Source organism: Wyeomyia smithii, chromosome 3 (assembly GCF_029784165.1).
Source record: "Wyeomyia smithii strain HCP4-BCI-WySm-NY-G18 chromosome 3, ASM2978416v1, whole genome shotgun sequence".
NCBI lineage: Eukaryota > Metazoa > Arthropoda > Insecta > Diptera > Culicidae > Wyeomyia > Wyeomyia smithii.
Genome location: NC_073696.1, coordinates 88,075,185 through 88,132,830, shown reverse-complemented (window position 1 = coordinate 88,132,830; position 57,646 = coordinate 88,075,185). Strand labels below are relative to the sequence as shown.

The window sequence follows — 57,646 nt, the reverse complement described above, 5'->3', positions numbered from 1 at the left end:
GAAAAAAGTGACCAAGAAGGCTGTACAAAACTTGATGGAAAGAGTCAAGAGAAAAGTCCAGCCAATTCGCATTCGCTTAAAAGAAAGCCTTAGTCAATAATCTTCCTTAATTCTGTACAAATAGAACTTGACAAAGAAAGACAATTTATTATTTTAATAAATACTACAAGATATACAGCCCTAGGGTTGTATGAAATTATGACGTGGAACTAAACACTGTAATTACAGACACAAGAAATTTGTTTGTTCAGTGAATCGCGTATTCTAATTCTCAGCCTCCCTTTCATTTTTTCAGAAATATATTTAATTACACTCGAAAGAACTTCATTTTTACTTGGTAATGTTGTGCCTGTAGTGTTATTTTTTTTGTGCAAACAACATTTTACAATTACAACGAAGTTAAAGTTTGAAAAGATTCATTTTTGTTTTTTTTTTTGCTTCACAAATTTTGTCAACAATTCCAATTCAACAATTCTTGTTGAGTAATTTATGTTTTTTTTGGTATAATCATATTAAAGAGATTAACTTTCAGTCACCATCAGTAGCAGCATTGCAGTGTTGATTGCACGCGAATAGAAGTCGTGCCCGCTGCAATGATAAACGACGAGAAACTAGCAGCGCTCTGCTCCACATAAACTACTATACTACTGTTATAGTATAATACTGTTGTAGAGAATACACTCCCCCCACAATTATGGATCTCCCACAATTACGGATCACTTTGGTGTCTAATGTTATCCAACTCAATTTAAATAACGGTTTGAAGGCATGTAACATTTTTGCAGTAAAACATGCCATATTTGCTAGTTTTGAACATACAAAACATCGTTCTTATCTCTAGATTGATGTGATATATAAGCGCAAAATATTGTCATCGAGAACTTATCAAAATACTTGTCGTTTTTCTCGGGTCTCCTACGAAAGGCAGAAATTCAAAAAGGAGAATCACGAAAAGCGGAATTACGAAAGGCAGAATAACGAATGGCAGAATCACAAAGAGCACGAATGGCAGAATAAAAATGGTCTATTTTCTTTTTAACAACACGCACTCGCGGCCTTTGGCCGACTCTATTGTCCAAGTGTATGCTGTCCTTACTCGCTACCGCTCGTTCGGACTTAACTAAGGGAAAGAAAACCTGTTTGAATATTCCTAGAAAACCAGTAGATCAGTCGTTTGTATGCGAGAGGCCGCCGCTTCCGACGGCGGATCGGCTGCCGGCTCAGACCGCGGAAACCACGGCGGCTTTGTACCGCCTCGGTTCCTTGCCCTCGATTATGCGTCTTCGCCGCATTCATTGTTTTATGTTAGTTATAACCAACAAGCCGTTGAGACTAGTGTAAGTTATACCTAACATCGAAAAATTACTCTCCGCGAGGCCGTGAGAGTCTTGAGGACTTGAGCCAAACCAGTTTGCGCGTTTAGGAACTTATAATTAGGCTTGATTTGCATCTCCCATCAAAACTGGTCATTACTTGCGACCAGTTATTATGTCTGGTTACCAAATAATATTAAATAATAAATGTAGAGTAGCAGCTTTGATTCCGTCACCAGGATTCATATCAATTTGCCATCACGCACTTGGCTCTCTTGAGTCAGGTTTTGCTACCAGTGTTTCCGCCTTTTGTGATTCTGCCTTCTGTGGCAAACCCTTTTTCCCTATCAGCGTAAGAAGCACGCTCATCATTCATAAGCTTTCTATGTGATATAATCGCTAATTTTCGTGCAAAAACTAACTTATACACAAAGATCAAGGTAAGTTCTTCACGATTCATCACAATTTTAATGGTTGATAACGATTTTTCTGTAAAAATAAGTAATTTTATTAAGTGTTCCTTAATAAGGACCGAGACAAGATAGTTTTCTACAATCATGGATTACTCCGATTCAAATGTGATTTTCGCCAATCAAAACACCCTCTCAACTTCTATTGAGCTCTAAAAGGAAGCTAAACAGTGTTGAGTCTTTGGAAAACACTATTTCCAAAGTACGAGGGACAAGAAAGCTACGTAAAACGGCAAACTGTTACGGTGTACCATATACAATGGGGCATCGCTACCTTCGGGAGCGGCAAACCTAGACTCTCGATCTTACTGCAACCTTAAAAGCCACATAAAATGTGGCCAGGCCATGCGAGATTTTTAATATGATTTTAAACATGTTATTTCTTCATATTACATATTTTGAATAAGGTTTATTGAATAAATTCGTTGTCAAAAGCTGTTTTTATTATGCTGATCCATAATACGATGCAAATTGTTTCATAATTAGAACCGCTCTCAAAAGTGATCCATAATTGTGTATTTGGTGAGTTATAAAATAAATATATTTTCTGAGACACATTTACAAAATATGGAAAGAAATACTCAATCAAGTAAAAGATTACATATTTCTGTGACTGAAAACATGTATGGATTATTTATAAACAAAGAAATTGGCCAGAAATGATTTTTTGAATTCATACATCTTATTAAGTGATCCATAATCGTGGGGGGACTGTATCACAAGGAATGGTTGGTGTCTATTCATGTTCATTGTTCGCGTAAATTTGTCCTTGACATTTTTTATCGATTGTTACCACTTTTCAATGGAAAAATAATGATAACTAGCGTATTACAAAATTGTTCAACATTTTATCTATCCAACAACATATTGGTTATAGTTATCCATCGTGGTTATGCTGTTATTAACGTTTGAAATCTGACGCAACATTTGCCAGTTTCATTTCCAACTTTACAGAATGCATACCAGTATAGAAAACAAAGACGTAGTCTCACGTCAAAAGAATGACCGATTTACACTCATTTTTGTTTGACCGTAACAGCCTCTAAGGCACTCAGTCAACACAACTGTTTACACGCTGAAAATTAAACGGCTGGCAGAGATTTAGATGACCAGGAACCAGAAAGCTTATGTTTCCAAAACAAAGTGGAGCTTCACTAGAGAAGATGATCTGCTGTCGGAATGTCTACAGCGGTCGGAATCTGCGGCTTGACAAATGTCAATAGTACAATAATCAAATTATAAGTTTTTGCATTTGAGCAAATTATATTTTTTTTTCATTTGACCGAATGCGTGGACAGTTTCCGAATCAATTGCTGCAAGAATGACGAAAATTTTTCAAACTGTTATTTCCGAAAAAATGCTTTTGCGGATGATTGATCTTTACTCATAAGTTTTCAATTGACTGAAGGACTACCAAATAGGTAGTAAAATTTGGTGTACTAAAATACTAACCATATTTTCAATGTTTGAATAAAACTATTACATTTATTTGATTTGAGTTGCTGTGAATTAAACTTTTTACATCACTTCCGTAAGGGAACATCCATAAATGACGTAGCATTCATTACAGTTTTGTGAAGAAAAGTGACGACGTATCAAATATGAAACTAAGAAAAAACATTTGGATTTTTTCTAATTGTTTTTTTTTATTTACTGTTTTGTCTGTTTAGGGTCATTTTAATACTTTCTTTTCTTTCCTTGTTCAATAATATAATACAATGTATGATCTTGATAATAAAGTTCGCAGAAAAAATTGTCATTAAAGGGGGGGGGGGGGGGTTGTTATAACGCTACGTAATTTTCTACTGCAACTTTGTGACGAAACGCTACGATGGGAGAGGGGGTGAAAAATCCCCAAAAAAAACTGCCTCATTCATGCATGCTCCTTAAAGGTTTTCAACTAGTTTATAAAGTTTATTAATGGATATTTGCGCTCATATGCCTTACATGAACCGACATGCAACTGTATCGATGGAAGAAATGACAAGTTGTCTCAACTTGCTTGAATATTCAGTGTTTTCGGCTAAAGTACAATTCCGGGCAATATACCCCCACAGTTTTTGAGTTTACTTCCGAGACTTCAAGCGCTTTATCCTCCGCATGCTGAGCGTTTGTTGCCTATTGTTCCCCTTAGAAACAAGGTAAAAAATGTCACGATTATTTCAGGTATTTTTACATTTGACTCGGTTTATCTGATGTTGAAGTGATTTTTAAATTTATGTCCCATAAAGCTACACTGCTGGCTTCAACCATTGAACTCTAGCTGATTTGCACTTTACAAATGTCAAAAATAATAGATCAATCTGATCATTTGAGTCATTTTTAAGTCATTTTTTCCTTGTAGAAGTCTGAACCTAACCTACTGAAATCCTGAAGACAAACAATTCTTTTTTCATGTTCTTTTCTAGCTTTTCAATTCTCGGCTTTATGCCTGTCACCCATGAAAAGAAAACTTTATCGTTACTCTTTTTTTTATTGCCGGTTATTCAACTGCTATACGGCCGTTGTTGTTTTCCCGCGGGAAATAAGGTGTCTAGTATCACAACTTTATTCTGGTGAAGAAATATCGGCAAAATATACTGTATCAGATTGTACAATGGAAGGTTTCATCAAATGTCCGTTTGTCTGTGGGAATGGAATTATACCTGGTCCTGGGAAAAAGACTACTGCATGATTTTTCCAGAAGACGAAACTTAACACCAACACCTACCCCCACCCCCTCCCATAAAAATAAAGTTACGCTGTACAAGAATTTGCTTGATAAAAATGCTCGTTTTTTTGTCTCTCCAGAGGTTTTGTTACGTAACACTGATCTAAAGTCCCCACGCCCCTCTTATTATTATATTAACGCTCAAGGATACCCCTCCCCCTATGAGCGTTACGTAATTTATGGATGCCGCTTTTGACTGAACTATGCAACGGTTTATTTAAACAACATGTGCGTTGCACGATAAACAGTATCACTGATGACGGCAAGAAACACAGCGCGTTAAATTATCTAGAGAGAGGAAGAGATCTAACTATTTTTCTAATCCCGTTTTGCTGCATGATTATCATTGATTTAGATTACTTTCTCTTTCTCTCTCTATCCTCTTTCTGTCATCTCCATTTTCTCTCTCTTCTCTTTCTTCTCTTTTTTCTCTTCCTCTCAACCCCCCCCCTCTCTCTCTTTTTCGCTCTTTCTCTCTTCCTTGTTCTCTTTCTTTCTCTCTTTCTTTTTCTCTCTTTCTCTTTCTCTCTTTCTTTCTCTCTTTCTTTCTCTCTCTTTCTCTTTCTCTCTCCCTCTCTTTTTCTTACTCTCTTCCTTTCTATCTTTAGAGTATCTTCCTCTCTCTTCCTCTCTCTTCCTCTATCTTCCTCTATCTTCCTCTATCTCCCTCCTCTCCCTTTTCTTTTTCTTTTTCTCCCTATCTCACCCTCTCTCTTCCTCTCTTTTCCTCTCTATTTCTCTCTCTTCCTCTCTCTTCCTCTCTCTCCCCCTCTCTCCCTCTTCCTCTCTCTCTCCCTCTCTATCCCTTTCTCTCTCCCTCTCTATCCCTTTCTCTCTCCCTCTCTCTCCCTCTCTTTCCTTCTCTCTTACTCTCTTTCTCTCCCTCTCTTCTTCTCTCCCACTCTCTCCCCCACTCTCCCTCTCTCTCCCTCTCTCGCCTTATCTCTCTCTCTCCCTCTGTCTCCATCTCTCTACCTCTCTCCCTCTCTCTCTCCCTCGCTCTCCCTCTATGTCCCTTTCTCTTACTCTCTCTCCCTCTCTCCTTCTCTCCCACTCTCTCCCTCTTTCTTCTCCTCTCTCCTTCTCTCCCCCTTTCTCTCCCTTTCTCTCCCTCTCTTCTCCTCTCTCTCCTTTTTTCTCTCGACCTGCCGCTCTCTTCAATATTCTCAAAACTTACATTTTTTTCAATAAAACGCCACTTCTTTCGTTTACAACTCGTGGATTTCAATTATTTAACATCCACTTCAGTTCCTATTTCATGAAAGTAATAAAATAACTAGGTAATAGCATTTATGTTAACCAAAATAGGTAAAATAAATACAATGTTTGTTCAAACACGTGTGTTTTAGAGTGATAACTATCCAGCATTGGCTGCTGGTTTTACGCTTACTCAGCAGCATCCTTAAGTAATTCGCAAAGATAATTAGGAAATTCAGAAAAGTTTTAGAGAGTATTTTCAATGGTTCCATTGAAATATTTCTGGTATGCTGTAAATGGATTTATTTTGCTTATATTCGTCAGGATATTTCACAAATGTGTTTCACAATGATTCGCTTATAAGTACTTGCAGCGATTCCGTTTGTGCCTATAAAAGAAAATCCAATTTACATTTCTTTATTTCTTTATTTGTAAAAAATTCATCTGACAAAAAAAGTCTTAATGAATGTGCACTTGTCAATCCAACTTAAAAACTACGACGAACTCTCATTGCGAAACTGTGTGATGGTGTGCCAAAATCAAAAAGGTCTTCCACTTTGGAGAATGATCGAATACAGCAAGCTAACGGGTCGTTAAATCCGAAATTAGTACGGTAAAAGCTAGGTTGTAGCAGTCCAGTAGAGCGAAGAAGACGCTGTGAAGCCTGGAAATTCAATTTGGAAAGGATATTTGGTGAATCGATTTCAGAGTTCAGAAGTTCAGAATGAAGAAATACGAAAATAAAATTTCTTAAGAAACACTAAGACATACCGTCATTCACCCTGACATATAGCAAATTTAAACCAAAAATAGTTAGTACCTATATTGTTAATCAATCAATAATTAACAAATTAACGGTCAATTTGAAAAAAATACCTGAAAAATGAAACGTGTACTTTATATACATAGTACGGAAGGGGTATTCATTTCTATAGCAACCGTTTCTAAGCAACCAAACCGTAAACATAGAAAAATTGTGTATAATAGTAATAGAAAGTGTTTATGTTCCAAAGTAAACATGAAATAAAGTTTTCTTAAGCATTAATCTATTATTATCAGTTGAATATCATAATATGAGTGATCCCAAGCTTAAATCTCCGCGGAAACGACGTTCACGCGGTCGCCAGGGAAGGCGGCAATCAGTACAGCCAAAAACCGACAAACGTGTACTTGCGCAATCAAATAGTGTATTAACGGCGGAGCCCGAGCCTACCATCCCACGGAAACCCAAACCACAGCTGAATCCCGATTACATTCGTGAAGAGCAGGAGATTAAAACATCATTGCAACGACTTACGACGTCCGAAACAACAACCGTAAACGACTACGATCGAGAAGTTTCATTTTTCGTCGCTGCTGTGCCAGAAAAATTTTACGATGCTCTGGATCATTGCGATAGTGAAAACATGCAAGAGCCAGAGGTTCCGCATGAAAAGTCACCCTCGATTCAGTCCGCGGGCAACGCGCACGATTCGCCGACGCATTTGGCCTCCTCCTACATTCAGACCGAAGAGGACGATGTTATAGAACGATACCAGATGCTGAAACTAACGTCAGACGATTCAAAACTACTGTATATTCCGGCGAAAACTTTACCCCTTGCAAGAGCCAATCTCGAAAAAATTACCATCGATTCAAATGATGATATCCTTCAAGGAAAAACGGCGAGCAAACCAAACCTTGACGAAGCTAACAAGTCCCGATTGATTAATCGTTTAATAGAGGAAGAGCAAGAGGAATGGTTTGACGCCTGTGGCGATTTGATTGATCTACAAAATTTCGTCGTTGGTAAACGGGTGAAGAGTGTATGTAGCAAAAAATTTGTTCCCTACTACGTTGACCTGCTACCGATCGGAAAAAGCACAGAGCAGCTTCCAGCGGAACGGACCATAAAGGTGCTGATTGATAAATTGAGATTCGAGAGCCACCCCTCTTTTGATGAAGTCGTGAAAATGCGATTGCGTTTAGAGCAGCTTTACAAACAGTACTACACTAACAAGCTTCTGAGGGTAGTACCTAAGTTGAGGAAGAAATTAGATGCAATGAGACTTGCAATGGCTGACGATGGTGGTGAGTCCAGTTTGTCTTTGATGTTGCAGCGACGTGAACTGAGGAAGCAAATTTACCAAGAAGCAAAGGTGAAGCTCCAGCTTGAGAAGGAAATCGTAGAAATTTGGACAAAATTGAAAGTAAGACGAAGTATTTTTTTTATAACGAAAGGAATGAAAAGAATTAAAACAAACAAACAAACATCATAATCAATTGTTAGCTTCCAATGAATATTCTCGTAATTGATGATAACCAAAACAGTTTCAAAAGGAGTGTCCATCAATGGCGTCAAAAATGTGTTTTTTTTTGGTAAAAAAGAGACACAAACTTTTGCATTTATTAAAATATATTACTCTCACTAATAAATAGTTAGGGACTTGTATTTCTGTTATTATAACAACTTTTTTTGACAGGACAACAAAACTGACCGTGGCTATAAACTGATCATCACTAATGAAGAGGTAGAGCAGAATGAGGCTGACACTCGATTGAAGCAGCAGCTCGCACTCGATATGGAAGAAAGGCTCCAGGAAGAACAAGAAATTTACAATAAAGAGAAGCAGGACTACAAAACATACCTACGAGACCTAGAACAAAACCAGGATGAGGGCCAAGTGATAGCTGTCCACAAACCTAAGAAACCTGATCAAGCACGACTGAAGCAAGATTTAGAAAAATCATTTGCTGAATCTTTTCGAAACGCAGAAGAACCTGCAATCGATTTGCTGCTGCTCAAAAATCCTGATGACATAGAAGGATCCAAAATAAACAAAGATATGCTATTCAAGGTGAAATTCTACATTGATAACTGTCACGTTGCATCGACAAAAGCTCTTCCCTTCCAAAATAACTTCTTAGTAGATTTTAACACTTCATTTTCAATCAAACTGACTACGAAAATCCCATCAGCAATGAAAATCGAGTTATACGAAAAGAACCGTCTCCGGGTCAAACTGAAACTATTCGAACTTCAAATTCCAATTCCTAGCTCATCCGATCTGTTCGAAACGGTAAACACTGTATCGTATGACTTTTCATCGGGAAACCTGTTTAAAAATAACGAAAGCCGAACTGGCAAAATTGATATAAAAGTCGGCTGGCTAGAACAGCTCAATTCAGGAGCTCCAAGTCCTTCGAAAAGACAAAACATTCCAAAACATGCTCAACTTTCGAAAGACCTCATTGAAAAATGGCTTGACGAACAGACATTTGATCCCAACAATTCCGAAGCGGAGCAAATAATAGAGACGTTGGAAAAACATCACGCTGAAGATGACGCGGAAGGTCATAAAGATGATCGCCAGGAAAAAGACGAGCCGTTTGTTTTCAACGAAGATCTTCTAGCGTTCTGCTCGGAAGAGGAGATCAACAACAATGAACGCTTGAACATGCTGAGTCAACGATTCAACAACAACCTCAAATACAAGAATATCAAATTCATCCCGCAAATCGAACGGGAAATCGAGATCCCCGAGGAAACGAAAATAATCGACGAAACCCTCGGTACCGATCCGATCGATTTGCAGAGACATCGGGGTAAAAAGTATCTCAAAAAGGTTTACGATACAATCACCAACCACTGTGCGGTGATCAATCATGACAAGGTTAACGATAATCTACTAGTCGGGGAACAGATCCCGACTTTTGGATCTCTTAGTTTGGCATTTTTCGAAATCTTTGGTCCACGAAGACCACTCAAACCCGCCCGACGGTCTCCGCTTAGCAGAGCTTCAATTCGGGTGTCCGACGTTAATCAGTTTAAAGTTATTGTTACCGTAGTGAGAGCTTTTGGAATACCTACCCGCTTGGACGATCAACCAAGTGCTTCAGCTGGACGCAGGAATAGTAATCTATCCGCAACCAAATTTTGTAACCTTTGAAAAAATGTTATAGGATTAGTACTAACTAAATTTTATTTCTAGCGACCCGCTCATCGAACGTCCGTCCCTATATAACAATATCCATCAAGGACAAACTGCTGCGAACCTCCACGGGAGATGGAACAAATCCCACGTGGAACGAGCGATTAGCGATTCCGTTGGACGCCACGGGCGATCAGATCCGCCGATATCTGAACGTGGATCTGTACGATGAGTTCATGGAAGATCTACTGGAGGACGATAGAGCTCGGCCAACCGAAGTCTATCAGAGAATTTCGAGTAAATGGCTGGGGCAGCTCAGGATACCGATAAGTACAATTTACCTTAACCAAAGAGTAAGTTTGGTACCATTCCTGAACCACGTGGTCATTTTCCAATCGATAATTAGAGACCTCCCTTTTCACTATATGGCTTTTCGTGGTTTTTAGTGATCCTGTTCCAATAATCGGAATTGCTTATCGTTCAAGGAAATTTTCCTGATTAATTAAATTTGAAACTAAACATGAAGTATGTGGAAAGTGGATGCATTGCATTCACTGATGGACAAAATGAAAAAGAGCATTCCGAAAGCTCAAATTATTGCGATTCAACCATTCCTATGAATTTAGGTGCTGGTTTTGTAGAAATTGCTCGCGGGTTCGTCGCTTCAACGTTATGTTTACGAGAAAACTCATTAAAGTCTCTGAAAAAAACGTTATAGTTAAGGACACCAAAATTCACAGGAATGATTGAATAGCTATAGTCTTCCATTTTTTCCGGTTTGAGCTTTTGGAGTGCACCTGTGTTGACCAGTAAATAATCAAATGTACCAGTGTTATTACTCTCTGAAATTGCTTTAGGAGGCCACGGAGGATTTTGTACTTCGCAAATACAAATCGTGAAGCTAAAAAGGTTGGGAACCACTGATCTAAATGCTCTTATTGCAGTGGTCCTCCAACATTCTGATTCCTGTTTTGTAATGGTGCTCTTCAAGTTTTTCGAAATTATCGTTTATATTCCACTCTGCCTCTTAATTCAAAAGGAATCGCTTGCTCGAGAGCCACATTTTCAACTGGACAAACAAGAAATACTCGTTCGGGGTTAAAGCTTTTAAATACGGAGGGTGATGAACCACTTCATAGCGCAATTTTTTATTTATCGGCTGTATCGCTAGCAGAATGAGCGGAAGCGTTGTCCTGGTGAAAGAGCACTTTTTCCTAGCAAAATGCGATCCTTATAATTGTGACTAGAACGTTGTGTTTCTGGTACCAGCACACTAAACAATTGTGAATTGAGCAGCATTTCATTTATGCACACGATTTCTCCATCTGAAAATGTGTCATCGAAGCAATTGATTATATTGAAATTGCTCACATTATTGTGTTATGTAACAATAGCCATAACCTACTATGGCAAAAAAAATTGTAACTTTTTTGTTTCTGCATGAAACTTGTAGTTGTTATTAGCAAAATTGTAGATAAGTTTATTACAAACAACTTTGTAAACAAAACTCTTTCTTTATGTACTGGGGATTTGTTAAAAATTTGGGTTTCATATTACAATGCTCGTAAATTCAGTTTTTTGCTTGATTTTTTTTATCTAGAGAATTTTAGGCCCTATCATGTTCGAAAAATTTTATGACGATACTATACTGAGATTCTTTTTGGTTTAAAAGATTTTAGCAATATCAACAACAACATTATGAGGCCCAAAATTCTCTAGAACATTGTACCTAGAAAAAAAATTAATCCACCTAGCGGTCAGACCCAGCCTTTCTCATTCAAACTTTTATTTGTAAAAATAGATTTACATGAACGCTTCAATCCAATAAATGTATATTCACTCTTTAGGTTCTAAAATATTGATGTTGCAATCTATACATATAAAAATGCAGTCCGGTTTGTCTGTCTGTTTGATCCATATAGGCTCGAAAACTACCGAACCGATCGACGTGAAAATTTCTATGTAGGGGTTTTTGGTACCGATAAAGGTTCCTATGATAGTTTGAGACCCCTCCCTCTTCTGGAAAGGAGTGGGCCAATACAAATGAAACATACATTTCGGCACAACTCAAGAACATGTGGATGGCATGTGGATGTTTTAAAGGTTAATAAATATGTCCATAATGGTTCGACGCCCCTCCCTCTTATGGAAGCACATGTTTCTGCACAAATTTCTGCACATCTCGCGAACTAATCAACTAAATGGAACCATATTTGGCAGGTAAATGTTTTTAGTGGTAACATATATGTTCCATAATCGACCTCAGGCAACATTTTGGATTGTGAGATAGCAACTTCCGGTTTCTGGAAAACAGCCAAAAATGGACGATTTCCACCCAATATAATAATATCCGGATAAATAAAGATACACAGGAGCTAAATTCGACCACAGATACCATTTTGAATTCTAAAATGGCGACTTCCGGTTTCGGAAAACCAGCGGCAAACGACCAAATACCACCTAAACAGGGGGGTATTTTCGGAATCGTAATAATGCACTAGAGCCACAAATCGACTTCAGACACCATTATGAATTGTAGGATGGCAACTTGTGGTTTCTGGAAAACAGCCAGAAATGGCCGAATTCCGTCTAACATGAGTATCTCCGGATCTAGAATGATACACAGCTGCTGAAATCGTTCAAAGACCCTATTTTGGATTCTAGGTTGGCGACTTCCGGTTCCTGGGAAACAGCGAAAAATGATCGAATTATACCCAAAGTGAGTGTTTCTTCAACCAGAATGGCGCTCAGAGGCCAGAAATTATCTTAAATACCATTTCGAAATCCAAGATGGCGACTTCCGGTTAGTGAAAAACAGCCTAAAATAACCAAATACCATCCAATATGAGTATCTCTGGAACCAGAATGATGCAATGAGCTAACAATTGACTTCATGCACCATTTTGAATCGCTAAATGGCAACTTATAGGAAACAGCCGAAAATGACCAAATAATACTCAACATGGATATTTCCGTAATCGAGATGATGCATAGAAACCAAACATTGACCCTTGACACCATTTTGAATTTAAAGACGACCACTGTTAGTTTCTGGAAAACAACCAAAATAACTAAATACCTCCTAATACGGGTATTTCCGGTGTCAGATTGATGCCAGAAAATTTGCTGAAAATGACCGAATACCACCCAATATGAATATATTCAGAATTAGGGCGATGTACAGAAGCCAAAAGTCGAGGATGTTTTTTTTTTTTATTCTCGCTTATTTTCCGTCGGTCTAGTTCTGCCACTGTTGTGGCCAATCACCGACGCCCAGGGAGGCGACTCCACACCCAGGACCCTAACTCACGACCCGTTTATTAACGGACCGGCGCCAACGGCTTTACTTCCTCATGCGATGGAGGGCGTGATCCCAGAGATTTTTCGCCTCAGAAAATCTCCCGGTGTCGGCTAGGATTGAATCTAGACCAGTTAGGTTGGTTGTGAGTGGATCACGCCACCTCACAACCATCAACATCTATGTCGGCGGTGGGATTCGAACCCAGGCGTCGAGCGTGGTTGGCGGAGACGTTACCAACCACACTAGGCCCCCGCCATTAGTCGAGGATGTTGTCATTTCGATAGAACCAATCATTTCAAACGATTTGTCTTTTGACTTTGATCATATCCTATGGCCGATTCGTCGTGCGTTTGCAGACTTCAAACAAACCGCAAGGAATCAATGAGCTTGGAACGTTCAAATAGTATGACACCACATTGAAGCCACATATATCGATCAAGGCAGGTTTCAAATAGTCTTTGGATTTCTCTTCTTTCCATAACTTTTGAGCCACATATCAAATTGTTATGAAGTTTGTTATTTGTAAGTTTGACTCGTTCGTATGACACTAGTTATGTTCAAATAAGTCATGTAATCTTTGAGATAATAGACTTTCGTAATTTTATCACCAATTTAATACATAACGGTTGCTTAAGTTCGATTATAATCAAAAGAAATGGGAACGTGTAGAGCAGTCAATCTTTGAAACCACGTGTTCAATCATAATTCATCAGTTAACCCTTAACTAGCCCGCTCATCTGATAATAATAATCAAATCGGTTGTGTAGTTTCTGAAATAATGAAGTTTCGTGATTTTCACAAGTCGGCACATTACAAATGAAGTTACAGTTCGATTACAGTAAAATTCAATAGGGTCTTATGGGGAAATTAGGCCTTCCATTTGACACTGATTTTATAAAAACCGGTATAGCCATCTCTGAGAAACATGAGTGAGATTAAACAGTCTTCAGAACACGTTTCTTTTCATAACTTTTGAATCAATTTTGTTCAAATCGGTTGTGTAGTTTCTGAGATATTGATGTTTCATGATTTTCACATTTTTAAACATAACCTCTAAACTGGAAATCCGATTACAATGAAATTCAATAGGGTCTTATGGGGCAACAAGACCTTTCATTTGCAATTAATTTCATGAAAATCGGTCCAGCCATCTCTGAGAAAAGTGAGTGAGAATAAAAATCTGCACACACACACACACACACACACACACACACACAGAAAATGCTCAGCTCGTCGAGCTGAGTCGAGTGATATATGCTATTCGGCCCTTTGGAGCACTTTTATACTTTCGGTTTTGCAAGTGATTGCTTTCGGTTTTGCATGTGATTGCTAGGAGAAAGGCAAAAAATAAAACAAAACAGTTAGAAGTAAAAAAAAACTGCATTGACGGACATTGTCATACAAAACTTAATTTTTCTCAAAATCTACAGTACATAGAGAGGAAGTTTTGTACACAAAGTTGTTTGTAATGAAAGTAAGTAAGAAAGTAAGAAGCAGTGCTCTGATCAATCCTTTTTTCTACCGAACACAAAAATATCAGTCATTCAATTTCATCTTATCCGTTTTGTGCGAGACTTCGTACACCGTTCGTCTCTCCGAGCTGTCGCGTTCAATTTCGTTTTCCGATTGCAAAATAAAACGAACGGGCATTACGATCATCTCTTTTCCTCTCTAGTGTAGAATCCTCGCAATCCTGTTCGCACTACTTTATGACGATTTTTTTCGCATTTTCCTTTTGTTCAATATCCATTGATTTTTAGTGGCAATGAACGACCGGAAAAAAATTCATTTGACCAGCAGTCGCTGTATGCTTCTGATGCGTATGTTCTGTTACAGCGTTTTGGTGGCTGGAGGCGCTTGTTTTTGTTGTTGTTGTTGTTAATGTTTAGCGATTATGGAAAAGTAAGGTGTTGAAGCTGTTTGATTAATTCTTCATACATCTCTCAAAGCATCCATGGAAATCAAAGCATCGCGTTTGGACATGAGTAGTGTAGTTACATCTGCCAATGCGGCTAGCACTTTATGTTGCGCAGCTCGCGTCGCGGCGGTGCACAGTGGGGCGGCTCCATACAAATGCTGGCCAAGCGAAAAATTATCTTCAAATCATGGAAAATACATGGTTTTTATATAATTTTGGGACGCTGAGTACGAATTTGATATTATTTTTGCATGAAAATGCGTATTTTTGACGCCAGGGAAAATTTCATGTTTTTTATATATATTATATGAGGAAAATTTTACGTCGGCTTCAATCTTTTGGAAAATAAAATGCATGATGCTTGAAAGACTTTCATATGCCATGAAAAACATTAAATATTAATCAGTTATCAAGAAAAAGAAAAAAAATGAAAAATATGCTTCGTGTTTTAAATTACTCAAGACTTGTTTTTTTTTTTTCAAAGTGACTATTGATTCTTTTTATCGCATTCGAATTTTTTTCCATTTGCAATTTTTTCCATTCACTTTCACCTTCATCTTTATTTTTGTGTTCATTTTCAATACAGTTTTAATATCTTCAAGAAGGGTTTTCGAAATGCAGTTTCTAACGTCAAAATAACTATTCACTATTTGCTCTGTAGAAATTAGCAGGTGATGTATTATGTCATGGTTTATGTTTACACGATTGTTTTTACATGTGACTGGTATGATATAAACTTAAAACATGATTTTGGTAGTCAGTGCTGGTGATCCAAAACATAAATAATGACTAGTTTTTGATACTTCGTAAATTATCGAAATATAGATCAGTTAAACTTGTAAATATGCAAATAGTGTGATTAATTATACTGAAACTTGTTCGAAAACGTTGTTATTATCAGACTAATATGAGCCATTTGTTATTTGCATTGCACGGTTTGCAGTGTACAATTCAAATTTACATTTTTGAAATCCGACATGTGCCGAACACTCGTTGTTTCTCTTCGAAAGAATGGTACTCTGCGCAACTCTGCGCAAGATCGGACTAGATGCATTTTAAGGCATTTTTTCCAAGCTATCTTTTAAAACTAATGCCAATAGTGCCAAACCCTGCCGTTCAAACTTTAAACGCTGTTTTAAAAAAAAAATACGTAATTTTTTGATTCCGTCAATTTATACATATATACATTATCCAATGATGAGGACTATACATTATCCAATGATTAGGATTTATTCTCCACTATTTTATAGACAACTTTTACTTAGACGTCATCAAGATTCAAGTTACTCTTGGGGCTCCAGCAAATTTCGCAACATTGCATTTTTTTTTCAAGAAAAACGCTAAAAAACGCTGACTCAGTACACTTTGAAAAATCATAGAAAATTCAAATTTTGTCGTAATGCTCTAAAAATTTGGATCCTGTCACTTCAATAGTATACAACTATAGGAAGAATATAATTGAAATGAAATTCACATTTTCAATTTTGGGTCGATGGCCAGTGATTCCCCACTGTGCGGTGGTGTACTTTGTCCGAAGCTAATTTAGATTTTCGCATCGCTAAGTACAGGTCACACTCGATTATATATAGTCTCTGATTTTTTTCCACTATATATAATCGAATTTTATATATAATCTAATCAGAGAAAAAATGTATTTTATTCATTTTACATGAATGTTTTATTATTTTCGAATAAATAGGAAGAATTTTATTTTTGACTCATCCCCCTAAAAGTCAGCAAACACATTTCTTATGAAAATTATACATATATCTTGTAGTTATTCTTGTAGTTATTCCTGGGGTCAAATGGAAAGAAAAAGTTAGATCAGTATATATTGATTTGTCAACTCGTTCGTTTTTAATTTCTCAAATTTTTGAAAATTTTCAAATTATTCGTTTGTTCCTAAATTTTTTTAATTTCTTTTTTTTATTTTTGAAATCTTTTTATTAAGGTAATTTTATTTAGGGTTTTTCAATTTCTTTTAATTTTTAAATTCCAAAAACCAAAAAACCAAAACTTTTCATTGTTTTTAATTATTTTTTATTTTTTTCCCTTTCTATCAAGCGTAACGTATTTTCTGGATGTTCTCTTACGAAATGTTCGCTCTAGATCCCATTTGAAATTTAAAAAAAAATTATTTGCTACTATATATACTGCCGTTCTTATGCACGCTGGGACAACTATGCTTGGAACGGCAGTATAATCGAGTTTGAAATTATATATAATAGAATCATATACATATAATCGAGTCAATATAAAATCGAGTCTCTATATAATCGAATCCGACCTTTATATCATCGGCCTAACAGATAGATACTTTTGAATTCGATAGTTATCAGGAGGCTAATTTTTCAAGTCAATTTGTATGCGGGAAATTCTTTTTCGTTATACATTAATAGTGTTCTCCATACATTGTTGATGATCCTATTCATGCATCAAACATCAATTTTGAAGTCCGCCTGCTTCGCCTTCGCCTTAATCCGCCCCTGGGTACCAGAAACAACTAACAGCTCACAACTAAAATTGAGCTAGTTTCAACAATTCAATTTAGGTGGCCTCTAATGTTTCTGCTGATTTGCAATCTACCTTTAATTTTTTGCATCTAAAAAAACACAGTTTGTAAGACGGTTATCAACCAATACATCATTGTAGAACGTGATTTGTCAGGGCATAAGGATTGTCTTTTTCCACTATTTATGCATAACGAATCAGAAAAAAAATTGACTGAAAAATTAGCCTACTGATAACGATGGATATAAAAAGAATAGAGTATATATCGGCTTATCTGTTGGGCCAATGATATAAGCGAAGCAAGAATCTGAATAAGCTTCGGAAAAATATAAATTACAGCCGCGCGCAACGCAACATATGGTATAATGCTAGCCGCGTAGGCAGAAGTTAAAACACTACTTGTGCCTGTCGGCGCTTTGCGACGCATAACAACGACGGACTTCAGCATTTCGCATGAAGAAATATTCAAACTATATCTCCACCTCATTTGTCCTCGAGCAATTATCGCTAAACATTAACAACAACAACAACAACAAGCTTCTCCACCAAAAAATAACGTGCATCTGTAAGCAGTGCCCCAATCCCATCCGATGCAGCGAAAAAGCATTCATCGACCGTTTTTTGACCGTTCAGACAGCCAGTCAAGAACCAGTCGAGAACGAGAGAAACGAAAATAAAACACGCCACATGCTGCCGATCATACTCTAGTTTGCTCCGTTCAACATAAATTCAAATGATCGAGCGAGAGAGTTTTAAAATCGACTTCTCCGAAACTGCGGTCGCTATCGTTAGAAAAAAAATCGTCACACGAGAGAAAGAGAAAAACTTTTTTTCGTTCGCCCGATCGTTTCTGCCGTTCAATTCAAACGAAAAAAGCATGTGCATTCATCGCAGTCACAATCAAATTTCGATCCCTTCTCAAGCACTGGTAAGAAGTGAAACAATTTTTTCAGTATCCATGTAGACAACTGTACGGTGCTGCCATCCGAAAAATGTTAATGTTAATGTAAATGTTAGTTCACAAACATCAAACTCTCCGGAAGAATCAAGAATAATTGGCGCATCATTTAAAATTGAGCGTACCATCAGAACTTCATAATAACCGCTATGAGCACGCTCTACAGTCAGGTTTTCCACTCTCGACGAGGTTAATAAAGCAAAAATCGGGTGCCCGGTGAACCTGACCATATGCATAATGGTGCTGAAACCTGGCTTGCGACATATCAAACTTTAAGTGTTGGTAGAATGGGACCTGAAAATAAATATAACCCCTTAATATAAACCCCCACTTTTCAGTCAATTTCACACTTTTCTTTCGTACTTTGAAGTGTAAAAAGTATGGCAATAGCATTAAATGCAAAAAATGACAATATCATTAATCTGCATGTTACCTTAAGCGTCGACCAAACTGCTACACCTTTTCCATATACAATCTTGAACAGCTCAACGATCAATGACGAACTATGCACGATCAATCGGTTTTGCTCATAGTGATTTATTTATGAGAATTGAAGTCATCAGATGGCAGCTCTAACCGTCGGAAATCGGTCGTATTCAAAATGTATGAAAAATATGGAAGTTAGGTATCTTGTTCTAGTTATCTTTGAATCACATCTGTTCAACTGAAGAACCAAAAACGAGACAGAATCTCTTTATTTTAAGTATCGACATCTAGCGGTGGAGAGAATGCATTTTACACTCGAAATTTCATCACGCTTATATTCCATTCATTCAACAAAAGAACCGCATGAGCTCTCGCCGCTTTCTCGTCGAGAGAATCCTTTGTTCTCCCCGGTGCTGGTATAGCGAGGGTGCCTTTTCATGATAAACGTACAGTGCCACCCGCATACGTGCAACGGTTTTTATGTAGATATATTTTCAATGAATTTCATTGTTGCCCAAGTTGAAAACTGAATATCTTGACTAACGACAATTATTTTTTTACATTGTACCTGATGTCGTAAGCAGTGCTGGTACAGCGCGTCTGATATGCATTTCTAGCAATGTTAGGTATAAAAAACGGTACGAGAAAAAAATATTGTCGTTGATCGAGAAATTCGGTTTTCAAGTCCAACGAAAATATTCAAGTAAATCAACTAACAGGTTAAAATAGTTTCAACAGTCGTGAGGTGTACGATCCAAGAAAATTTGTTAGACAATGTTTGAATGGTTGAAAGATTTTTAGTTTAATTTGTTCTTTTGACGTTGATTGTGAATTGTTACTGAATTTCCACTTTAAAGATCTGATTGCGGTCCTGTGTGAAGTGCGGTCGGTCCTGTGAACTTGATTTTGATAGATTCAACTATTCAAGATCACCTTTTTGCCTGGTTATCAAAGCAAAAAAAATAGTTTTTTGGTGCATGTTCAAACTATTGGAGCGAACTGTTCGAACGATGCACTGTAAAATCAATGTAGGATGGAACAGCAAAAAATGAATGCGAAAGCTTGGGCACCAATTTGCTGCAGAGTTTTGTTCGAAGTTGCATATCTGTTCTGTGCTTTGAATACAAGCAATCAGGGTAGGGAAATGTACTGGCACGCTACAGTAATCACACGACAGTTGCGAGATTTTTGTGATTACCACTGTGGAATGAAACACTACGCGACAGTAGCCGCTACCGAACTTTCATACGATCTGCTTTATCTCTTGCTTTTTGTCACGAATTCAATATGAACAACAATTCTCTCGCTCACTTCTTTTCATATTGTTGTCATTGTATAGACAATCTCTGGCTCGTGTGTTATTGACTGTAGCTATCTGTGGTATTTATTGCATTTGTTACGAATTGAAGTGGAATCAATTCACTTAGCGTCAATTTTTATTTAACCACGAGGACGTTAATTGAATTTGTAAGATTCATGCTTTTATTGTCCTGTTTTTGATTAAATATGCTAAATTTGTATGAGACTTTCGCTACAGCGAACTATTTTCGAATGAAAAAGTTTAGAAGTTGGGATTAAAATTTTCTGGTGTACACGATTGATGATATTTTTCGGCAGCACATACATAGTAATTATAAATTTTCCATCTTATTACTGTGCTAAACTGTCGCATGATTGCCAATTATTGTCATTCGCACAATGCGACAGTCGACAGTCGAAGCGGCTGGAGATCGGAACAAAAGAGAATCGTTACCTATCCGTGTTAGCCTTAAGTCTCACGATTCTCTCAAATAGAGAAGCGTACAGTTGAACGCTGCTGTCGAAGTCAGCAAGAGAAGCAACAGTATTTTTCGATAGGGTGTCATGCAAAAATGTCAACTGTTCGACACACTGCAAGCAATTGCTTCGGAGGCACTATAGTCCTAAAGTGAAGCACTTAGACACTACAAAATAAAGTCCGCGACAATGCTGTTTTAAACCACTGTGGTATGATTTGAATTTCTGTAACAGGGTCGATCGGGATGATATAGCGAAGCAAGATTTGTGTAAGGTATCCTAAATTGAATCTTATGTTTCTAGTAGTCGCTAGAAGAGATAAAAAGTAGTCGCCTCAGTTTATTTTACCCCCATTTTCCCTCTCCCATCGTAGCATTTCGTCATAAATGCGTTAGAACGCTTTATAACAAACTCCAATGACTTTTTTGAAATTTGTTTATCAAGAACATAGGTACATTGTATCAGAAATGAACAAAAAAGACAAGAGAGTATTAAAAATGACCGTGAACAGACAAAGCAGTGAAAAAAGTACAATTTGAATAAATCCAATTTTTTGTTTAATTTCATATTTGCTACGTAGCTTGGCTTGACCCTCTACGCTCCCTCTCTCCAAATTACTGTACATGTTCACTGAAAAGTTGTCTGTAAAGCCTGTGTCAAATAAACAGAACAGAAAAAGCCACCTACGCTCTAATTCTGGGTAAGAAGAAGAAGAAGAAAAACATAGGCAGACGAATGTTATGATAGGCTTACTTGCTTTGTGATATTCTAGGTTATGAGCAAAGTAAGATATTCGGTTATGATAAAATATTTTGGATGCGTTCGGAGATTTGTTTGAAAATTTGAAAATTGAAGGTTTCAAAATTCGATTGATAGATTTAACAAAAAACAGTTTGAATTTTAATACGAAAAATGTAGCCACCACGCCCTTGTAACCTTTCATGAAGATGATTCTACAACAAGATTTTTTTCGTAAAACATCATTAACAGATGCTCCTCTAAGTAACATCTTTTCGATTACACAAACGCCTGCTAGGATACCATTAAGATAGCAGCAATCTATGTGGAAGCGCTTTCGTGGGTAGACAAATTCCAAAATCTTGAAACTTTGAAAATACTGTATTTTGGAACGCTACATTTTGTTTTTTGATGATGAGTGATTTCTATATAAACTCGTCTGCTAAACACATTGGCGTGATCAAAATCAAGATCAAAGGGGGTGTATTCCGAGGAAATTGCAAATTAAATTTTAAATCGAAAAAAACGCAAAGTTGGCAACACTGCAGGAAAAAAATTGACCACCTTGTTCGCTTCTACATCTAAAATCCTTCAAAATGATATGTCAATATCACCTGTAGCTCTTCAGGATCCCGAGATATCCGCAAATTAAAAAAGGTGTTTCGCTCATTCGCAAAAAGTGGAAGCAGTCCCATTGGCCGAGGGGTCTACCAATCGGTACAACACTTTGTATTTATAAGTTTCGGCCCAAAATACATTGACCCACAAATTTTGGTCGAAATCGGAGATGGTCGATGCAATTCCTGGGATACTTGACATGGAATGACTTGGAATGACCCATATTCAAAATGGTCTATGAACATTGTGCCTAGTGAATCTCGAAAGAACCAACCAACTCTTTGCAGGTTGATTGTTGAGATTTTAGACGATGCGATTTCTCCAGTGTCAGCTGCCGATAGGTCTCAGAACTTTACAGTGGTCGCAAAAATTCCATCATATTGCGCATAAAAAGTTTGACAGGTTGTTCTTTTCTGTTAATTGTCACTACCTGCACCCATCGCACGCACTGCTTCTTCATGTAGCAACTTTCATAAATGATAATGGACAATGCGTTCCTTTGAGATGCAATTGCTTTGAGACTGAATTCCTTTGAGACAATTTGCTTTGAAAGCCATACACACCTGTACGAGTCAACAGGAAGACATCACCAACTAAGAAGGCAGTTTTTCGCTGAACGCTTCACTGTTTTCGCCAATTATTATTGAATTTTTTTATCCATCTAACATAAAGCCTTAATGAATTTTAATCTATGATAGTCCTCAACGTCATATTTTAAAGAAAACGGATCTAGCAACTCTACTTGAGAAACAACTGGAACGTTCACCAAATTCGAAGTAATCCTCAGCAGTAGTGAAGGCATGTATCATCGAAGATATAGGCTCATTGAATTCAAACGCTGTGCGATGCCTGGAAAAGAGTAGAAGTCCTTAGAGTATGCGATGGGCGAGTAATGACAACAGTCTGGGGTACCTACTCAATCTCATTATTTAGAAGCTTAGCGACAAATGCTGCCTGCTGAATGTTTCGACGCCGAGCTAAAGTATCAAGATTGATAAGCTTACATCGATCAATATATGGAAGCAAATTCAGTGGGTCACGCCATGGTAAGTTTCTTAGAGCAATTTGGATGAAGCGGTTTTGAACTCTTTCGATTCGTAGGCTCCAGGTCACTTGATGTGGGAGCCAAATTAATGAAGCACTCTCGATGATTAGTCGCTTTAAAAAGCAATACAGAGCTTTTAAGCCATACGGATCATAGAATTCTTGGGCTATTTTGGTTATAAACCCCAAAGTATCTAAATTTACACACATCATCGAGCAAAAAACCGACATCATTTAGAAATATTATGAACAGCAACGGCCCCAAGTTGCTTCCTTAAGGTACCTCGCTCAAGTTAGCAATCGAAAATGAGATACATGCTCCTTATTTCACACGAAGTGATCGGTCACATAGGTATGAACTGCAACTAAGCTGACAGATGCACCAAGCAGGTTTATTTTGCGCAACAATATATGATGATCGATTATGTCGAATGCAGCTTTCTGATCCTATAAACCACATTCATTCATTCTAGTGATGGGAAATATCGCCCAAAACGGACATCGATAACAATCGATAATTACGGGGCTTTAATCGATATTATCGATAAGTATCGATAATTTGAGGGCCAATGTTTGCGGTAGAAAATTTTTTTTTCAGATGGTGATGAAAAAAAAAACTATGACAAATTATTGAGTTGGATAAATTTCCCATGGAAGGTTATCATGTTAGCTTCCTCACAAAAAAATATCACGTCCTTGCGTGCAGCCTTCCGGCAGTTAACCGGAACATTCGCCATGGCGGACGAAAACATGCGTGTAGCCATGTTTTTAAGTTCTTTCTTCGTTTTTTTTTATAATTCCTCCTCCGGTTTCGCGACAAAATTGTTGGAATAGATCTTGCGCTTCAAGTTTGTCCAGAAATTCTCGATGGGAAGCAGGTGGGGAACATTGGGCGGATTCGCCGACTTCGGTACCACATCGATATTCAGCCGCTCCATCTTCTCCAACGATCGCTTCGAGTAGTTGTCCGACGTCAAATCTGGCCAGAACACCGTGTCTTCGCGCTTATGGTATTTCTTGATGAACGACGCAACTTCTGTCAGGCACTTCGTACTATAAATTTCCCCGTTCACGGCCAGCCCGGAGCGAAAGATGAGCAACTTTGACATCCCTTTCTCACTGATTGTCAGCCACAGCCGCACCTTCTTGGGGAACTTGGTCTGTGAAATAAACTTTACCTCGGTGCTCACTTCCTTCGTGGGGGAGGTAAAATACGAAGAGCCCTGCTAGTCGTTGCCATCCAGGGTGAGATAGGTCTAGTCGTCCAATACCACTGTCGCGTCGCGATTCGCCGGGAAAATCGTCTTGACCATCTTATTCAACCGCTGTCGCTGCGTCATTGCCTGCAGCTCCGAGACCAGTGGACGGGACTGCCGCTTCCTGCATGTATGTCCATGTTCTCCAGATGTTTTTTCACAGTTTTAGAGCATGCACCAACGTCTCGGCCAAGTGCACGCAGCGATTTAGCCACTCTTCCCTCGGTCTTCCTCTTCAGCATCCTTTGAAGCTTCTTGTCGCTCAGGGTCGTTGGCCGTCCGGAACCGGGCTTTCTTTCGATGCTCTGATCGTTGTCCAATAGTGTCAAGATGTTGCAGATGCCAGAACCGGCATACCCGGCGTCCACAAAGTGCCGCACGATGTTCGTTTTTGACGCGGCGGGGTACCGTTTTTTGAACGCGCACACTTCTGAACGGAGTAGCTTCATTTTTTTCGTCATAACAGTTAGAGTTTGACTGATAGAGCTGTCATTTTTTTTTTGCTAAGTCATGGGTTACTATGATTGATGATGCATGAGTAGTTTCGTCAGTGCGATTGAAGGTAAACCCATGAAAAATCGGCAATTTTTATCCATTTTTTTTACCGCAAACGTTATTCGACAAATGCAATTTTACTATACAAATTTGTTAAAAACAGAGACAGAAAAAACAGAGTTAAAAACAGAGAATTGCCGCAAACGCAGCCGCAACGTATCCATTGTGTTAAGACCTTGAATGACAAATCTTACGATACTGCGAATGAAAATTCGAACAACCGGACGAGTTAAACAGTTTGTTTTGGAAAGACTTTACGCCGGGAGTGCTTTCTACGGAGTAGTTTCAAGCCGAAGTTCATTTTGAAGGTTGTATAATAAGGGAAATAATTGAAGCAGGCAAAATTCTGTCAATTTTTAAGCCCTATTTAGAGTTCCAAGCGAAGTGAAAATCTCATACAAAATGTTCATTTTTTTACGCTCGTGAAAAATGCAACCTGCAAAAATTTCACTTCGCTTGGAACTGTAAACAAATTCGATCCAGCAAAATCGAAGGTTGTGGATCTCATCTTTTTCACTTGGGTTTCCTTTTTTCACGCATGCAAACGCTAGTGAAAAAAGCAGCAGCAAGCGAAAACTTGCGTGCGTTTATATTCTTTCAGTTGCAGCCAATTTTCACTTCGCGCGGAGTGTAAACTCGTGAATTTCGCTTCACTGAAACTGTAAACTGCAGGCTGGTGAAATACCTGCGTGTTCCACAAACGGGATTTCACGACAGATTTCGCAAGCGAAAATTTACGCTTTTTTACTTGTCAAATTTTTCACTTCGCTTGGAACTGTAAACTATGCTTTAAATGGCCAAAACTTCACGAAAAATTAATCAATTCTGACAAAACAGGTTTCATTTTGCTGGAAAACTGTCCTAGTTTCCTAGTATTACTTGAGAACTGGACGTGACCAAGGGTCACTGGAAATGTTTCGGTTTTCCGGAGTGTGTGCCAAAGTGTACATTTTTGCAACGCGTAGAACTTTTTCTGACATTCTGTTTCACCTAGGTTTATATGTTGTCAATAAATCAGAATTTATTTCGGGTTTATTGGTAGCCAAAGATTGAAAATTCGCCAAGAAATCATCGAGGTTTGAATTTATTAAGTATGGGTGTTGATTTAGATTTTTAGTGGAACTAAAAATTGTTTGTTGGGTAACAGATACTTTAAACTTAAACAGTTCCAAGTTAAACTAAACAATTACCAGAGAATTACCAATAGACTGCCGCTATGCATGTCCATCATATTATAAGAGTTGGCAAGCCAAAGAAAATGCATTTTATTACAATTTCGTATCATTGCTTTTTATGAGATGGTGCAAAAAGTTTGGATATTTTTTTAAAGTTCTTCAGTACTAGGTTGTCGAATTCATCTGTTCTTAGGAAACTAAAAACTATAAATACCTTTTTAGTTACCATTATTTCTCAGAAACTCAGTGACACCCGGGGCGAACCTTTACACCACCTGCAACAATGCTAAATCTTGTCGAATAGCAGCACCCAACAAATATCTAGCGGCAAAAGCAACTCCTGGGGTAGGGTAGGAGAGGTCTCCTTCTTTTGGGTCTCCTCAGGGGGGATTTACTGCTGTCAAAATTCATATATGTGTGCGTTATCGCAGATCAACTCTGGTCCATGAAGTTTGTTGGTCCATGACGTTTAAAAGATTTCCTGTGTGGTGAGGAAACTTCATGATTTTCAGCTAATTGCAGGCTGCTGCCACCAAATTTCACTACGCAACGCAGTATGAATAAAAGTTTTCCGCGATTTTTAGAGTTATGTTAAAAAAGAACGTTACAATTCTACTAAATTTTACTTCAATCAAAACGACACAAACCAAAACAACCGGACGCCTTGTTGCCATATACGCTGGTCACGGTTACACGATATTTGACAGATAGATTCCCCCTGGGTCTCCTCCAGTAACCAGCCGCACTGACTCGTGCTCACCCTTATAATATCGATAATTATCGTTAACGTCAAAAAATTAACGATAATATCGATGACCAGCATTTATCGATATTATCGATAAGTATCGATAAGTTTCCCATCACTAATTCATTCAATCATTCATTTATTTGTTATCTGGTGGTGAAACCTTGTAAATCACTACCTCCGTATTGTCAAAGTTTTATACATGTCAATGACTTAACTGCCGGTAACCGCAAGTCAGTCCCATCTGTAAAAATATGAAATCGAGAAAACAGCTTCGAAAGATATTTTATTCACGCTCAGTTATCACTTGTTTAACATGAAATATTTTGACAACATTCATGCTAAAATATAGTTTGCATACTAGCCTGCACTTAATACGTTTTAAAACCATGAAATCATTGATTTAATGATAAAAACCTTGAGTGTGACTGACTTGCCGTTACATTCTACATCGAAGTGAAAAGTAACCGCAAGTCAGTCACATTGCCATGTTGATGCTATAGTGCTTGTCGACGTTTTTTTATTTGTTGTCGTGGAAATCCGTCAATCCTTCGCAGTTCGTAAGTGTATGTTCATGTGAACAGTTCCAAAACTGTCGATGTTGGAAAATCTCATGATGTACGGAACCGATGAAAGCTCATCCGGTGAGGATTCGGATGAAGAAACTGCAGCTGGGCTGTAGTTGGTTTATCCGACAACAAATGTCAAGATAATCAAAATCCGTTTGAGGTTCGAGCATCACCTTTGGCGGTACCTTGGAACGATTTCTTGGATTCTGATGGAAGCTTTTTCGATACTGAAGATTTTCCGGATAGATCCATGAAAAAGCGAACCAAGAAAAAAAATGGACTAGAACTCATATTAGCAGGAAATTGCTGCACATAAATTCGTCACCATTTCAAACTTTTCAAAAAATTGTTACTAAATAACTTATTTTCATATAAACGGTCATATCGAACTTTTCTCCTCTACTCCCCATCCATTTTATTTTGTTTTAATTGGGACTGACTTTAGGTTATTTCTCCTCTGGGACTGACTTGCGGTTACTTTTCATAATGAGACAATTCGACTTGGTATTGATTTCCACTTTTATTGAACAAACCACTATTTTTTATCGGTACATCTGAAAATACACTCAATGATAGGCCAAAATCCGATGTTAACTCAAAATTGACAAAATTACAGATGGGGCTGACTTGCGGTTACCGGCAGTTAACTAATCTACTATTTTTACTTTACTTTAACATTAATTTGCAATTATGTTTGTCCAGAGTTCCAAAATTCGAGGCAGCCCCTCTTGAAACTTGCTTCCGAAGTCGAGCGTTGAATTGTAGAAGGCATCATATTCCAATTTATCACACCTCTGACGAACGGGGACGGGACACGAGGCATATGGACGCTAGGCATATGGATGTTAGGCATAGTATGCTAGGCATACAGACGCGAGGCATAATGGATACGAGGCATACTGCCAAAAGGCATAACGGACGCGAGGCCGAATGGACGCGAGGCCGAATGGACGTGAGGCCGAATGGACGTGAGGCCGAATGGACGCGAGGCCGAATGGACGCGAGGCCGAATGGACGCAAGGCCGAACGGACGCAAGGCCGAATGAACGCGAGGCCGAATGCGATGTTGTACGATCGCATGGGATCCAATTATGTAGTTCAGGTGTTTTTATATTCCTAAACAGTTCAAGTTGGGTATAATACTTTTCTTGAAATCATGCGGCGAAGACGCATAATCGAGGGCAAGGAAACGAGGCGGTACTAAGCCGCCGTGGTTTCCGCAGTCCGAGCCGGCCGCCGACCTGCCGTCGGAAGCGGCGGCCTCTCGCACCCAAACGACTGATCTACTGGTTTGCTAGGTCTACTCAAGCAGAGTTTTCTTCCCTCAGTTAAGTCCGAACAAGCGGTAGCGAGTAAGGACAGCATTCGCTCGAACAACGAGTCGGTCGAAGGCCGCGAGTGTATTGCTTTCCAAATGAAATTTTGAAGTGAAATACATGTTATTAAAAAAGGGCTGTGATGATGATGACGATAACAACATATTCCGCATCACTTCCCATTGGCCTTGTGTCCTTTCGGCCTTGTATCCATTCGGCCTCGCGTCCATTCGGCCTCGCGTCCATTCGGCCTCGCGTCCATTCGGCCTCGCGTCCATTCGGCCTCGCGTCCATTCGGCCTCGCGTCCATTCGGCCTCGCGTCCATTCGGCCTCGCGTCCATTCGGCCTCGCGTCCATTCGGCCTCGCGTCCATTCGGCCTCGCGTCCATTCGGCCTCGCGTCCATTCGGCCTCGCGTCCATTCGGCCTTGCGTCCATTCGGCCTCGCGTCCATTCGGCCTCGCGTCCATTCGGCCTCGCGCCCATACGGCCTCGCGTCCATATGCCACGTGTCCGTATGCCTGTCGTCCATTATGCCTAGCGTACTATGCCTCGCGTCCGTATGCCTCGCGTCTGTATGCTTAACGGGGTGTCATCCTGACGAACATTGTGTTTGCGTAGCTTGTCGTACTGTTTCGTGGAATTATGGAATTATGTAGTTTTGCAAACGACGGCTTTGAGTTGGGAATAATTTTTGAAAAAGTGCTGACGGGGATTGCGTTTTGGAAAGTTTCACCTAAGATTTCGCTTCCAGTTGTGTGAAACAAGTAGGTATGGGTGAATTCCAAAAAAAATGTGGTAACTAAACCTCCACACATAAAACCATGCTGGGCAGTACAAATGTAAGACTTCATTCCAGTGAAGAGTCTTCGATTAACAATAATTTCGGACCATTTCGACTCAGCCGTGAGATTTGTGACTCTACGATAGTTCTCCGGACTCCCACGGGAACGAGAATCGATTGTTTTCAGATTTTAGGTTAATTTATGCTGTACAAATGAGCTATTGAAAATTAAGCATAGTGGGGAAGCTAATGCAGCAATACATCATCGGAACACAACGGCTAGAATACCGTCAGCTCTAGGGGAGAACAAATTTTTAGTTTGTTGGCCGCAGCGGTAATCATCGATTGGGAACTTTTACCTTCTAATTTTGTTGAGCGGGAGAGCTTAAAAGTTTCGGACTTTGGGAAGTTTTTGGCCGATAAAAAAAATCGTTAAGTGTTCGATATCATTTTTTTTCTTCGTTGGTCAAAAAGTGAAATTTTTACCACTTTGAGGCACGACTTCCCAAAGAACAATTGAGCAAAGACGTTGCATGACGAGTTTTTTCACGAAGACGAAATTTTAAGCCATATCCCTAGCCGGAATTCGAAAAGTCGAATTACATTAGCACTCTAGTAAATAGCACTCAAATGCGTATGACAATCTATGTTATAATAAATTAGCGATAAGCGAATATTTCTCTAATAAAGCAATCCACTAGTGACGTCGTATTGCTTGTACGTTTGTTATTGTTGTTGTTTTTCAAGTTGCAAAACCAAAACACAACCGAACACGAGACCTTTGAGTGTTGGAAAGTAAATCTAAAGTGGTACTCTATTGTTGGTTAAAGGATTGCCCCACGCAATACTAGAGCAACCAATCGGACAACTGTTGTTTTTCACGCTTTTCGATTCGCATTGCATCCAAGTTGCGACCGTTCGTACAAACGTGAAGATGTCAAAAGACAAACGTTAAGATGAGCGATTACCGAGCTCTTAATTTTTTTTGCCGAATCTCGGTAATTTTTGCCGAGAACGGCACCACTGAGTGCTCGGTTAGAAAAAAAATGACAGCTGTCACATTTTTTCGAAAATCTCGGTTCAACCTAACTGAAGTTTCGGCACAAAATATTAACGAGCCGAAATAATATCAGTTAGGTGGACCGAGATTCACGAAAATATGTGACAGCTGTCATTATTTTTTAAACCGAGCACTCAGTGGTGCCGTTCTCGGCAATAAATTACCGAGACCCGGCAAAAAAATTTAAGTGTGTAAATTCTCCAGTTAGCGAATTAGCGATTAGTGTCGCTAAATTTTCAGGTAACGATGCCCACCACTAATAACTACTAACATCAAAACGTAAATAGTCTTTTGAAACACACATCTCCTCTCTTGATGCCCACGAAATATACTTAATCTTCGAAAAACAAAAAAATATATATATATAATTCCTTCTCATATTCACCTCACCAGATTGAAGGCACCTTTGAAATCAAAACTCCCTTGATTCTTTTTGGTTACTCGAGGAGCAGTGACGACTCGCCGGAGTATACGTCGATGCTAATCGGATCTACCATGCCGGATTTACGCGAACTCACCCACATTTCCTTATTCATTAACCTGGAACCGAATGTGGAAATTCCCTGCTTTGACACAAACCAGCTCGAGTGTGTGGAATTGGAGCAAACCAAGACGCGGATTTATTTGTGGTATGAAGAGTACCGGAATGAATTTCCGCAAAGAGCAAAGTTACCGTTAGTAACGCTACTCAGTGGAAAGCGTGTTTGCGTCACGAGGTTACTGGGTCCTATCACCGTACCCTTTTGTATCGACGAGAACGTAGAACGAATGATAAGGCGATACGTTTCGCTTATTCCAATCCACTACAACACAGACGCATGTTCGCAACTGGGGGGAGTTTGGCTAACCAACAGAGTAAAATTACAGTTTAAAAGAAAACTGAAAAAAAAACTATTAAAGCATTTATTTTCAGGAAATAATGAATGTAATGTGTGCTTCACCAAAAGATTTAGGAGTTCTATTGGCGTGTTTCTACACCAGTTTAGAATACGAGGTTTATCTTGTTCTAGGACACAGTCTGCTGGCAGGCGACTGTACATTTGTCTTACTTCGTGAAGGCGGTGAGTTTTTCCTGGTAGACCCAACAAACGGTAAACGATACAACAGCACCGACACCTACTGTCCACTAAGTAAAATTTACTACATCGTCAATCAAGACAACGTGTGGGGAAATATCCAAAAAGAAAATCGAGTCTTTCTAACGCAGCTGGATGTTAATCGATCGGCTTACTGGAGACCACTTTTCAATAGATCCCACGAAGCTCCTACAGGGTGTGTTCACGATGGCAACTTTTTATACAAAACAGCTCTCAGTGTTTCGGACTTACAGCGAACTATTGAAAGGAAGATTATGAAAAAGGTTGGAGTCTGGCGGACTCATCGGAAAACAATTTGGAATCGGTTAGTACATGTCAATCATCCGCAACAATTCAAATATCTATCAAGAACAATATTTTAGTTACATCAGCGAGCAACTTCACCATGCTTTGCCCAGTTTAGAATTGGACACTTGCCTCGAAACCAATACAGATCGTCATCTAGAATCATTTGACCAATTGTTTGCGCCGTACAAAGTGAATGGATTTCCGATAAATCTTCCTTACACCAATTTATCCACAGTCGTGGCACACGTGAAAAGCACAGGAATTCATCTTAACTCTGACAACAAGGTAGAATTTGCGCTTGGTTTGTACATTAAGGATTACCCCAGTAATATCTATTCGGTGTGGATTCTTCTCCTCTCTCTAACGCCTAGGATTTAGGATATGCAAATATTACCGTAAATGTAAACGTAACGTAAAAAATTGATTTAACGTAAACGTAAAAAATTGATTTAAATTTATTCTTTTTATCCCTTCAATTCCCCGCAGGCCACGATCATTACTTTCTGACTCACTTTGCCAGCCTTAGAACCGCAACGTTCCATTTTTCGCACCACGTCGGCTCCACTGATTACATTCCCAAACACGACGTGTTTTCCGTCCAACCAATCAGTTCTAAAACAAAATTATGTTGAATTGACCAAATGAAAAAATAGCGCTAACTTACTTTTCAGTGCAGATGAAGAATTGCGAGCCGTTAGTGTTAGGGCCGGAATTCGCCATCGAAAGAACGCCGAAACCCGTGTGTTTAAGAATGAAGTTTTCATCGGCAAACTTTTTTCCGTAAATGGATTTTCCACCCGTTCCGTTGTTCGCGGTAAAATCTCCTCCTTGGCACATCTGAAAAAAATAAATACAAAATGAAAATACAGACTACTAATTTCACATTAAATTACGTACAAACTCTGGAATAATGCGATGAAACGTGGAACCCTTGTATCCAAAACCCTGCTCTCCAGTGCACAGAGCACGAAAATTTTCTGCCGTCTTCGGAACAATATCTGCCCGAAGGGACATGATCACTCTACCCACATCATTGGTACCTATTCGAATATCAAAGTACACCTGTGGATTACGTTTTTTCTCCTCCGGTGCTTTCGGTTCCTTTGGCTGGACGTCGTTTAGTGTTTCATTGTCCTCGCCCTCGTTCTGATTGTTAAGCGTAGCACCAGCATGCTGCTGCAACCAAGAGTCCTCAGCCCAAACCGGTTTGTTGCTGCCTTCTTTAATGCGTTGTGGTTTCGCGACATTCACGCGAATCGTCCGTCCGCACAATTCGGAATCGTTCATGTTGTCTACAGCTGCAGCCGCATCTTCGGCACTTTCAAACTCAATGAACGCGAAACCTCGATGTTTTTGCGATTCGTAGTCCACAGGCATCTGTATGTCTACCAGATCTCCAAACGGAATGAAGGCGTCGTTTATTAGCTTCTCAGTAACCTCATCCGAGAGGCCACCAACGTAAACTGTACGTTTGTCACTCGCCATCCCAACGGTACGCTGCGTTTTTTGATTACTTTCAATACTTATAACCGCATGAAATAGATAATAACAAAAATGACAACTCTCAAAACATCCTCAACTAAGTAAATGCTATTCAAACTTTATAATTAGAAATTTGAAATGAATGATACACAACAAAATACTGCCGGCACGAAGAGCTAATAAAAAACGAAACGAAAGCAAAATCAGATGATAAACAAACGGAATACCTGCTTCACGCTACACACTACACGGAAAACAAAATCTACCCAACCGGAGGGTACAAACTACCTGAAATGATGTAAACCTTATACAACTTACGTGTTGGGTAGTTTTGCAATGCTATCGCTGAGTCATTTCAATTTAATTTATTTTAAACATGCTTTTACTCAATGATGGTGTTTTGACAAAAAGTCAACATTGAGAAGTTCGAACCCAATAGGGGCTATCCACATACCACGTGGACAGATTTTTAACGATTTTGACCACACCCCTTCCTCCCCCGTGGACAACTGCCCATATAAATTCTTAAAAATTTGTATGGACCGTGGACATTCCCCAACAAACCCCCCGCCCCCCCCCCTCCAAACCTGTCCACGCTGTATGTGGATGGCCCATATTGAATGATTTCGCGTGAAGAAATTGATTTCGCGAAAGTGGCAGAGATTTCTTTGATATTGGTAGTTTTGGTTAAAAATTGGTGATTTTAAGTGACAAACGTGCTTTTGTGCTTCTGTTTTTAAATAATAGCCGCCAATTAGGAAGAAGATTAAAATTGCATTTGTGAGAATGGAGGCACTCAAAGGGGAAATTATTGAAGCCAGTTACACCAAATTAGAAGGTACGTGAGTAGGTTTTGAGATAGATTTTATAGATTTTTTTTCAATGATCCACTTTTCTCAACTAATATTAATTCAATCGAATGAAATCAACTGAAATCTACCCAAGGCATAGTTTAAAATATTTAACTAAACGTTGGGTATTTTTGACGTATTATTACGTCAAAATTATTAAGTGCTATATACCTTCTATAGAATTACACTGTTCCTTCGCTAACTGGGCTGAGGGCCTAGCCCAGTTAACGAATGTCGCTCGCTAACTGGGCTGACATTTCAAATGTCGTCAAATATCGAGGGGGATTTCGATGTAATGGCGCTAGGCAAAACTCTCAGCGAAAATTTGAGAATGTTTCAAATCAATACACTAAGAATCCTGACTGATGAACAGAAAATAAGAAAAAATAAATTATTAGCCTTGCGTGTGCTTTATATGCACTTACCGTTGCCTGGAAACATATTCTTTTCATAAAACATTTATTTGACCTGGAAACGAATAGATAAACATCTAGTGGATCGCATGTGTGATGACAACCAAAATCCATTGAACTGAAAAAATCAATCTCAATTCACTATTCATGTGCCCCTATCTCGTTTTGACAGCAATATGCCAAACGCTGATTTTTGACGTTCATCTGCTTTTTAACTGGGCTATAGCCCAGTTAGCGAACGCCCAGTTAAAAAGCAGCCCAGTTAAACAGCACCCAGTTAGCGAACAGTTACTGTAATCTAAAAAGCGAAGCCTTGGTGCTACATTCCGTATCGGAGCTCGACCTTCTGTTTTACTATACACAGACTGCGCAGCCGACTGTTAAGTGTACAGGACAATTGCGGGGCTAGCGCTACGATCCTACTGACACTAATAGTCTCTTCCGAGTCTGGACTCGAACATACGACGACTGGCTTGTTGGGCCAGCATCGTACCTCGAGACCAGCTGGGAGATTTGAATTAATGTACAACTACTCAAAATTGGCTTCCTGCACGGAACGACGCCCTTGAGTGAAATCGACATGAAAATGGGTACTTTTCGTTTTCCGTGTACTAGTGTGAATTTACCACCCCTTTGGCATCACGCCATGTTTCAACACTCTAAAAAATAGGCACGTAAAATCCACCTGAAAAATCAAGTAAGTGACTGACCTTTAGAAAATCTGCCGTTTTACGTGACATTAGTAACTTTCACCTAAATTTCACGTACGATTCACTGTCAATTCACGAAAATCGGTCAAATTATAATGTAAATATTTTGAGTGCGTTGGTATTTGTGTGTTTTGACTTTGTTAGTGTTAGTGCGACTGTGGTGTGACGTTTCCGACAACGGAATTTACGTGAATTTTTAGTATGCAAAAAAAGTCAATATGGCGTCCAAAGAACTCCTAAGCTGCTTCAGCTAATTTTATATTGGAAAACACCCAATGTAAATAGCCAGAATAATATTTAGATTAACAGAGGAAACATATACAATTTTCAAATTTTCAGTTGGTGAATTCTTTCCGGACGATTAGAATGGTTTACGGTAATTTTCGAGCGGAACACCTCCTGTCGGTTGAACGGTCGACATCTTTCCGGTCATTCCGGTTTTTTTCGTGTCGGAATCGCGATTTTAAACAAGTAATTATTTTTTAATATTTGAAAATAAATTATATTTTTTATATGCGCTGTCTAGTCTATTTACTTAAAATTCACGTAGATTCCATCTGAATAACCCGTAAAAAGTATGTGAAAATCATGTGGGGTTTATGCGTTCTGTTTTTGGTTTCACCTAAATATCACGTAAAAAGGTACGTGAAAATCAGGTTATAGTTACCTGACCAACACGTAGACGATTGACACTGAAGGTGACACTGACACACAAACACATGAACGGCTTTCGAGAAATCGGCAAAAGTTACGTGAAAAGAAGGTGGATGAGAATCAGCCACTTTTCCCGGTAAATTTTACGTGCATTTTTTTCAGAGTGACTAACATCTCAACATATGTGTAAACGAGATAGCATATCACCGCTTCTTTTCATACATCTTTATCTTACTGCTGACAGCGGGCTCAAATTAATTTGAGCCCAGGACATGAGTTCATTGCAGCTAGCTGGCATCCCGCCATGTTTCGAGGACTAACATCTCAGCGTGTGTGTAAACGAGATAGCATAACACCGCCACTTTTCATACGAATAACATAGCATCTGTTAATGGGGCCCGCAAATTGCGGATCCGCAGTGATGTTAGCTCCTAACGGAGCAAAGCAAATAAGATAGAGATGCCAGCTAGCTGGTTCATTGTTATTCACTGTTACTCGGTATAGGGATGCCAAAGACTCAGAATTTACCAACCAAAATCGTACCTACCTCAATATTTGAAATCTTTCATTTTGGTAGGTAAAAGAATCGGGTAGGTGAGATCCGACTTGTTTTATGCAGAGTCTATGTGTATATAGAGTCGCGCAAAGAGAAAATCTATCGTTTCGGCAACACAGTTTTTGTGCCGCTTGTTGCCAAGAACTATACAGTTGTCATTTCAATTTAATTTATTTTAAACATGCTTTTACTCAATGATGGTGTTTTGACAAAAAGTCAACATTGAGAAGTTCGAACCCAATAGGGGCTATCCACATACCACGTGGACAGATTTTTAACGATTTTGACCACACCCCTTCCTCCCCCGTGGACAACTGCCCATATAAATTCTTAAAAATTTGTATGGACCGTGGACATTCCCCAACAAACCCCCCGCCCCCCCCCCTCCAAACCTGTCCACGCTGTATGTGGATGGCCCATATTGAATGATTTCGCGTGAAGAAATTGATTTCGCGAAAGTGGCAGAGATTTCTTTGATATTGGTAGTTTTGGTTAAAAATTGGTGATTTTAAGTGACAAACGTGCTTTTGTGCTTCTGTTTTTAAATAATAGCCGCCAATTAGGAAGAAGATTAAAATTGCATTTGTGAGAATGGAGGCACTCAAAGGGGAAATTATTGAAGCCAGTTACACCAAATTAGAAGGTACGTGAGTAGGTTTTGAGATAGATTTTATAGATTTTTTTTCAATGATCCACTTTTCTCAACTAATATTAATTCAATCGAATGAAATCAACTGAAATCTACCCAAGGCATAGTTTAAAATATTTAACTAAACGTTGGGTATTTTTGACGTATTATTACGTCAAAATTATTAAGTGCTATATACCTTCTATAGAATTACACTGTTCCTTCGCTAACTGGGCTGAGGGCCTAGCCCAGTTAACGAATGTCGCTCGCTAACTGGGCTGACATTTCAAATGTCGTCAAATATCGAGGGGGATTTCGATGTAATGGCGCTAGGCAAAACTCTCAGCGAAAATTTGAGAATGTTTCAAATCAATACACTAAGAATCCTGACTGATGAACAGAAAATAAGAAAAAATAAATTATTAGCCTTGCGTGTGCTTTATATGCACTTACCGTTGCCTGGAAACATATTCTTTTCATAAAACATTTATTTGACCTGGAAACGAATAGATAAACATCTAGTGGATCGCATGTGTGATGACAACCAAAATCCATTGAACTGAAAAAATCAATCTCAATTCACTATTCATGTGCCCCTATCTCGTTTTGACAGCAATATGCCAAACGCTGATTTTTGACGTTCATCTGCTTTTTAACTGGGCTATAGCCCAGTTAGCGAACGCCCAGTTAAAAAGCAGCCCAGTTAAACAGCACCCAGTTAGCGAACAGTTACTGTAATCTAAAAAGCGAAGCCTTGGTGCTACATTCCGTATCGGAGCTCGACCTTCTGTTTTACTATACACAGACTGCGCAGCCGACTGTTAAGTGTACAGGACAATTGCGGGGCTAGCGCTACGATCCTACTGACACTAATAGTCTCTTCCGAGTCTGGACTCGAACATACGACGACTGGCTTGTTGGGCCAGCATCGTACCTCGAGACCAGCTGGGAGATTTGAATTAATGTACAACTACTCAAAATTGGCTTCCTGCACGGAACGACGCCCTTGAGTGAAATCGACATGAAAATGGGTACTTTTCGTTTTCCGTGTACTAGTGTGAATTTACCACCCCTTTGGCATCACGCCATGTTTCAACACTCTAAAAAATAGGCACGTAAAATCCACCTGAAAAATCAAGTAAGTGACTGACCTTTAGAAAATCTGCCGTTTTACGTGACATTAGTAACTTTCACCTAAATTTCACGTACGATTCACTGTCAATTCACGAAAATCGGTCAAATTATAATGTAAATATTTTGAGTGCGTTGGTATTTGTGTGTTTTGACTTTGTTAGTGTTAGTGCGACTGTGGTGTGACGTTTCCGACAACGGAATTTACGTGAATTTTTAGTATGCAAAAAAAGTCAATATGGCGTCCAAAGAACTCCTAAGCTGCTTCAGCTAATTTTATATTGGAAAACACCCAATGTAAATAGCCAGAATAATATTTAGATTAACAGAGGAAACATATACAATTTTCAAATTTTCAGTTGGTGAATTCTTTCCGGACGATTAGAATGGTTTACGGTAATTTTCGAGCGGAACACCTCCTGTCGGTTGAACGGTCGACATCTTTCCGGTCATTCCGGTTTTTTTCGTGTCGGAATCGCGATTTTAAACAAGTAATTATTTTTTAATATTTGAAAATAAATTATATTTTTTATATGCGCTGTCTAGTCTATTTACTTAAAATTCACGTAGATTCCATCTGAATAACCCGTAAAAAGTATGTGAAAATCATGTGGGGTTTATGCGTTCTGTTTTTGGTTTCACCTAAATATCACGTAAAAAGGTACGTGAAAATCAGGTTATAGTTACCTGACCAACACGTAGACGATTGACACTGAAGGTGACACTGACACACAAACACATGAACGGCTTTCGAGAAATCGGCAAAAGTTACGTGAAAAGAAGGTGGATGAGAATCAGCCACTTTTCCCGGTAAATTTTACGTGCATTTTTTTCAGAGTGACTAACATCTCAACATATGTGTAAACGAGATAGCATATCACCGCTTCTTTTCATACATCTTTATCTTACTGCTGACAGCGGGCTCAAATTAATTTGAGCCCAGGACATGAGTTCATTGCAGCTAGCTGGCATCCCGCCATGTTTCGAGGACTAACATCTCAGCGTGTGTGTAAACGAGATAGCATAACACCGCCACTTTTCATACGAATAACATAGCATCTGTTAATGGGGCCCGCAAATTGCGGATCCGCAGTGATGTTAGCTCCTAACGGAGCAAAGCAAATAAGATAGAGATGCCAGCTAGCTGGTTCATTGTTATTCACTGTTACTCGGTATAGGGATGCCAAAGACTCAGAATTTACCAACCAAAATCGTACCTACCTCAATATTTGAAATCTTTCATTTTGGTAGGTAAAAGAATCGGGTAGGTGAGATCCGACTTGTTTTATGCAGAGTCTATGTGTATATAGAGTCGCGCAAAGAGAAAATCTATCGTTTCGGCAACACAGTTTTTGTGCCGCTTGTTGCCAAGAACTATACAGTTGTTTTTTTTTACCATGCATAAGCGAATATCATTTTTTGAAACTCTTCACAAGGTACACAGTTTTGAAAAATTACACCGGTGATACTTTGTTAAATTTAACTGACCCAGTGTACAGGTTTAATGTTGGATTAAAATGTGTAGTTAAAACTTCGGGAAAACACATATTCTATTAAACGCTTAATTACAACCACTCCTAACATTATCACCTTGTTTATTTACATTGCTCGATTGGTATCCTCGTTTGACACTGATTTGGTTCCTTTGGTTTCATCTTCGCGCGACTCTATATTATAAACATAGACTCTGGTTTTATGTTGTGTGATCTTACCTACCTCTCCACAGCAACCAAAATAAAATATTTCCGCTTCAAATCGTTTATAAACTAGCGCTTCTTGGATAAATGGCTAGTATTATAACCAACAGTTTTGGAAGATGATATTTTGGTGGGTATATACGCAATTGTGCGAATTCACCTACCAAAATTGTTCGTTAGCTACTAAAAAATCGAATTGCTAATTCTCCAATTATAAAACCTACATAATTTGAAATCAACATCTAGGTTTCAAAACATTGTAACATTGTAGCGCGACGATTTAAAACTATTTTTAAAATTTAACTAAGCTCCTTAGCAACTCGAAAATATCTAGTTATCTACAGAGTTTTATGTTTTGGTTTTATAATTTATTTATGTTTATGTTTATTTCCGACTTGTAGTCTTAATGAAGTAACACTAGAATTTACCCATTGAAAGTTCGGATATTACGGATGCAAAATTTTGGCGAACAGACTAGGGACGTGTGCTATACAGTATACGGTTTGAATGAGGAAGTGACTAAAAACGAACTGCAGACTTTTCAGCATTTTATTGATTAATATCTTAAATCTTAGAAGATAATAACTTGTGATGCGAGCAGTCAATCATTCTGTTCTAGCGGGAACGACATATCTCGTCAGCAATCTGATATATGCAATGTTACAGTTTCATTAAACGTGTTGATACCCAGAGCCGGATTTACGATTGTGGGGGCCCCAGAATAAAACAAACCCGTTTTTTTATCGTACGAGTTAAAAACACTTATTTCTCATTGAAAAGTTACCAAAAATTTGCTAGAATTTTTTCTTACGAGTTTTTTTTTTGCAGAGAACTTATTGATGGAATAATCAACATTCAGCTCCTTCAGAATATTGTACTCTCAACTTAACAATGCTAAGTTTGACAGCCTTTCACTCTTCATAGTCGTACGCAACCTATTTTCAATCAGTTTCATCTTCGATAAAGACCTTTCTCCAGTTGCGTTCGAGATCATTAGGCTCAAATAAATAAATGTATGCAACTTGCTCGAAATCCGGAATTTTTTTCTTGATATCTGAAAAATAAAAACCTACCGCAATTCGAAAAAAATGCGATCCGCAAGCAAAAATTTGCACACAATTTGAGAAAGACTGCGCAAATATAAGGCTACGCTGGCAATAATCTACAGAACCTAGGAAAAAACTAGGGGTAAGCGGGGTAAGACCGCCCCCTTAAGCAATTCTGTTTATAGAAAAAAAAGTTGCGGCTGCAATTTCATTTTTTCTTCGCTAAGATTCAATACCCGCATTTAAAAAATAAGAACTGAAATATTTTTGTTTATTTTCCAGTTTTTTTTTTTCAATTTTTAAAAATTCATTGAAAATGTGCAGATCTTTTTCATGCGGGGTAAGCCCGCCCACCAGCGGGGTAAGATCGCCCATCATTTTTTGAGGATAAACAATATTTTTAGGGCCGAAACGGTTGATTTTATCGGTATAGTGTCTCTGACAAAGTTGTGGATGTTTTTTTTCTTTTTAAATAAAATATACACTGTGAAAAATCTGAAAAAAAAATTCTAAGTTTCAACTTATTTTGTTTTCTGATTATTCAAGTTCAGATCAATGTTTAGGTAACTTTTTTGGTTTTCAAAATAAATAGATTTTTCAGAATTGGGGGTTTTCAAGATATTGAATTCATAATATACCTATCTTTAAGCTAAAAATTAAAACTCATTAAACCTGTCTGTATGATTCTTTTGAAGACTTATTATGTATAGAAAAATACTAATAATTATTCTTTCGTTTATTTATATTTTCAATTTTCTGTTTTTTTTTTGAAGAACAAAATTATCAACGACTCTATACACCAAACAAACCGTCCAAAAAAAATTTTTTCACAAAAATTAAGCTATTAATATTTCTATTACTTCATGATCCAACAATCATAAAATTTTAGCTTACCTTTTGTAGATTTTACAGGCAAAAACACATTTTTTCAAATAAATTTGAAAAAAAAATATATTTTTAATTCTATTTTTATATCTTTTCTTTAAATTTTTTTAGAGTGTGTATTTTTTTTCGGAAGTAAAAAACTACTATTTCCAATTCTGCCGGAGACGTCCTACCAATCAAACAAACCGTCATGGCTCTAAAATTATTTTGGTTCATTAACACCATTTTCACACAGGTTTACTTTTTTCAAAAATAAGTCTTGTTAAAATATATTACTAGAAAAGCTTAAACCAAATCGAAAATGGTCGATTAACATCGATGTCTTATGTGGCTTGAAGTTGCTTTACTGATCCTGTAAATATTCCCTTTGTAGTGTCGAGGCATTTGGGTCTTGAAGTAAAACAACAAGCAGTTGGATACGTGGCGGTTTTACCCCTTGTATAGTGGGCGACTTTACCCCCAGTGGAATATTTTCATATTTGACCGAAAAAGTAGTAAAAATTACAAGATTACTCACGGCCTTCGATATTTCCGAAAGAAGATAGATTCAGGCAAGCGATTAAACGTATATTCACGAACAAAACAATAGATTTTTAGACTGAAAAACCTTAAGTCCCGTTGCCACAAAACAATAGCGTTTTTGATTATTTCTGCGACCGTTCGCGCACTATCAAAACAGAAAAACGTGCAAAATGTTCTGTAATTATACTGTGATAGACACGTTAAAGAAATTTTTCAATTATTTTATAACTTGGTAGTAAAACTACAGTGGGCGGTCTTACCCCGCAGGGCGGTCTTACCCTGTTTACCCCTACACACTTCTGCAGGTCAATAAAATCTGCACACGGACTCTGAAAATCTGCATTTTGCAACGCAAATCTAGTATCCCTGATTCGGACAGGTAAACTTATTTTCGGAATCAACAGCAATGTATTAAAAAAACTTGTGGATTATCTTCTTTCCTGCTTGATTTCCGATGCGCGCTGGTTCGATTCAAATGGTGTGTTAATGTGTGTCATTCCAAGAGAATCGAAGGTGAAATCTTATGGATGTGGTTGTGATATTGGCGCTCGCGAAAAAATAACACTGAAGGAAAGTTTCAGATTGAAATGGTCTGTTCAAATTTTCTTACTGTAAATTGAACTTTTGATTGAATCTCATTTTTGATAGAGAAAAGAACTTTTTCTCGTTTTGTGGGGGCCCCAAAAATGTGGGGGCCCCCTGCCCCCCCCCCCCCTTAAATCCGGCTCTGTTGATACCCAACAAACAATTTTGTTGAATAACAGCCTATTCAGCAATAGTTCGCCCAAAATCCACTCAACAATAGTTTATTAAGCTGTAAATCAACAAAATTGATTGCTGAGTATCTTTGCACAAAAAAAAAAATGTCGAACGGCTCAAAAGTTGAGCATTTCCACAAAAAATGTCCCAGTTTTAATATTTTTTTTAAATTGCCATTTTTTATTTAGCTGAGACTTTGCATAAACGGTTCTATAGGCAAAAGATGCCATTTGTGCTATTGATTTAATTTTTTTGGAAAACGACTCATTTTTGAGAAGCTATTGAAAAATGCTATTTTGGGAAGGTTTAGGGCCAAAACGGTTCGTTTGATCAGGGTGACGTCTTCGACAAAGTAGATACTAATTTTGTCTTTCCGAAAAAAAATAAACACTATAAAAAATTTTTTAAACAAGTTTGATGAAAAATTAAAAATTATCTAAAAAGCTTATTTTTTAAAAATCCCCTTTTTTATAAAAACTACAAAGGATCATCTAAACAATGCAGATCAAAGAGAAATCAGGAAAAAAAGTTGCGATATGTTGAACAAATTTTTTTTTTCACAGGGTACATTTTTTATGGAAGGACAAAATTATTACCTATCCAGCTTTCCACGAGCGGTAATGGCGGATGGATTTGACATTTGATGTAGGTTGTCAAACTACTAGCTCATCGATTATTTCCATTGAACTAAAACTAGTTAGATGGATTTGACATATAATGGGGGTTGTCATACTACTAGCACATACATAAGACATACGTAACACTCAGGAAGAAATCTTCCAAAAAAGTTGGTACAAAATGAACTACTCGAAAGTACCAAGCTCTGTAAAAAAACCTCTGTTTGAGTAGTTTATGGAGGTTGTGTACCTGCGCAGCCCTGCATTTGTCTCGTTCCCACTCGAAAAATGCAGCATTGATTTTGTAAACAACTTTTTGACAGTTTCGTAAGGGATTTTGTTGAGGGCTCGAGTAGAGCCACTTTGAAGAAAATTCATTCCGTTTATTTTCGTCGAGCAGTTCATACTGGTGTTGGTACCGGGTGATGTGGGACAAAGAGTACCAAAAAACCGCCAGTGTTACGTATGTCTAAGTATGTGCTACTAGTTCAATGGATTTTTCCATTGAACTAGTATTATTATATGTCATATCCATCCAACTAGTGCTAGTTCAATGGAAATATCCAATGAACTATAGTTTGAAAACCTACATCAAACGTCAAATCCACCCGCCATTACCGCTCGTGGAAAGCTGGATACTTTACCAAAGAGACTATGCCAATCAAACGAACCGTTTTGGTCGTAAAAATCACAGGAGGGTTGTGTGCAAAGCCACGACCGCGAGGGTAAAGTAGAATACTTTTACACAGCTCTACTTACGGCTGCACAGTAACCTACGGCCGGGCGAAACGGTTCACGCCGCTTTTCGCGTTTAGCCTGGCAGAGGCCTAATGTGCACGGCCAACACAATAGAAAGGTGTTTTCACATTAAAAATTAGACACGGCTTTACTGGAGTAACTGTTGGCGAATACATCTACCGCTATTACCGCCACTATCGTACGAAAGCGCTTCGTTTTATGTGGGGAATAATATCAACAACGAAAAATGACGTGCGTCTAAGCACACCCGGACTGTTTCGCCATGCCGGTTCCATTTACTTCCTTATAACATCCGCCTCATGGAAGTTCAATTCCATATCGGATATAATGCAATCGCAGCTCTGTAATATTACCGACAGTAATATTCTTCTGAACAAAATGATCCAACTTTTCCATTAGAGGAAGCCGGCACTTCCTCTGATGTACGGAAAAAATCTCGCCCGATCGCTCGCGTTGGCGTTCGTTCTCAGGCAGATGCCTGAGACGTGGTGACCAACCACAGGGCAAGTGATTTGTTTAATTTGAAGGCAGCCACAGGCGCAACACGGACGGTCCATCCAGCTCACCTTCCGGCTAATGAATGTAGCTAGTTTTCCCAGAAACACTGTTTTATAGCCGGAGGGTGCTACGTAATAGGCCACGCCTTTCAGTTCAGTTTTACCATTTCCTAATGTTCTTTAGACGAATTATTCCACAATTCGCATTTGATTTTTGTATCCAGCGAATAAACACCGATGGTGCTCTCACACACGCAACAATTTAACCCCTAACCGTATTGCGGCTTGTAACATCAAGCGATTTCGTTTGCTCGCTGTTGTGTGTTGCATCATCTTGCAACTTGGCAGCTGGGAGACGACGAAATTCTGTTTATACTGATTGATTGAATCGTCTTCATATTAGCTCTGCATAGTCGAACTAACTGCTTTTGTGAATGCGTTCTAACAGGGCAGTTTATTATTCAATGTCGGTTATGCTGATCGCAGCCTTTGCGCTGCCCCTACAGTGGGGGGTTTACTAAATAAAGTAAAAATTAGACAACTACAACAGAATTTGATTGCATCCCGCACAGAATGTCTGCTTGTGTTGATGTCAGAAAATTATTAACCTTCAATTATTTGTTTATTTGCCTTTAAAAAGGCATTTTGCGGTTCAAAATCTGTTGCTGATCACAACCTTTGAGCTGCCCTAACATTGAGGGTATTAAGATACACGGACAACATGCTCTGTGGAAGCTATTTCACATTCAGTAAATTAGACGGGTGCGACAAAACTCAATTGCTAGGATCCAACACAGAATCTTGCTTGCATTGTCAAAAATTATTAATTTTCAATGACATGTTTATTTGCCTTGAAAAAGGCATTTTGATGTTCAAAATTTGATTTCCCAGTGGCAATCTTCATGCTGCCCCAACACGGGGGGGATAGTGGCAGTCTGGCGACACACGCTGAGAAAAACCGCGCTGCTCCTGAGACGTGGTGACCAACCACTGGGCTAGTGCTGCTGCTAAGGAAGGACGACTGCTGTTGTCGCTGTCTAGAACAATTATGAGCGGCTCCGGCTGAAACAGGCCCTTATATAGGCCAAACAGCATGTTTTCAATTGCAAGGTATATGATCCTGTCGACCGTACTTGGGAAGCAAGCATATAACGACCAATCAGAGGTCGAATTTTTCGTTTTGACAAGGCTTGACTATTTCCAATAGTACAATAGTGTGAATGAAAAAACTACAATTATCTTATTTTGGGAAGAATCTTAGAAGATTTTCCAATCTATTGCTGCAAGAACGAAGGAAATCCATCGAATACTAACCGATTTATTAGCATTTGAAATTGGACATATTTTTCACTTTTTTCGGTTTTAGATTTTCATTTCACATCCCTATGTAGCCGAACTTCCTGAGAGAAGTATTCTACTTCAAAATATTTTTATTTCCCCATAAAGCACTCTGTTGGAAATTCAAAAGATTTCTACAGCCAAAACGGTTCGAATGATAGGCATAGTTTTGTTCTTCCAACAATTGGCCCTTCGAAAAAATAATTAAAATTTACACAATTTCGGCATTTGAACTTAAAACAGAAAAGCGAGTAGAGCGAGTAGCTGCAAAATTTTCACTTGGGATAACAAAAAGTAAGTATATAATAATATTATGCAATATGCATGTTAATCAATTGTATTTGTTTTTTATTATAGGATGAACCACAACTATAACAACCAACAGCGAGGCGGAGTAAACTCGCAGGGCGGCATATTCGCCTCATCACGCGGTGGCGGACATTGGCGGTGGGTTGCTACGCCACGTTGCCCAACGCAGAGGCGAAGTGGCAGTTCCAGCAGCTACAACAAATGCTGAGACAAGAGGCTGCCGAGCAGGAGGCTCGGCACCAACAAATAATGGCTATCCTCCAAGACATACAAGCTGCTCTAAGTGGTACTGTACAACAGCACCCACACCTACATCAAGAGTAAGAAATATCCGCTAAATAAAATATTTTAAACGTAAACCTAAATCTATTTATCATATCTGAATACCACACGTTTACACGTACCCTGCCAAGTACATATAGGGTAAAAAAATCGAAGCCTTTCCCTTCGACCCCCAGGGGAGGGAGTCTGCTGCTATAAACAGTCTGATGATTGGAAATGGTTTATTTCCCCTGGTTAGGAGCATTCCATGAGTTTCAGCTGGCTGAGTTGAGGTTATCTTTGTTTATTCAAGCAATGAAGTCTGAAACGGCACCCGGGTTCTTTACCAGTAGGGGAGAATTGTACAAAACGCACCAGTTAAGCATTTGCGCAATTTACAGCGCTTCAAATCATTTTAAAGCGACATTGAACGTGTAGGATGATTGTAGGATCTATTTATTGTGTGTTTAAGTTTATAATAAAATACTCGATTTTAATGTCTTTTTTGGTAAAAATTACCATTGCCGCCAAACAAGCCAGTGACCAAAACGCACCACATCAAAGGTCAGTACGCTCCAAAGCAGTAGACTAATATGCCACTAGCAAAAAACAGCACACGAAGTGAGAAGCGCTTGAGATCTCGAAAGTAAAATCAAAAATAATGAAACATGCTCTAAGTTGTCAAGCAATCTCCTGCAAGTTCTTCGTAGTGCACACACTTAGTCCAAAAAAAGTCGTTCGGTAATTTTTTTTACAATAATCCATCGGTAAAGTGTAATAATACCGGTATTCCTGCAAAAAAGCATCAAATTAACGACTGTTCTGTAAGATCTGTAAGTTTTACCAAAATTCTGTTAACTGTTACCGAAATATTTGCTTAATTTTACATTCACCGAAATTTGTATTACTTTTTACCGAACAACCTGTAAAAATGCCAAATTGCGAATGTGGTGGCCATTTTTCTCATACGTGCAACCGTGCAAGACGCGAATATTTTCTACTGGTGCTGCTGATTTGTTTTAATTGTTGTTGTGTGTAAACATAGGATATTTATAATTTGGAAAGTGTTAATGAATGTACGAGTCGCTAACATTTTTCGTAAGTGATCTGGTTGATTTAGTTTGATTTTAGACGGTACCGGCAGGCTCATTTATAACCGACTTTTCTGCCACCGGTATTTTTTACAGGTGCGTTCGGTATTTTTGTTCATTTTTAAAGTTTCTTTCGGTAAATTTTACTGGCTGCTCGGTTTGAAACATTACCAAAAAGCTGCGAAAATTACCGACCACTCGGTTGGTGGTTTCACAAACTGTTCGGTAATTTTCGGAAACACCGAAGATTCCACCGAACGTTCATCTGTTGAGATTCCGGTAAAATTTTACCGAATTCGGTGTTTTATTTTAAGTGTGCATTCTGCCCCAATTTTAATTTTGATTGTTTTTAGGTAAAAGTTGACGAAAGTTAGTGAAATAATTTGAAATACTCATATACTCCAATAGTGTAAAGGTTAGGGGAACCATAGTTTTTGTATTATTTACAAGTCAGTTAATCATAGAAGCTTAAATAAAATTCATGGATAATTACATGTTTGACAGAGCCACAGCCAATGGCACAGTTTTTTGAGTATTTTAGCCATTATGGCAAACTTTTTTTTATGTGAGAACAGTAGAGAAGCTGGGTTTTTATGAGAAAAGCGAAGAATTTGGTCATAAAAAGCCACGTGTGTAAGTATTTTGGGGAATTAATAGCATGGGCTATTTGACCCAACTGGTGCGTCTTGTACGGTTCTCCCCTACATAACGTTTAAGGAAACCAGATGTTCCCTTCATTTTTCCGTTTGCTCATGACCGCAAATTTCATACTCCTTCAATATCATAGTGTTTTTTGAGTAGCTTAGGATCTTAGTTAAGTTTCCAAAATAGTTTGACTAATTTTAGCTTGGGAAGAGTTTCACGATTCACGATAGGGTGGACCATGTTTGATGTATGAGGGAAAACCAGTATATTTCCACATATGCCCTCATGGCCGCAAATATCATACTCCCTCAATGTCATAGTGTTTTTTGAGTAGCTTAGGATCTTAGTTAAGTTTTAAAACTAGTTTGACTAATTTTAGCTTGGGGAGAGTTTCACAATTCACGATAGGGTGGGCCATGTATAAAACATGTGGGGCAAGCTTTTTTTATTGTATGTGCTGCTTCCCGTTGAATTATTTTGCGAAACATTTCATTCAGTCGAAGTGTTTCATTTTTGGTTGGTAGTCCCAGGGTAGAACCAGGGGGCTCTTGTGGCTGTCAAACTCCATATATTTTTCATCTCCCACTCATTGATTCTGGTACCAGCGATTCTAGTATTCACTTTTTGGTTGGTTTGCCCTAAACCAGTTGAAATGGAGTCAACATACTATGATTGTTCATTAACTTATTCTCGAAAAAATACGTTTATAGATGTAAAAAATCAAGACTCAACGTTTGTTTTCAATACAATGTGCACTTTCAATGAACAAGATATTTTGTGTAATGATGAATTCATGATCGGTAGACAAAATTTTGACGGTTATACTCCCCTGGGTAGAACTTGGGTAGGCGAATTCACCCAACTTTACACGCTTACTATTGCTATTCAACCTGGATAGAAACAACTCGAGTTGCAAAGTTTATATTTATTGTCTCACAATGATACACTCAAAATATTTTTCGGAAAAGTGACGTGAATATTATCCTAAATAGTTTTCCAATAGATTCTACGTGACTGCCATTTGAGTTCATCATGACCTGGTAAGATGCATTATTATCAGTAAACATATGCATCGTATGTGAGTTTCACGTAGAATTCATCTACTGGTAAAGTGAAAAGCATTTGAGTATCTGATCTAGGAGCTAGACAACTTTATTTTTAAGAGAAATATTTCGGTAATATTATGCAATATTGGTGGATATGTTTTGATATTTATCGTTTATCTATCACATTCATATCACTCCGACAGAGTTCGATGACAATGTGCTCTCAAGGAGTTGTGATATAGGTAGAGGGGTGCCTGGAAATGCAACGATAAATACTTTGTAATATCGAATATTGGAAATATACCGTAATATATCTATACTGTCTTGCCCCTCCCTAATAAATAGGAACCATAAACTGACGATAATCTATATGGTTTAACGATAACCCAGACAGTTCGGACTATACCCTGAATAGGCTGTTAAGCATGTTGTTATGGTTATTGATTATGCGGGAAACCAATATCAACAGAATCGTCAGGGCCAATAACTTATGTACACGGAAAACAAAATCTACCCAACCGGCGGGTACAAACTACCTGAAATGATGTAAACATTATACAACTTACGTGTTGGGTAATTTTGCAATGCGAACGCTGATTCATTTCAACTCAATAGACCTTTTTACGTACGAATGTATTAGTGCACCTAGTTGAGGAAAGTATTTACAAATCGCCATTTTGTTTGCTATGCTATGTTTTTGGCAGCTGGACAAATATTCAGTTGAATACTTATAATAAGCTCTAAACTCGTTTCTGAATGAATTTTTAATTCGTGATCATGAATCGGCGGAAGCTGCTGAACATTATCGACCAAAAATGGTAAAAAGTGATAATAAGTCGGAGCAGCTCAAGCGGAGGCACTAATAAGGGAAATTGATGAAGCCAGTGATCCCAAATTAGAAGGTTCTTGAATAAATATTAAGATAGATTTTATAGATTGTTTTTCAATTAAATTCTATTTTCAAATAATATTAATTCAATCGAATCAAACCACCCAAGATAAAGAATAAAAGAGTGAACTCAACGTTGAGCATTTTTGACGTATTATTACACTTAGTGATATACACCTACTATTAAATTAATCTACAATTACTCAAAATTGGCTTCCTGCACCTAACGACTCCGTTGAGTGAAATCGACATGAATTTGGGTACTTTTCGTTTTCCGTGTATATGTGTATATGTTACTCAACTTAGAGTCGACATGAAACAACATGCAGTTATTTTGAAAGAAGGTATGCGAGGAAACGTCACGCGTACCTTTTAATTTTTTGTAAAGCTAAATTAAAATTGACTGCCAGAGAACACAAACACGTTTCGTGTTGAAGACATACGCGCTATTTTGGAGAGAAAACCTATTTTACTGATTACTAGTTTTCCAAACGTACATCATAATGTATTCCTCTGATGATGAGGAAGGCAATATCACCGACTTGGAGCAGGAAAATCAAGTGAATGCCTATGAATCTGATTCGGACAACCAGTTGAATAACCAGGAGTCGGATAATAACAGCGAGAAGTCCGATCCGGCGAACGGCGAAGCGGATGTAAAGTCAAACAGTTGGGAAGACATGGTAAGAATACTCATGAATTTGATAAAAAAAACGTCCTATCTAAATTTAACTTGTTCTAGGGCCTAATTGATTCACTTGTCGGAGCATGCCGGGCATTGAAATGGAAAGCGCCGTCAAAAATTCAGCGGGAAGCTATTCCACTAGCTCTGCAAGGCAAGGATATCATTGGATTAGCTGAGACCGGCTCCGGTAAGACGGGAGCTTTTGCATTGCCAATATTGCAAGCACTGCTAGAAAATCCGCAACGCTATTTTGCCCTAGTTTTAACACCAACCCGAGAATTGGCGTACCAAATTTCAGAACAGTTTGAAGCTCTCGGAGTGTCCATCGGTGTGCGGTGTTGCGTCGTAGTGGGAGGTATGGATATGGTCTCACAAGCCTTGCAATTAGCCCGGAAGCCGCACATTATTATCGCAACGCCTGGACGATTGGTGGATCATTTGGAAAATACGAAGGGATTTAATCTGAAAGCGGTCAAGTATTTGGTCATGGATGAAGCGGATCGAATTTTGAACCTAGATTTTGAGGTTGAGTTGGATAAGATCTTGAAGGTACTCCCTCGGGAGAGACGAACCTTTTTGTTCAGTGCTACGATGACGAAAAAAGTGAAGAAACTGGAACGAGCTTCACTTAACGATCCAGTCAAAGTTGAGGTTTCCAGTAAATACCAAACGGTAGATAAACTGTTGCAATATTACGTTTTTATTCCTGCAAAGTATAAGGATGTCTATCTGGTTCATATATTGAACGAATTGGCAGGAAACAGTTTCATGATTTTCTGCAGCACCTGTAATAACACCGTTCGAACGGCGCTAATGCTCCGCGCTCTCGGTTTGGCCGCTGTCCCGTTGCATGGTCAAATGTCGCAAAACAATCGGCTTGCGGCACTAAACAAGTTTAAAGGTAAAAATCGCCAAATTCTCATTTCCACTGATGTTGCCTCCCGTGGATTGGACATACCGCATGTGGATGTTGTTCTTAATTTCGACATTCCGACGCACAGCAAGGATTACATCCATCGGGTGGGTCGTACGGCTCGTGCCGGTCGTGCTGGTAAGGCAGTCACATTCGTAACCCAATACGATGTAGAGTTGTACCAGCGAATCGAACATCTGCTTGGAAAGAAGTTGCCTCTATTCAAATGCGAGGAGGACGAAGTAATGGCACTGCAGGAGCGAGTCAGCGAAGCTCAGCGTACAGCGCGGCTTGAACTAAAGGATATCGAGGAACGGAAGGGTAATAAGCGGAAAGGTCACGGTGGCCGCGGCAACGATTCGGACGATGACGATACCGAGCAGTTTAATGGAGCCCGCAAAAGAATCAAGCAGCCAGGTAAAAAGGGAAAAGGAAAGTTTAAAAATAAAAAGTAAGAGATAGCGATTTCTGTTTCTTGTACTGTTGTAGAAAATTTTGGTTTCGGTTACTTTTAGAAATTGAGCAAAAGAAACAGCATTAAACTTATTTTTATTAAGAAATTCGATACACTCGAGTTAATGCTGATGTTTACAAGAAAAGCCAATTGGTATCCGAAAACCAAACTTAGGTTATTTACTTTTTCGATCCTTTCATCATATTATTTTTATGGGACGTAATATACGCCTTAACATCACTGGAAATAATACCTAATTCTAACATAAAATGAAACATTTGTATTAACAGTGAAAATAAACTAATTTTTAGCCCATCAAAAATCCACACCGAAAAAGTGTTCCCGATTTCTAGCGAAGACATCAACCCTGTTCTCAAAAATTGACGTTTCGCGTTCTTACTCCACCTCTAGATGCGGTGTCAGGGTGTCACAGTATGCATCTAATGGCGGAATTCTTTCTCGTATCGTACCTGTCGGTGTAAGTTTTTTAAACTACCCGTGCGGATGGGTTCTTTCGGCCAGTTCTGTTAGCGGAACTCGTTTTTGGAACGGTGACTGATCTCGCTGGAAATGTGTACAAGTGCGAACGATTTAATTTTCGCGGTAGAAAACTAGTTGAAAGTGCGTGACTGTGAGTGCAATTCTAGTGACGATGGAGATGCAAACTTCGTCGGCGGGCGGCAGCAAAAAGCGCCAGTCGCAACAGCAGGCGGAAGACGAGCTCGATCCGGGTACCAAGCGATTGGAAAAATCGCTATCCATTATGACGGTGAATGTTGTCAACTTGTTGAAGAAGGCCCCCAAAGGGATTTTGAATCTAAGCGAGGTAAATCAGCCATTTGCGCGACGACGACGACTTGTTTCCATTTGTTTTCCTACTGTGGGTTTTTGCATTTGCATTGCAGGCCACCAAAATCTTGGAGGTTCGCCAAAAGCGACGGATTTACGACGTGACCAATGTGCTCGAGGGAGTTGGCCTGATCGAGAAATTCGGCAAAAACAGTGTTAAGTGGCGGTAAGTCAAATCCCGCCGTCCTACGAAGTCATCTAGTTTTAATCAGAGCAATATATGTATGTATATATGTACATATGCATTAGTGAGGTAGGTGATGTGTGAGAGAGAGTGGAGGCGGCGCAATTGCATTTCAAATGAACAAAAATGGCGCTCGCTGAATTTGATTCAGGTAAAAATTGCGCGCTCAGCTTTGAAATCGGTTAACCTGGTAAAGGAGGCTCTATCTTTTGTTAATCTTGAAAATAATGTTATACTAAACACATATCAAAATTTTAAGTACAAACATGTCTTGGGCGAATCAAGCTCAATTGTAATCAAACATGAATATGTTTTTCAAAAATACCCTGTTTTTCTTTCAAGTGGTGACTCGATTGCACCGGACCCCCGCGATGTGGCTCGACGCACGAGGGTCCTAAAGCACGAACGGAGCGCACTGCAGGGTTATGAGGAGATGATCGACCGTGAACTAGCAATCATACGCCAAAGCACCGATAATGCCAACACCGACGATGCCACCGCTTCCTTCGCATATGTTACCAGTGAGGATCTGACAAATGTGTTTGGTGATGGTGTAACCAGTCTGCTGGTTCCTCAGTCCAGTCGTCTTGAACCGCCTGCAGCAATGAAGATGAAAAGGAGTGCTAAGACTCTCGACATTATCTCCCCTGGAGGACTTCCGCTGGATGTTAGACTGCATCGTGAACCACATGGGAAGTGCTTCACCAGACCAATACGAAGAGCAAACATGTTCCGGACACAGAACCGAGGCTCTCCAAAACTGACCGAGAAAGTGGTACGGGACAGAAAAAGTGCAATCAACCGAGAGAGGGATACTACCTCTAAGCAAACAGCAAAACAGACCGATACGGGCGAACACGAACGATTGCTTCGGGATCAAAGTGTTGAACTGTTGTCCGGACGCGATCTCACCAATTTCAGTCGCTTTCTACCCAAAAACTTGGCTGGTTCAGCGCAAGACGACCGTGATAGCCCGTTTTTCTCTCTAGAACCGCTTGAAGAGCATAACTATCCCTTTGTGCTCACTTCCAAAGAGGGTGTACTGGACCTGTTTGACATTAACGTTCCATCCACTGCTGATTTAGACATTGAACATGATTCTATTAGTCGAAATCTGCAAAATACTAACCCAACGCCGGACGCTGATCAAATCAACCTGACGTGAGTCGGATCTTTTTAACCGTTTCCAACTATTGTGTAGGCCAATGTTTCCTTTCCCCATTACTAACCGTCAGTTCTTATTAAATATCTATGTAAGAATATGTGTACATGTAACTCAAAATTTAGATTCGAGGCATCACAAATGTTTATAGTTTTCGAAAGGTATTTAATTGCACATCCCCTGATTACAGTCACTGAATAAAGTATTCTATCATTGTTGCATAGTTGCAGTGTTTCCTTTTCTGACAGTTTAAATGTGAAGAAATAATCGTGTCAAATCGAAAATAAAGAGGTTGTTTCAGCGTTTCATCAAAAAACATTTTTTAGTTAAATTACGATTATTGTATATATATAAAAAAATCAAAATAAAAGGTCTCCCAAAAATCATAAACCGTGAAATGAAATGAAGAATTAGTGAGTTACTCGTCGAAGTTTTTGTAATACGGCTCTGTGTTTCTTGACAAACTACTGTTTTAAACGATTGGGGCCGTATCCGAGTTTCGTACAAATAATCGGTTCAAGCCAATTGAAAAATATTTCCATAATCCCATATCGGAATGAACGAATGATTCGAGAAAAAATGGTAATCATATAAATGCACGTTTCTTTCGTGCGAATTTGATGCGGCCGTAAACATGATTATCTCTATCTAAATAAAATGGTAGCGAACTTGGTTCTGAAACGCTCTGACAGATTTTGCAAACCATTAATTCCCCATCAGAACTAGGTTGTTAGTTTTTGATTATTGAAACAGTTCAAATTTCTAATCATCAGTGTTCTATACTTTCTCGTAAAGTTCGAATGCCATCCTCAAATATTTTGGAATAATTCTGCCAATCTATGAGCCTTGATTTCATTTAGCTGTTAACCATTGAACGAATTTTGAAAATCTTGCTGACTTTCGATAAAAGTACTGGTGGTGTAATGTAGAATTTACGTGTCCATTTGGTAGGCCAGGGACAGATTCATGATGGGGGTGGCAGGGGGCCAGTGTCCCGGGCTTCCATGTTTTGTTAGAGGCCTCCACAAATTAAGAAAAAAAAACTATTTTATTATATTGCGTATTTTTTTTGAGTCTAATGGTTTGGAATGCTCTATCAGGAAAGGTTTTATCGAAGATAAATCTGATTAAAAACAGGTTGCATACGGCTATGGAGAAAGAAAAGCTTTCAAATTTGGCATTTCCATAAAAATATGCATCCCGACGGGATCCGGCATATTTTTCCAAATCTGTACCATATTTCCAGTTCGCTTAATTTTCGCTTCTCTACTGCACATACTGACTGCTTAATGAACTTAATTAAACAATTTTTTTTATTGCTTAGGCGATTCGAACACATCTGAATCATTCGATTTTTTGCACTTTTGTGAGTATTTTTCATTGTTTATTTTTATATTATTGTTAGTGAAAATTACCTTTTTATCCAATAACTTTACTGGTTACTGCCAATCTTGAATCTCTAACTCATGCTCATGAGGTTGCTGGTAGAACGCGTTGCCGATTCGTCTATCTTGACCAGAGCCGGATTTAAGGGGGGGCCCAGGGGGCCCAGGCCTCGGGCCCCCACATTTTTGGGGCCCCCACAAAACGAGAAAAAGTTCTTTTCTCTATCAAAAATGAGATTCAATCAAAAGTTCAATTTACAGCAAGAAAATTTGAACAGACCATTTCAATTTGATACTTTTCTTCAGTGTTATTTTTTCGCGAGCGCCAATACTACATCCAAGATCCTTCGATTCTCTTGGAATGACACACATTAACACACCATTTGAATCGAACCAGCGCGCATGGGAGATCAAGCAGGAAAGAAAATACATAATCCACAAGTTTTTTTAATGCATTGCTGTTGATTCCGAAAATAAGTTTACTTGTCCGAATCAGGGATACCAGATTTGCGTTGTAAAATGCAAATGTTCAGAGTCCGTGTGCAGATTTTATTGACCTGCAGATGTGTGTAGTTTTTTCCTAGTTTCTGTAGATTATTGCCAGCGTAGCCTTATATTTGCGCAGTCTTACTCGAATTGTGTGCAAATTTTTGCTTGCGGATCGCATTTTTTTTAAATTGCGGCAGGTTTTTTTCAGATATCAAGAAAAAATTTCCGGATTTCGAGCAGTTGCAGACATCTTTCGAAAACATCTGGCATCTCTGGTCCAAATCAGTTAGATCTGGCTATAAACAGTGAGCAAGAACCGAATTTATTATTATATTTATTCAAAATGAGCTGTCACCACAAAACCTCGCGTATATCAAAGTGGAGCTCAAAAAAGATGATTACATGAAGAAAAAAATCGAAAACTCGTTAGTGCCTTGCAAAAATTATTTTATTTAAGGATTTATTTGAGCCTAATGATCTCGAACGCAACTGGAGAAAGGTCTTTTTCGAAGATGAAACCGATTGAAAATAGGTTGCGTACGACTATGAAGAGTGGAAGGCTGTCAAACTTAGCATTGTTAAGTTGAGAGTACAATATTCGGAAAGAGCTGAATGTTGATTATTCAATCAATAAGTTCTCTGCAAAAAAAAAAAAACTCGTAAAAAAAAATCTAGCAAATTTTTGGTAACTTTTCAATAACAAATAAATGTTTTTAACTCGTACGATAAAAAAACGGGTTTATTTTATTTTGGGGCCCCCACTGAAAACTGGGCCCCGGGCCCCCACAATCGTAAATCCGGCTCTGATCTCGACATACATGCATACGTATCGATTTACCCCGTACATCTATTTCCAGTTTATTACAATTTACATTGGCTGTATATATACTGAATTGTAGCTGAAAAAGCGCTTCAGCATTTGTTTATGTGATAAAGCTGAAAAAGCACTTTTTCAGAAAACCAAATAGAACAATTTTAGCCATGGAATTGTCATATAGGCGCT

General features: G+C 38.6%; 4 protein-coding genes across 6 annotated transcripts; 3 read left to right on the top strand and 1 right to left on the bottom strand.

The window, feature by feature from the left end:
* The first annotated feature begins 6,682 nt into the window (after positions 1-6,682).
* LOC129727280 (coiled-coil and C2 domain-containing protein 2A) lies at positions 6,683-32,600 on the top strand. 3 transcript variants are annotated; one of them, XM_055684956.1, is made up of 7 exons: positions 6,683-7,879; positions 8,153-9,608; positions 9,662-9,954; positions 30,745-31,206; positions 31,265-31,752; positions 31,811-32,137; positions 32,223-32,600. In XM_055684956.1, exons 1-6 carry the CDS (start codon positions 6,764-6,766, stop codon positions 32,112-32,114), a joined length of 4,119 nt encoding a protein of 1,372 aa, XP_055540931.1. In that variant the 5' UTR covers positions 6,683-6,763; the 3' UTR covers positions 32,115-32,137; positions 32,223-32,600. The 3 variants fall into 3 exon arrangements, with proteins under 3 accessions (XP_055540931.1, XP_055540929.1, XP_055540930.1); XM_055684954.1 differs by having other exon boundaries at positions 31,811-32,143; XM_055684955.1 differs by having other exon boundaries at positions 31,811-32,148.
* On the bottom strand, positions 32,157-33,420 carry LOC129727283 (peptidyl-prolyl cis-trans isomerase E). The gene is made up of 3 exons (XM_055684959.1): positions 32,634-33,420; positions 32,401-32,573; positions 32,157-32,348 (listed from the first exon to the last, which is right to left on the bottom strand). The coding sequence occupies exons 1-3, from the start codon at positions 33,219-33,221 to the stop codon at positions 32,201-32,203; spliced, it is 909 nt and encodes a 302-aa protein (XP_055540934.1). The 5' UTR covers positions 33,222-33,420; the 3' UTR covers positions 32,157-32,200.
* Positions 33,421-50,921: 17,501 nt separating this feature from the next.
* LOC129729897 (ATP-dependent RNA helicase DDX47) lies at positions 50,922-52,824 on the top strand. The gene is made up of 2 exons (XM_055688775.1): positions 50,922-51,205; positions 51,265-52,824. Exons 1-2 carry the CDS (start codon positions 51,026-51,028, stop codon positions 52,573-52,575), a joined length of 1,491 nt encoding a protein of 496 aa, XP_055544750.1. The 5' UTR covers positions 50,922-51,025; the 3' UTR covers positions 52,576-52,824.
* A 167-nt stretch (positions 52,825-52,991) lies between these two features.
* LOC129729898 (transcription factor E2F5) lies at positions 52,992-55,535 on the top strand. The gene is made up of 3 exons (XM_055688776.1): positions 52,992-53,400; positions 53,480-53,589; positions 53,950-55,535. Exons 1-3 carry the CDS (start codon positions 53,227-53,229, stop codon positions 54,770-54,772), a joined length of 1,107 nt encoding a protein of 368 aa, XP_055544751.1. The 5' UTR covers positions 52,992-53,226; the 3' UTR covers positions 54,773-55,535.
* Positions 55,536-57,646: the final 2,111 nt, after the last annotated feature.

Excerpts from the sequence above, each read along its gene's own strand:
- LOC129727280 (XM_055684956.1), top strand. The coding sequence starts at position 6,764 with ATGAGTGATCCCAAGCTTAAATCTCCGCGGAAACGACGTTCACGCGGT. Across the intron at positions 7,880-8,152 it reads AAATTTGGACAAAATTGAAA|GACAACAAAACTGACCGTGG; the intron begins GTAAGACGAAGT and ends TTTTTTTGACAG. Across the intron at positions 9,955-30,744 it reads CAATTTACCTTAACCAAAGA|ATTGAAGGCACCTTTGAAAT; the intron begins GTAAGTTTGGTA and ends TCACCTCACCAG.
- LOC129727283 (XM_055684959.1), bottom strand. The coding sequence starts at position 33,221 with ATGGCGAGTGACAAACGTACAGTTTACGTTGGTGGCCTCTCGGATGAG. Across the intron at positions 32,574-32,633 it reads ATCGCATTATTCCAGAGTTT|ATGTGCCAAGGAGGAGATTT; the intron begins GTACGTAATTTA and ends TATTTTTTTCAG. Across the intron at positions 32,349-32,400 it reads TTCTTCATCTGCACTGAAAA|AACTGATTGGTTGGACGGAA; the intron begins GTAAGTTAGCGC and ends ATTTTGTTTTAG.
- LOC129729897 (XM_055688775.1), top strand. The coding sequence starts at position 51,026 with ATGTATTCCTCTGATGATGAGGAAGGCAATATCACCGACTTGGAGCAG. Across the intron at positions 51,206-51,264 it reads CAAACAGTTGGGAAGACATG|GGCCTAATTGATTCACTTGT; the intron begins GTAAGAATACTC and ends AACTTGTTCTAG.
- LOC129729898 (XM_055688776.1), top strand. The coding sequence starts at position 53,227 with ATGGAGATGCAAACTTCGTCGGCGGGCGGCAGCAAAAAGCGCCAGTCG. Across the intron at positions 53,401-53,479 it reads GGATTTTGAATCTAAGCGAG|GCCACCAAAATCTTGGAGGT; the intron begins GTAAATCAGCCA and ends TTTGCATTGCAG. Across the intron at positions 53,590-53,949 it reads AAAAACAGTGTTAAGTGGCG|TGGTGACTCGATTGCACCGG; the intron begins GTAAGTCAAATC and ends TTTTCTTTCAAG.